Source organism: Porites lutea, chromosome 2, assembly GCF_958299795.1.
Source record: "Porites lutea chromosome 2, jaPorLute2.1, whole genome shotgun sequence".
In the NCBI taxonomy this organism is placed as follows: domain Eukaryota; kingdom Metazoa; phylum Cnidaria; class Anthozoa; order Scleractinia; family Poritidae; genus Porites; species Porites lutea.
Genome location: NC_133202.1, coordinates 50,052,725 through 50,123,986, shown reverse-complemented (window position 1 = coordinate 50,123,986; position 71,262 = coordinate 50,052,725). Strand labels below are relative to the sequence as shown.

The following is a 71,262-nucleotide window of genomic DNA, read 5'->3' as shown; positions in this document are numbered from 1 at the left end:
TCTCTCCTCCCCTATTTATTTTGCTTTTTTGGACTCATTTTTTTTCTGTTGCCAGGCATTTCCCCCTTCCCCCCAACCTAGATACTCACCAAAAAAATTATCGCACCACTTGTAAGCTACCCCAGATTCAGCTACATATCACGCCATTTCAGCAGTTGATGAGACTTTTCTATTCCTAAAGATATTCGTCCCTTAATTTAAATCTTATGAATGCAATGAAATGAAAAGAAAACTTTATTTAAGTCAATGTTTTTAGAGCACGAGAAAGCGAGTAAAACAAATGCTCACCAAACGCTGAGACTAGAGAAGACGGTTTTGTTATTGCGCAATCAAGTTTGAAATAAAGAGTTTAAGCTCCATTTTGTGTCTGAGTTTTGTTTATATTCGATTTTTTAGTCAGTATAGCGAACTAGAGCAAGTAGTTTTCATAGCAAAGCGATTGCATGAAAGATATCGCGTTCGAAATTTGTGCGCTTTTATTTTGAACACACGGAGATTCTACAATTATGACAAAATAAGAACATGATCATTGCAACTAAAAATTAACTATGGCATCATCATACCTGAATAAATTATAACATCATCACGACCAAGTAGAGACATAATATATTTCTGCCGTAAAAATTCATTTCATAGTCCTTACCATTCCTTGGTGAAAGTAAAATGAATTTGGACCATAAGGTAAATTTTGACCCGATGCATAACAAATTTTATATTTCATTTTTTTTTTTCTCTTGTTGATGCAATGCCCAAGCGGGTTATTTGGCCTTAATAATTAAAAGTGGTGAATTAACCTCCATCTCCTCTTTTCGAGAGATCTGTATTTCAGTGAATATAAAGTATATATATAATGGACCTTTCTTCAGAAGTAGGCTGATCATGACTTGAAATTCCCTTTTCTTTCAATGCTTAACTAATCAGGCCATTCAATATCTTTTAGCACCAGTTGCAAGGCTTTACATCTGCCTTTTTGTTGGCTTTTTTAGTTTGTTTGTTTTCTTTTCACTTGGGCTTGTTCTTTGCTAGTCTAAGTCCCAAATTTAAACTATCTAGAGATGATTGCTTTTTTTATGGAATCTAAGCTGCCACATGGCCCCGGTATGCAATTTCCCAGTCAGAAGCACATTTCATCGTATTGCCTCAGTATATGTTACTTCCCTCGTCAAGACTGGGAAGCATTTTCACGTAATGTGTATAGTTAATATGCTGGCGCCTTATGAAAGCGGTCTCTCTCAGTAACTCACTTCAACATTTACCAACATTTTTTCTCTTCACAATGAAGAATAGAACTCTGTGTGAAATTATGCCAATTAAGAAATGAAGCTGGATTATTTCGTGATAGGTGGAAGAAGCCGATGCGAATGCTTTGTTTTGTAAACAGCAAGTAGGTAAAAAGTAAAATAATAATAATCGACGCAGTACAAACCATAAGTTTTCAGACTTAAAAAGGAAATGGAAAAAGGACAGGGGCACCCAAAGTCAATTTTCGGAAAATATCTGTTCGGAAGACGATTTGAGATCAAGAATTTTCGGAACATTTGTTGTAAAATTTCTTGCTTGCCTGCCTCTCCTAGGATTTTCGAACATCTAAAAAATGGTATAATTGCCCACGGATTTTTACTCTTAAAAGGTCACCTAGAATTTTCGGCGCCTTTTTTCTGGCTGAAATTTTCGAAAAGGTAAGTTTTGATCCCTATAATTTTTGGATCACTAGACTTTCAGCTAGGAAATCCGAACAGCTGAAAAATTTTTAGGGTATAAAAATATGCCTATATCTACCATTTAAATACTAAAATACGTTCAACAAGGCTATGTTTAAATGGTTTTGAATTATATTCTCGTTGGGTGCCCCTGAAAGGATGGAGCACAAAATTACCTTCATCGTATTATAATAGTCGTCTTCCTTCGTTAGCTTAGCGTGATAGTGCACAGCACCCCGACAACAACGAATAACGTAAAAAAAAAAAATTAATTCATCGGGCCATCATCACTCTTTCAATTCTTTATTATCTTGGTCAAGCCAAAAAAATATCAAAAGCACATTACACAACTTAGTTAAGTAAAAAATACTGAGTGAAAACATACCTCAAGAAAAGTGATTTTGTAAACGTAAGTGTACAATCCTGACAGCAAGTGGAACGGTTTGTATAAAAACCGATCAAGACGCGACCGCTTAATCGGCCCAACTTTACACATCTGTTGTTTTTGATGACTTCAAAAGAGGCAAGCTGGCACGGAAAACTCATTAACAGCGCGCAACAGATATTAATTCGTTCCCTGGGTAACCTTCCATCTTGTTTAAGAGTTCCTTACCAGACCATTTGATTCTGTAAACCATGGCCAGCCGAAATATTTTTTAAAAAATCAATAAACGTTCTTATCAGCTTTTGCTGTAGTCTTTGGACTTCTCGTTTTTTTTTCTTTTTTTGCTCTCAATATTTAAGCTGATTAGATTTCTTTTATTGTGATTCAACGTTGACAACAAGCAGGATCTTCGTCCACGGTTTTTAAATTTAATTTTGTTTCTGCAGTTTATCCTGTCGCTAGAATTGTAGGGATCAACTACATTTCGGGTTTTATCCCCCTTAATACAGTGTATGAAACTGAAGAATATATTGCTTACATCCCTACTAAGCGGAATGCACCTGCCGGCACCCTAGCTATTCTTCAATTTAACTCTCACTGGCGTGCTGGGTTAAATCTACAGCCGCCTTAATTCATTCGAAAAATAGAAGAAAATATTTAAATTCTTCCTTTACTTATATTTTAGTCCTTGTTTTTAAAGGCGTTAATAACTACTTACTAGATTCACTTGAACAGTCCACAATACCTCCCTAACAGACCTTCGAACAGACTTTCGAACTTCCGCAAAACGCATCAATATGAAATATTTAATAAGAGCGACTGTCTGTAAATATCGACCAAAATCGACTTTTTGTGGCACAAGTTCAAATTCGAATTTCGCTTATTTTTGGCTCATCGATAACCCTTGATGAGTAATGAAACATGCTGTAGTTAGTTTTCCCAAATAACGTGTTTTTTTGTTAAAATTCGAGAAAACTCATTTTGCCCGTTCGGAGCTCAACATCCACTTCCGGTAAAGCAAAATTTTACACAAATTTCATTGACTCTTATGTCAAACCAAAACGATTTGGTAGCCTTTGAAGAACACGAATAGTTTTTATGTTTTTATGACCCTTTCTTTCTTATAATACGATACATTTGTGAAAGCTGTAATAAGTTTGTGGCCAAAAAGGTATTGTTAAAAATAGGCCCTATATCACCGGTTTAAAATTATAGGGTTAAAATAATGTAAATTTTTACAATGCGCTATAACTTAGAATTTCGCAAATTGACTTTCTACGGCTTAGCTAGGCCCCAATGTTTCAGAGAATTGAAACAAATCTCTGGGCAAACGGTTTTAAGTAGCCCGCAAGACGCCCAGTTCAACCCTAATATTGCGAAAAATCGCGACATTCCAGTGGTTAAAAATAGCGTGAGACGGCCCGTCACGCCAGCGGTGTTAACGACAGGTACACTTTCAACATTCTATTCAACACTGATCACATGCCAAATTCCAGCATAAAATCTATATTACATCTTTCAATACACTTATCTTATTTAGAAGAGTCATTTTGTTTGGATACAATATATAGTGTAGAATTGCCCAAAAGTCGGCTATTTTGAGCGACGTCGGCAAGACGTCGACGACCGAACTCAACGCGAAAACAAACTTTAAACAAGTAGAGTGGTGTGTTTCATTAATTTAAGCATCCGTCAAAAGGCACAAATACGTTAAATTTAAAGGCGCTGTGCCACCAAATTCATCCAAATTAGGAAATTACAAAATGCTCGTTAAATTAGGAGAAACATAAAAATAACTGCTTAATAAAGAAAGGTTAAAATAACATAACAGAAACAACAGATGCCACGGATGGGCAAAACTGAAGAAGATTGAAACGCATTGAAATTAGGGGTTTTGAAAACTGTTCAGCCTAACAGTTTTTCAAAGTTGATCCCGGCTGCTTGCAACTTTAAAAATAATGCTCAGGAGACATATTTGTTTGTCTCGGATCTCTGGTTTTGTCATTTACGTGTAATTTCTTTGCATGCTTTAAGTTCCATAGCGACTGAGGGCGAGTAATTGGCACACAGCCCCTTTAAGACAGGGATAACCAAAATTAACTAATTAGAACACTTTTTTTTTCTTGCGAGTTTTCTCTTTAAGTAATTATGCATACATGTACGCTTCGATGTATTACCATCACGCTTATAAAGGTACATTGGAACGAACGTTTCACAAAACATTTTAACTCGTTTCGATGGAAGATGAAACACATCAAAAACAAATCACCAAAAACTTTCCTCTACAGCAAAACGGAAAATAGAAAAAAAAGTGGCGTTTTACTAATGCTAAAGCAGGAATAGTTGCAGCGTGATTATGAGCTTTTAAAAATGGAAAATGCTCCTTAATGGACATCTATAGATCCCTTGCATCGCCATTGGAAAAAACTCTCTGACCCACTATGAACTAGCCTATTCCAGGCGTAGTGGACAGTGGATAATGGATAGTGGACAGTGACGCGAAATGGGGGACGGAGGAAAACAAACGTGGAAGAAAGTAAGAGGGAGAGAGTAGGAGGACCTTTCGCCCTCTCTCCCTAACCCCGCCCCTTCGCCATTTTTTCTAGCCCACTTGTCTTTGCGTTTTCCCAACTATCTGAAGGCCTGTTACAGGTTAAGGAGCAAAACACCGAAAACCGCTTTTCGACACGACACGTGTGAGTCGAGTTATGGGACTTAAAAAGAATTTTAGTGCGCCCCCGGATCCCTAGGTTTTCTTAAAAAACGATTGCTCTGATATTTTTTTTTTTACACTTTTACACAAAATAAGCTGATTTTGTGGTACCACAAGCCCTTCATTCTGGACTAAATAGTATGTTTTCGGATTTTCATTTTTTGACTTAATAATGCTAATTTAAGCAGTACAAAAAAATGACTACGTGGCATTTTCTGATATCGCAAATTTGGTTGCCAGGATTCTGCAGAGTTTCAAATTTCCTTTTTTAAATGTTTTTTTTTTTTCAAAGTTTGTGGTACAGAGTTTTGAACTTTGCTGAGGTTACCCTGGAGGAAATAAAGAAGTTTTCAAGGAAACCACTATCTAAATCTTGTGAACTTGATCCTCTACCTGCGGTAGTTTTGAAAGGCTGTCTTACCGTATTACTTCCTACTATTACGAGGATCATCAATCTGTCCTTATGGACTGGTGTTGTGCCCGATGCTCTCAAGGTTGCTACACTATTGCCCACATTGAAAAAATCTGATGCTGACTTTGAACAATTCCAAAACTTTCGTCCTATCTCGAACTTAAAAGTAGTATCGAAGCTTGTTGAAAAAGTTACCATACAACTCACAGATCACGTCATGGCGCTCCACTTAGATGAGACGTTTCAGTCTGCATATAAGAACTTTCACTCCACCGAGCCAGCTTTAGTAAGGGTCCAGAATGACATCCTGTGTGCTATTGACAACAATGAGTCTGTTATACTTCTATTATTGGATTTGTCAGCTACCTTCGACACGGTTGATCACTCGATACTGTTATCAAGATTGCATGACCGCTTCGGAGTAAACGGTACTGCAGCTGCATGGTTTGAGTCATACCTGACGTCACGCACGCAGTTTGTTCGGGTCAATGACTGTAGGTCAACACAGCGCTCTCTAGAACGCGGTGTACCCCGAGGATCTGTTCTGGGCCCTCGTCTTAATCTCCTCTATACATCACCCATTGCTGATATCGTAAAGTTCCACAAGTTACAGTACAATTTATACGCTGATGATACCCAGCTGTATATATCGTTTAGAACTGACTGTAGCTATAAACTCTCTTTGGCTAAGCGTCGTGTCGAATGCTGTGTAAATGACATTGATTGTTGGATGGTGAACAATAATGTTAAACTCAACCAGGATAAAACTGAACTTGTTCTCATCAGCTCAAAAAATCGTTGCAGGCGTTCTCTAGAGTTTATCCAAGTGGTTGATGAGAAGATCCAACCCAAACCCTCCGCCCGAAATCTGGGAGTGATTATAGATCAGTGTCTTGATTTAACGGACCATGTTAACAAAATCTGCGTTTCCTGTCAGTATCATTTAAGTATCATTTGTAGGCGAGAGGAATAATTGTTTTAGTAAAATCCAAATAGTTGGTCAAACATATCGAAAATAAAAAAATTTAGCTAGTTAAAGTTAGACTTTAATCCTTTTTTGCCGCCAAAAAGCCCGCGCTTTTCGCTACTAGTGGGCTCTAAAATAATTATAGTAGTACCTCAACCAATCAGAATGCAGCATTGATAATAGACCACTAGTTGGATTTTACTAAAAGCAGTTATTACCCAGGGAAAAAGAGTAAGTGTAGAGGCAGCACTAACTATGAATAAAGTTACTGAAAGTTTTCTTTCTGCTGTGATAACAGACCCTAACTGATGTACATGAGGTTTTCTTATCACTTTTGAAATAATGGTAACATAAGATATTGTGAGCACTACAGGGGTAAGAAGAGTATAAATTATCCACGTGCCCCGACCTGCGACTGCGTCATTTAGTCTGACGCTAAGTATAGAGGTCAGAACAGTTTCTTATAGCAAATGCGTTCCCAACTTAACAGTGCTCAATTGGGTATGGGTATAGAGATTCGTGCAATCACTCTAAAGAAATTAGAGCGAGATCAACCAGCGAAACTACATGAAAAATGTCAGCGATCATTGAAACTTTGTAACCATGTCTTTGCCCATGTTCTTTTCCTGTTCCTGTTCTGAAAAACCAAAGATCCACAGGCCCCGCAGCGGTTTCTTCCCCCAAATCAGCTACAGTCAGGTTCATTATCAGGTAAGTACTGCGCTTGCGTAGACCTGGGCTTCTTGCAAATGTTTTACCGGCGAAAAATGTCTGATTGGTCGACGCGCGACCAAGTGACATTGCCAAATTCAATATGGCAGTAATACTTCCATCGTTTGTTTATTCCAGTGGAAAGAAGATTAATTGCGGGTTAATATGATTGCAAACGCATATACGGATATTTTTAGAATAGCCTAGACTTTTTATTATCCTTTTCACCTATTCCTATGGGGTTCTTTCCCTGCGATGCTCGCGTTTAGGCCGGGCATAAAGCAAAATTATGTTTTCTCCAGCAAGACTTTCTAATTTATAAAAAAAAGTTTGAACATGAGCTAAATGAACTGTAGTGTCTGCATTCATGTTTTTTTCATTGTGAACGGGTGCGATTTTAATATCAAAACTTTAAAGCCGTCTATGACCGAGAAGGTTTCTTTTTTTCTTTTTTATTTTCAATAGTTAATGGGCTTGCGATCTGAATAGGATAACGAAATTTTTAAAATTAGGGGAATGCTATATATGAAAGAAGAGAACTTTGGTTGCAAATATGTTAGTTGGAAAAAATACTGATTATATCTTTTTAGTATTTGGGTTAGAAAAGTGATGCGTAGTCAAAAGTGCTACAAAGGAGTAAAAACCCAGATCTTTCCATTAATGAATTTTATTGACATTATCAGGGACATATGCTTTGCTTGAGTAGGCTGCACTTTGTTTGATTCAGGATCAATCAATCCTTTCTGAATAGACATGAACAATAAAGTATGTTTACATGTCAGATACTTCAACATTATCTTAGCCAACAACTAAGAAGAAACTCAACTTCATATCAAAAAGACAAAGTGAAAACTACTTCACTGTGAAACAACAAGCCATTCAAATACATATCACATTTTAATGTGATATATAAAATAGTGGCAAATGTGACGAGAGCGAAGACGTTGATTATAAACATCATTTCAAACTCCGGAAGAAACACTGCAAACCAGATGTTCTTTGTCAAATCAGTCATCCTTAGAGCAAGTCCAGTTTTAATTCTTTCTTGCTTTTTAATAGTAAGTGAACTGAAAAAAAAAGAATATTTATCACCTTTGTTGTTGAAATCATATGGAGGGTCACAAATAAAAAGCGTTAGAGCAAATCCCAGAGTTTCTAACCTCTTCAGCGTGAAATGATTGTTTAATGTTGTTGTAACGTTTTATTCCCGTGTGATGTGGTTTTCAGAGAATTTTCCACTGACGCAGGTTCACATTACCTTAGTACACTGAAAAACAAGCAAAAAGAAGTAGATACTTGTACGAATCATTTCGTAGCAAGACTAATACCGTTGGGACCACCCCAAAGAGGTTTGCGTCTGAAAAAGGAAAGCCTTAGAGAGAAGAAGGTTCTATCGATGTTCATTTCTAGGAGGGGGCCCTGAAAAATAATGGGCTTCTCGTTGGAAATTTTCCAAAAAGGAAAACACCATAAACACAAACCATAAAAGCAAATTAAACAACAAACACAAAAGCGATGTGTTACTGAAGAATGCTTACTATATTTTCTTCTCACAGTCTTTCGATCCTTGTTTCACTCCATTTCTGATTTTCAAGTTTGCACTTGTAATAACTCTTGGATCCGATTCATTTATCGACACGCGTAGGATATGCACATAATTTATTACTTCTTCTTTCACTTGGTTAATTTTTTGTGCTTATTTAAAAAAAAAACGTCCTGAAGGAAATATTACGACTAAGTTTCAAAGAGCGCCAATATAACTACGCCGAGAATGCATATAGTATCGAGAGTGCCCTTATTTTATTCTCCAGTTTCAGAAAGCTGTTTTATTTGAGATAGAAAAAGAGAAAGCCGGAGTAAAAACTAAACTTATTTATTTACTTATACAGTTTCTTTTCTCTTTATAAAGATGCGAATAATTACTAGAAACCCGTGCAGATGCGAAGCAAAAATTGATAACCGAATTGTATCAAATACAATTATAAACCTAATTATAAACTTTAAACCTTTGTATTTTCTGGTTTATGTAGTGGGCTCTAGGCCTCTGCCCGCGTCGGGTAGAAGCTGTTTAACGTATTATCACTACACATCAAACAGTTTGAGCTTACTGGCAGGGTGGGGAGAAAATTTTTGTTCTGTATTCGATTCATTTTCCAGCGCCAAACTGGCAAAACATATTTTCTTCAACAAAACCTTTCGTGCAATTCCACTATAACGTTGTTTATTTAGTTCACTTCAAAAAATACAACCTCCAGTATGTTGGTTCAATTAGATTTACGAACCAAAAACTTATCACTTGCTCACAGTTTCAGGTAACACAGGACAAAGGATATACACCATGGGATCGGCCCACAGATGATGCATGGCTTTATTTCGGTCTAATTTCAAAGAAACATAAGACCACTTGATAGAAATAGAAAGAGCCTGCGGTTTTTAAAGGAACTCTGTCATTTGAATAACAACAGTTCACGCCGACTAGCTTTGAGTCATGAGGTAAATGCAGACTGCCTTGTTTTCATGTAGTTTGTAGGCCTCATTAAATAGAGACATCCTCAAGTTCAGTTCCATTTAGGGTAGAATTTTTTTATGTTGATACGTCGTTTTGGGCGATGTTAAAAAACACATGGAAGATTGGAGTGCAACAGTAAGTGCTAACCAATAACCTGATTATTGGCCCAACATTTAAGGACTGTGTCCATGGAGTTGACCTATAGCCGTAAATCAGCCAAACCTTTTAGAATATAATGAGGAAGGACAAACACAGTTGGTTAGTGCAGGGCCTCTCTGTGAGGGAGGTCCCGAGTTCGACTCCCTGGTGTGACCACAACTACCCGTAATCCAGAGCACTGATGGAGAGAGGGGGCGTAAAATGAGCGCACCTTCGGCCTCAGGTTTGTTAGACAAGTCAGATGACTATTTCGAGCCTCCGAGACGTTTTGTAAAACAACTGCCCAAGAATGCAAAAAGTCCACCTTCTGTTGACGTGCGTTGTAAGACTCCATCATGGCGCTGCTTATAAACTTCTTTGTTTGTTAGTACTTTACGTGTCTTGTCTCGTGGCTAATGGACCGTATTTCAAGCCCTTTCCAGCCCAGAAAACAATTTTTTTTTCCTTGTGAAATGTCTGTAACCGTAACGGAGATAAATTAAACGTTAACTGTAGAAAAGCCAAAATGTTAACGTTACATGGTCATCGAGTGTGCGAACGCTTGTGCAGAGCTCTGCAACTCTCTCAATTTCGCACGTTGCTTCAATCAAGTTACAATCTCTATTATTGTTCTTTCGTCATCGAAGTTGTACGTGTATTTAGATCTGTAGATACAGGCAATACATTGAAATTTTTTCTTTCGTAATTTTCCGGCTTTGGAATTTTCCTTTATTTTTCTTCTTTCTCTCTTGCAATTCGCTTCGTAAGCCCCCCGCCCCGCTCAAAGCAATCATTGCTGAAACAGGAAGTTCTTGTCAAATTTGTGGATTGGATAAAGTGGGCTGCGCTTGATGGGCAAACTAGTATCGCCCATGTACGGTGGAACCTCGATATAACGAAGTCCTCGGTATAACGAGCGATTTTCTTTGCCCCAGTAATAGTAAAATATCCTCACTGCACACCTATTACCCCGTCACTGGGAACTAAGTTCTGAAAAGATGCCGCGACTGTTAGGGCAATAGGAGTGCCGAACATCGTGCAAAAGCGGTGCCAACCGCCACCAGGGGAGGTGGGAGGGGCGAAACATAAACGCCACTTTCACCGAACTCCGTAGAACTGGCCAGGGAGCGGCTAAAACCTCGCTATTTGAAGCCAGGGCCGCGAGGCATCATGCCCAGCAGCACGCAGGCCCACCAGTACAGAACTTAACTGAGTTAAACCTTCCCGTGTTATGGGTAATTATGTATGCAGTGGGAATAGTAAAATATATGAAAAAGAACCGCGAAATAACGAAACCTCGATCGTTATAGCGAAAACATTTTGCCAGTCACTTGGCACTTCGTTGTATCGAGGTTCCACTGTATCTAATAACGAGTTAAATGGTACTATTGTTAATCCATTTTTTGGGAACTTTGTCTTCAAATTCTGATAATATAAGTAAGTATCGCGGAATACTCCCTAGAGGATTTTGGAAAGCCCAGTGATTCCTAATTTAACCGTGTACATTTGCTTTCGATCACTTTAAAGTAACTGGAACCGAACATATGGCGTTATTTAATTCTCTAAATAGCTTATCATTATCCCCCTCCTGTGTCCAGATTGATTCCTACGACAGAATTAAGTCGATATTTTACTGGGCCTCCCCTCCCTTCAGTATTTTTATAAAAAAGACCCTTTTCCCGCATTAAGACAGTCATGCAAATAGAGGCTGTCTTTGCTTAGTTTCCAACTTAAACGAGGCAAAAACAGAGCTAGAAATAGAGAAATGTTAATGTTTTATTTCAAGAGGCAATGTAAAAAACTCAAACTAAAAGTTTTGCAGTTTTTCAGTCAATGTCAAAAACTCATAGCAAGTTTATAATCAACTCCGTCCCTATCTTGACGGACACCTAGAGTTGGTCTCTGTCGATTCTTCAGCCAAGTCTTTTCTTTCATCCTCTTAAAGGGGACATCCCTCTAAGACGGTTGCTTTGAACCACTTTTAAAGGTGTCTTTCTAGAGCTACGTTCACATGGCACCGGACAAACTTTCAACCAGTTGAAAATTCGTGCGTCTAGGTGTTCCGTTCAGACTGGAACACCTTACAGTTAAGCCATGGCCGGGTCAAGTGTATCCCTGAAAATTTTATTGGTGAAATTATTGTTTGAACGTTAAATCCGTAAGTCAGGCGCGAGGAAGTGTACATTTAGTGCCCATTTCTTAAATTGACATAAATGTCTTTATACAGGAGCCTATTATTCATAACATTTTTATCCATACAAAAAATATTTTTTAATCTGACCGAATATTGACTGTAACCGTACTGAAAATTTAGACGTCTAGCCTTTGAAAATTCGTGTGAACGGAACTAAAATATTGAACGGTTCAGTGTGAACGAAGTGGCCGCACAATTTTCAGCAGGACGAAAACTCAAGTGGCGTGTGAGCGTGGCCATAGACAAAGTTCTAGCACGTCAAACATCCGTTTAAGCAAATGAATTAATTCCGGACTGAACAAGCTTTTGCCATGTTTGAAAGTTTAATAACGAAAAAAGGTCCTTATTTTTTATTCACTGACAAAAATATTTGCGACAGCTTGCACATAACACTAGATTGCAGCCGTATACAAAACATGGACCCCCGGGTTTTGTTTACTTCTGAACACTTGGTTGCAATTGCTGTTATGCATTTATATCCAGAATTTGAAAAGACGTGCTTTGGACAACCAAGTTTTGAGTCTCTAACACCAGAAAGTATGCCATTTATTGACGCTCTTTCTTGAACTCGTGATCACTTCTAACCAATGACAACCAAATGATGTTTCACTTGTCCTGTCATCTGTATCAACTTGTCCTATCACGTGATCTGTATTGATGACGTGTTTGCAACAATGCATGGCAGTCAGTCGAAGAGTTAGTTCATTGAGATCCAATGATGAGAGATCGAATGAGTAATTTTCGTAGAATAAAATATCCGAACTCCCTTTCTTTTTTGACGTTCGGTATGATTGTAACATTCTCTGTCCTCTCATTAGGTACACGGTTATATACAAATCTACAATGAAGAAAATAAAAACCTCCAGTTGTGAGAGGCACATACATTTAGCTAATGACAGAAATCTTACGTAGAAAGTTAAAACCAAAATCATGCACCGATTAGATAGCCTGAATTTCATCCGATTACTTCGAGTAGTTATTACTCCCTCAGGAACTCAGTTACTGAGAGAGTAATAACGACTCGAAGTAATCGGATGAAATTCAGGCTACCGATTAGAAACTTTAAGGTCCTTGCCCAATGCATAAGCTTCACAATTTTTCTTGATTTTTAGTTTCTTAGTTAACGGCTGATAATTGAGCCTGCCGGAGTTCTGTCTAGTTTTGTTTGTAGTCTACAGTGAGAGTACACTGGACCAGTATTGCTATTTCATGATGAAATCACGATGGAATTAAAAGGTAGAGAATGTTGGCATTTTTGTTGGATTTTGCAGCCTAATATTGACAAATCAATGGAGTAAAATATATTTTGAGCCTGGATAGATCCGCCGATGACAGGCACAAAAATAATGCTACCAGCCCATAGAAAAAGGATAAGCAACTGTTTCCTGGCCCTAACCTCTAGCATGCTCTAGCTCTTGAAAGAGAGGTGGAGATGTGTGTGGTTTCGGGATATGCTTGAGGAAACAAGCCATAAATATCGCCAAAGAACATGTATTACCAAAGTGACATTCAAAAACGGTTTCTAAAACATTAAGTCTCCATCAATGGCTTAGCAATAACAGTAAAAGCCGGAGTAGGTACTCCGATATCACCTGAACAGCTCACGCCACATTTGTCCTGCTTTTTTCCTTCACGAGCTTTGCAACAGAGATTTCTGGCTTTTACGATGCTTACCCGCAAACGACTTGTACCTTGGTCAAAAGACAAAGATACATTGACTTCTCCGGCAGGAAAATCTGGAAATATCTGCAAAAAAAAAAAAGAAAGAAATAGATAATCTTGTCATTTTAACGCGGACCCTTGTTCACTGTACGTAAAAGTTAAGGATGTTTTTAAAAGCTCCTTTATACTCGAAACGCCTTGACCCCGATGATGCCGTATTGAGCAAGTTTAAAGATTTGACTCTTAATAAGGGTTTATGATTTTTCGGATGAATTACGAGTACATATGTTTTCCCAAGCACATTCTTGTCAAACACTGATTTAGGTTGTTCCAGTTGTATAATTCGTCTCCACTAACGAATCTCGCCTGTCAGGGAGTCATTTGTTCAGATCTGAAAAAGTGTATTCTTGCAGTTACTTTACTTTATTTCATTTCATTTAATTTAGTGTACTCAAAAATAGCTACTGGTTTTGCTTGGTTTTTGTGCTCTCGCATTGAGTTCACTGACCCTTAATATAAAAGAAAATTGCGCCATATCATTTTTTGGAACCTTCATATTTAACTGATTCGTTTACCAAATAATCATCGACGGAGAGAGAGTAATTATAGATTCGATTATATTCGATAGATTAAAACTAATAATGATAAAAGAAAAAAATCACATTTGTGGCTTTGGCATTAACGCACGTACGGCAACCATCTACCGACCATACAGAGTTTCCTCTTGCCTTACTTAATAAGACATATGCAAGGCAGCAACATGGCTCTAAAGCATAATTTTCATCTGCGTTTAATGCAGCTGCCTTTTATTCTCTCTACTTGAAACCTTAAGTAAGGTCTTAGTTTCGATGCAAGCGAAAATTTAAACTGAGTCAACGATACTTTAACTACAATTTTTCCTCAGTGACTGAACCTCCCTTCTATGTTTCATCGTATACTTTTTCTTCCGGAGCAGGAAATTTATTTGAAAGATATTGTTCCATTTAAAGAAAATTTCTAACAGGACAGTCCATTAACGTTTCATGTACTAATAAATTTTCACCGAAATAGATTTGAATAGTTCTAAGTGAAGTTTGTTCGGACTGGAAAGATCGGTCGATCCTCCGCAGGTGAACAAAGTCTTATTTTTTTTTTTGCCCTGGATCAACACGTTCCATCCGTGTTTAGTTCAAAATTTCTGGGAATTTTAGAATAATCCCTTAGTAACATGACTGTTACATGAATGATTCTAAAATCATGGGCAGTCAGTTGAAGGTGGTGGTCACTTTCATGTTCTCATTTTGTGCCATTGCATGCAAGACTGATACACCTAAAAGAATCAGTGTGCGACTCTTGGTTCGGAATGAGTCTGTTCGTTTTAGTTTTCAAAGGCAACATCGTTAACAGATAAATCCTCGAAATGTTAACTAATAAGTCCAGATGGTCAGTAAAAAAAACTAATCACATGTTCGTTATATATAATAGTTTGGAGCAAAAAAGTCATCAATTGCAGCTGCACTCGTCGATGACATAGAAACATGGTAACCAATATAATTATATTATTCATTTTTATCTCCAGTTGTCTTTAATTATGTCTACTTGTCAAATGGCAACTAAAATACTTGAAATTACACGTTAGTCTGGAATATAAGAAGCATTTTTGAATTAATTTTTAAAAAATAATTTTCTCTTAGCCACATATCATTATCTTAGGGTCAGATCTGCCGACGTTTCGTGAACCTAGAAAATAAACTAAAGCAGTTTCGATCGTGTTAATTGCTTTCGAGCCCTTTTCAGCCTTTTGTTTCTGATCAGGTAAAGTAAAGAGCGTATATATATGCAAATCTCTAATCAGCTCTTATTGTTTCAAGGGCCCTACAAAACAGGAAAAGGTCGTAAATGAATTTATTTCGAGACTGCATGCATGAACGACTTCCTAAAACGCAATCTTTTTGACACGGAAAGAACAGCGCTTTGTACATGTACATCATTTGCGTTTAAAACTGTTTGTGTTAAAAAAGGGCTAAACAACACTAGATATTTTACCCAAGACTTGTTTATGGCAAGAACGTTTGCTTAAGATGTCATCTCTGGCTATTTTAGTTTCAGGACTAAACGACAATATAAACATGGTAGATACATGCACTGTGCAGGCAAATGGCCTCTAATAAAAGCTGTGTAATTTAGAAAATTCTCAATAAAAAAGTACGAGGATACTGAGGACGTACCTTTTTCTAGATTCTTAGGGAGAGATGCAAATAATAAATGGTTTATATATTATTGAAATGGCTGCCCATTTGAAATCCCCGTCCATCCTCGATTATATATTAAGTTATTTTATTTAATTCAATAATTATATCTCTTTGAAGTAGTGTAAAAATTTCCAAATATCTTAAAAATGTCTGAAAAAATATTGAGTCGTCAATGAGATCTTATTTTTTATCATTGGGTACAAAATAGGTACAACTAAGATCAGTGCGCGTCAAAACAAGTAAATGCTTGCTCATTATTTGTCTCTATTATGTTCGATAGAAGAAAATTTTTTTTTTTTTTTTAAGAAAGCAAAACTTACCGGTGAATAAATTGCTTCATCTTCGACCATAACTGCTTCCTCATTTTTTCTTAGAGAGTTATTGTTCTCAATACGAAGAGCAGATTCTTCAGAAATTCTGTCATTTTCAGAGCCTGCTTTGTGAAGTCCCCTTAAGACATTACCATCGCTGAAAAAGTACAAAGCTGGTTTTGATCTCACGCTCTTCGATCTTTCAAGCAAATCCGCTTGAAAAGCCAACGGTTGAACGGGCAACGGATGTGTTCTCGGTGTTACAGACGTTTGATTTCGCTCGTTCGTTGACTCCATCCATTCAAACCAAGTTTCCTCTTCCTCTTCGTTCTCAAACACTGACGAATGACTTTGCTTACACTTACTGTTTCCCATCAAATGTACGAATATTCTTTGAAATGATTTGGTTTCTTTGATATTTTCTCACTATCCAGCACGAGTGAAACTTAAATCGAAAATCTCTTTTTCCCTCATGTTAATTTTCTTCTCCTCATAATTACATTTCAAGGAGACGAACTGCCCCCGCACGCATGTAAACAGCGATTGTCGCTATGAATAACACATTAGACAGGTCGGCTGAACCGAATTTTAAATATTCATAATCTACCTAAAGTGTACTAAGTGTTTTGTTCTAGACACGGACACAAAATTTGACATTTCAGGAGCGAATATTCAACGTTCATTGGCTAAGTGATGGCGTTTCACCGCCGAACAAAGCTTTTGATTTATGACAAGAGTCATGCTTAGTATTGGTGGTGAAAATGTAATTACATTAACTGCTTTAATCCTCGCCGGATGAAGCAGAGTTTAAAATTCATCTGGAAAATATGTGAAGTTAATATTTATTTGGTCAGTACAGCGTACTCTTTAAAATTTGGCTGGATCCAAATTTCTGTTTATGACAAACTTAATTTTTTTAAGAGTGCGATGTCATCAGATTCAAGAAGTGTTAAGTTCTCAATTTAGCAAGGCAGTCGAGTCAGCGTTACAAAGTAAAAGAAAGTGTGTAAGAGCTTACTATTAAAAATCGCCTATTTAATTTCGAAAACGTTTTGATTGTTCTTATTATTTCTATAAATGCCATTTTTTTTCGTTTTTTTTTCCGGGACATCTGCTTGACAGTGACAAAATCCAAGCTGTTTGTCTTTATTGACAGGTTAATTTTCGTCAGGTGGGGGAATTTAAAATGGCTAGCTGCCTCCGGGCCATTGTTGCCCACAGATAAAGGCCTTGTCGGCTGTTACTTTTTCAAGGGCCCTGGAGAGACGGTTGATATCTGCGCATGAGTAATTCTACTAAATTAAAAGATACATCCATTAAGTGGATTTACGCAGAGGCATCAATATCTTTCAGGTTGTCGCCTCTGGAGCAATCATTTGAATTCTAACGGAATTAATAATTTTGAATACCAAAGCCAAACGATATAATTCTGATCAGTACAGAGTAGTATGGCAGAGTAGTGTTTGATTCGATCGATTTGAAGCGTGGCAATAGATTTAATATCAACTTGTACATCTGCTTTCTCTGGCCTTACAAATGATTAGCAATATCAAATAATCAGTGGTCATCTAAGAGGTTTTTAAATATATTTACGAACCAGTGACACAAAAGCTAGTTAAATCAAAAGATTACTGCAATATTTTACCTGTTTTAAGCATTACTTGCTTTCTTGAGGTTCTAACTTGGAAAGGGGGTTTCTAGCGATAATCGGTGAGCATCATTAGCTACATAAAGGCGATTTTATCAACTGATTTCCGGTGAAAAATTAACTCTAAAAATTTCCTCTCTACCTAAATTACTGTTAAGATTAAATCAAGGAAAGGAAATAGTCGAAATATCTCAAGTACAGCAGGCCGAATTACACAATTACGAGTTCTGTTATCAACCTCTGGTCACAACTGACCGAAAACATTGATGATTTGTTTCCCTGCTCCAAATCAGTGGTTAAATATAACTTTGAACAATTTTTTGTCTCTATATTTAGTTCGAAATTTTGTCTTCAAAAGAACTGGCCTTCAACTTCGTCCTTTGGCTAGTTTGCGAACCCAAATTACAAGCAAGAAGAAGAAAAGAAAGTAAGAAATAGGATTCTGCTCAACAGGATATTCGCGACAGGTCACCCATCCAGTTCCTAACAGTTCCTAGCCCCCATCCCCGCCCCCCCCCCCCCCACCCGACACCGCTTAACTTAAGGGGCGCTATTAAAATGGAGTTTCATGGGGTTCCATTGGCGAATAAACTTGGATGGGTTCGTTTCAGAAATACGAACATGAATTTGTCTACGGGCTGCTTTGGGTGCCTCTCAAAAATAGTATCACCCTCAACGGAGACTACAAATTACCTATTCTGTGATACTTTTTTACAGCAATACTTGGTTGGCATATATCTTCAATGACGGCCTCTGACGTGCAGTGACTATGAGTTTAAGAAACCTATCAATAGAAACACGCAATAAAATAAAAATTGCGTAAATGCAGGATAAAGAAAAAGTCAAGTCCACTATATTTGAAAAATTTCTAGAATGCACTGCGTCTAAACAGCATCTATTCGTGCTTTTCTCTCTATGTGAACTGTCCATCACTGTCGTTGCCGTGGCGATTGTGAGACCAGTTGCGACTTGTAAGCAGATAAAGCGGAGATTACAAACTGTGCGTGGTTTCATTGAAGTCATCTGTGGGAATAAAACTCTTTCGGCGTATATGACATACACCAGTCCAACAACAAAGCTGGCTTGAAGACTTGAATGCAGGAAAACAATAGTTGAACAGGTGACAGCATGGGTCTTGTGATGACTAAAAAGACGAATTGCAAATACTACCGTGGAATTTTCTAAAGTGAAACCAAACCACTCCAACGAGGAAGGCAACACGATAAACACAACGAGGTTGTCATGAAGAGTTGAGATTCGCCTCAGACGTCTTGATTCTTTGGCAAAAATCATTGAGAGTAAAGCCATCGTGTAATAAACCAGCGCAGCAATAAAAATGAATCGATACCATACTATTGAGTGAATACATTCGGAACCAAAGTGATTCAGGCCTTTAATAGTCCCAACCGCGTTTGAAAAAGTGTTGTTCATCTCAGAGATAACTTGTTATATTGTTCACTAATTTTGAGTCTTCACGGTTGCAGTGGAAACCATTGGACCATCGATGAATTCAATTAAGCTACCCGCTGTTTCCTTGTCCTGCTGTTAATTTCAAAGTAATTCATTTCATTGTCCCATAACTTTACTTTTTTGCCCTGGTTAAAGACGATTAACCGGAAGATGAATAAGCACTTGCCTGCTATCTACAGTCCAATCCGAGGGTACTTATTCATGAAACAGTTTCTGTTGTCTTTTATAATTAATTAGTTGGTGAATTTCAGGCATCAAAAGATATATAGTGAACCAAGGCGATAAACTACCAGCCAATTGTCAAGCTGTGACAAGGATTTTTTTTTTTTTTTTTTTTGGCTGTTCAGTACTTTAATTGTCTTTCGCCACCATATTTATTAACATGAAGACGTCATTTGACGACTACTACAAGTACCAAAATTCATTTCATTTTGGTTAATTTTCTATTTAAAATTGTCAATCGTATTTCGATTTAGCAAAAAGTAGTCCTTATTTCCACAGGACAGTAACACAATATGGGATTCTGGTCCACTTTTGTCGTACTCAATAAGTCTGTTATTGAAATTGGAAGTAAGAAACACTGCCACAATCAGTAATCACGCTTCATGCCATATGTCGTCAAAGACGTACTTTCTAATTCATAAAACTGGCATAATTTGATTCACCGCATGGGCGCCTTTGAGAATCTTACAACGCTTTGTATGCTGAGTAAAATAACGTACTAGATTTTGATTTTAACAAATGATGAAAAACAATTTTAACAACAACCCAGAGATAACAGCTAATGTCAATCAACGCAACATGACACTTGATTCTCTAACTCAGTGGCCTGGGGTATGCCTGAGTATGACACACAGATAAAATCTGTGTTGACTTAATTTTGCCATGTATTGAGTGTAAAGCCTTTCTCTGTGATGGAGAATAGCTTGACCGGCTGCTGATAGCAAGTAAAATTTCCGTTAAAGATTCCGACTTTTCGATTCACTTGCGTTTTTCACCAAATCTGCAAACAGTCCACCTTTTCTAATTAGGACGTCAGGCTTCTCAAACTCCATAACGCGTCCACCATCAAGAACCAAAACCTTATCGTAATCCATAATTGTGTCGAGTCGATGGGCAATGGTTAGCACTGTGGAATCATTAAACTTGTGACGAATGACTTCCTGGATGAGATGATCAGTCTTGAAGTCCACATTAGCTGTGGCCTCATCCATTAAAATGATCTTGCTTCTTTGCACCAATGCACGGGCAAGACACACCAACTGCCTCTCTCCGACACTGAAGTTCGATCCTGATTCTTTTAACTGGAAGTTCAGCTGCCCAGGAAGTTCCTCTACCATTCCTTTTAGCTGCACGTCTTCGAGGGCGTTCCAAAGCTCTGTGTCCGTGAATCTAGAGAATGGGTCAATGTTTCTTCTCAGGATGCCTCCAAACAGGACTGGATCTTGGGCGATAACAGCCATACATCGACGAGCTGATTGAAGATCGATGCCCCCAATATCGACACCATCGACGAACACCTAATCAAGATAAAACCATTTTGATCATAACTTTTGAGGGCGCATAGTAGTATAGTAGGGGTGTTTTAAGCCTTTTTAATTGGGGGGAGGGGTAGGTATCTCATTATAGGAGCATGAATGCACTAACGCACATGAAGTCATGAAGAGGTATCTCATTGCGATTATGTATCTTTCTATTGCTGCGTTGTGCCTAGTAGAACCGATTTGACAAGTTTTTTTATTTTTAGATCGATGCTGTTAAAAAGGCGACGCAAGCGAAGACTCAACTAAAAATCTGAGGAATTTAACGTCTTAACGCAAAAAACTAATTTGAAACGTAAAGCTACTCGAATTTACATTGATGAATCTTTTCCTTAAACACAAGACATCAATAAAGCTAATTGCTTGTTGCTGACAGTGGGGGTTATGTAATTGGTTTTAATAGTAATTGTCACAATTGCTGTGCTTAGACAAAGTAAAATTAATGGTTAGTCAATTAAATGCGATAATGTAACAGATGTCATTGTTTATTTTTACTTTTGTTGGTCATGCGTGCCCTTCTTTAGGTATGTATGGGTCATTGCTTTATTTAGCCATAATGATCCCATGATTAATTCAAGTTGCAGCGGGATCATTCTTGTGAAGGCAATACGCGCCAACGTCTCTGTCATTCAGTGAGACGCCTTGTTTATCGCGTTATCAGCGTTAATATTATCTTGTCCACTTTAATGAGATTCCCGCTGGAAAAAAGAGCCTTTTTTCATTCCTACTTGGCTACTTATTTTAGCTTTAGCGCTCATTAATAACTAAGAAAGAAAAAAGGAAATCTATTTCATATTACCTTTTTAACCAAGAAAAAACAGCAAATTTTGATTTGGACTGTTCTGGATTTATCGATCCCTTTATGATTTATTATAATTTAAAAGGAAAAATCAAAGTCCATTTTAGAAAGACGTGGCTGGTTAAACTTTTCCCGTTGTCTGGAAACCCTTTGAAACACTCACCCTCGTGTTTACAATAGTTCATGACAGAAGTCTTAACACACTTAACTCAGAGCCGCAAGGCTTTTTGTCGCGCCAACTAAATCAAAGTGTCTTTGCAATTTTGAGACTGAAAATGTCTCTTTGCCTTGTTTTCCAAGCTTCTAATAATCACCTATTTAAAACCTATTAATAATCAAGTCAGTGTTGACATGAAGATATTGCACTACCTTTCCTTCTGGATCAGGCATGCGCAGTAATGATGCGACGAGTGATGATTTCCCAGCTCCTGTTCGACCAACGACTCCTATTTTTTCTTTATCAGAAATAAACAAATTTATGTCCTTCAGAACTCGTGGCCCACTTTCGGTGTACCTGAAAGACAAGTCCTTGATGTCGATCGTCCCCTTTGTGGGCCATGAATCCGGTGGCTGGATCTCTGTATTATAACCGGCCTCTTCGTCCAAGTTACTGTACGTTATTACTCTTTCTACCGAAGTCATGAGATTTTCCACTTCAGAACTTATTCTGATGCTAAATGAGACTTCATCCACGGCTTCCAACAGAAACGTAAGAGACAACCCTGCAAGGGCTGAAGGGAAATAATATATATGGCTCTGATCAAATAAACTACGCCAACGAAGAAACTACTCTGGCTAAGTTCGTCTGCAGAACAGCGCCAGAGTCCTTGTTCTGAGCTCCAACATGTGTATAAGGTTTTGAGTACCCGCCAAGATTGGCCTGTTAAAAAAGCCGTTGTCGATTTGCTAATCAAGTTGAAAGGAAATTCTAAACGCTTCTCCGGTATTTCGTTGAGTCTGTTGGGGCCTAAGAACAAGGATCTCGGCGCTACTTCGCATACGTTATAAGTCTGTGACGCAGACTATGGTCGGACAGACGACTCTGGGAAGTTTTGCCATGATAATAGGGTTACTAGCCGGCGAATACAGCCGTCTCTACACTCCCTGGCGCTAAGAACGTTTCGCAAGAGAGTCGAAATCAGGCTCCGCCGCGAAAAGCCCAAGCCACACGGAGAATTGAAAGGCAGCTAAGAAAAGAGAGAAAGATATGGCTATCAGCACTGCAATGCATGCTACAAAACAACTTTTTTCCTAGCCTAGAGTCTGTTTTTCAACGGAGACAATGTTGGCCTTTAAAAGGAAAAAGGGTCATTTTGGTCTCGGCATGGGCAGATTTAAGGGTTGGCCGAGGGGGCCGCCACCCTTTTTTTCCTTTGTATTCTATCTAGTTGAATAGAGCTATTAAGTGTCCCGGTTACCCCATTTCTGAATTTTCTGGATTCACCCATGGTGGGTGTTCCCAAGAAAACAAACCTGGGCTTTGGGCAACAAGGACAGCTCCAAAACCTGCAGCAGCAACCATCAAGCTACATAGAAGGGTCATACGAACAGCAAGCCACTGGGAACTGGTTATCACCATCATTAAGGCTGACGTGTTCTCATCCTGGTAACTAACAATAAAAATGAAAAAAGAAGGTCATAAATGATGTTTACAAACACCGACTTCTTTACAGCACCTTTCAAACCTGCAACAATAAAACTCGATAACTTTCAGGTAGGAATTGGGAAACGAAAACTGTTGCTTTGAACGGAAACAAGTTCTGGTATTGATCAGAAAGTAACGATCCTAAATGCGACTCAAGATGATCCATTGGAAGCTCGGATAAATTCTAGAGAATCACCAAGTGTGATGATCAGTTTTCAGGGGCACCCAACGTCAATTTTCGGAAAATATCTGTTCGCGGAAGACGATTTGAGACCTAGGATTTTCGGAACATTTGTTGCAAAATTTCCTGCTTGCCTCCCTCTCCTAGGATTTTCGAACATCTTAAAAATGGTATAATTGGCTATTTTTAACGTATTTTTACCCTAAAAAGGTCACCTATAATTTTCGGATCACTAAACTCTCCGCTAGGAAATCCGAACAGATGAAGAAGTTTTAGGAGATGAAAATCTGCCTATATCTACGTTTAAACACTAAAATACGTTTAACAATGCTTTAATTAAATGGTTTTGAACTATATTCTCGTTGTGTGCCCCTAAGTTTTGGTAAGTACTGCAGGATTATGGGGATTGGTATGCGGTATGCAAAAGTCTCGTAAAAGGCTTACTCAATTTCCTAATAATTAACAACTTTTTAATGAGGCTGAGTATCATCTGAAGAATTGTGTAGATCGAGGAGGGTGTTATCCAACGAGGCCTAGTTTAAAAACAAGGTTAAACATGGTTACCTCCATCGATGTTAAGTTCATCTTCGATAGCGCATGTTAATCGGCAAGTTTAGGAGATATAGGATTGTTCAGCTCCACAAATATTCTCCAAACAGCAGATGTACATGTCGTCCGTCGAGTTGTCTTCTTGCTGTTCTTGCTAGCAAATAGTTCGCCTATTTATTCCTCTTGTGAAACGAGTGAAATTTTTCGCCATTTTTTTTACTCACTACCAAAACAACTCCACCTCGTCCATCTTCTCAGTTAACGGTTCCATAATCTGGCAATTTGCTGCACGATTGACCTCATTTTTCACATATCGCAAAATTCTTCGAAATTTGGTCGACGATAGCTGGTTGTGATCAATTCTCTGTTGCGTGGGATTTTAGCCAATCAGAAACGAAGAAATTTATTAAATGAATAATAATGGCGGATATGAAGTAGCTATGCTTCTGTTATGTTTGGGCATATTATCTACTCGTTGGGGTGTATGGACATACAACTTGCATGCCCTTAGCCGCCCCCAACCATTCAAACAAAGCTCTTTACAAAGTAAGCGTCTAGAGTTCCTTCATAATGACCAACCAGGTTATCCAAGCCACGTAGGACTGACTGAAAAGTGTATTAAAGCGATAGAGCGCAAGCAGGACCGTACGTCAAGAAGCATAAAGTCAGTTGCTTAACTTGACGAATGGGTGTAAAAGCGGGCTGCGTAAGTCCTAGATTTGTTGGTATTATTTCAGAAGGAGTTGTTTGCCAAATTGGGTGCTTTTGTGACTATAAAGGTCTCTCTAACTGGAACTAATCTCTTTAAAATGATCTTTGCGCGTGTGGTAGGATGACTTATAAAACAAGAATTTAGCTGAACGGCCTGTACATGAGTAATTATTATACTACGTACTTGAATAGTCTCCTCAGGAAATCCTGCTCCATTTGTGCCGAACGAATTATCTCTAATCCTGCAACTGTCTCAGAAATGTGCGAGTACACAGGACTGCACGTGATGGCCTCCAATCGCTTGATTTCCCTGGATGACTTCAAATAGTAACGTCCATAATAAAAGGCAACTAAAACAAAAGGAACTAAAATGAAAATAAGCCAAATATTTGCTACTACTGGCAGCAGTATAGTGCTCGTTGCAAATAAAACAGTTTCCACAGCCGTCAGGAATTGAGGAGTAAGGACATCATCCATACTGCCAATGTCTTTGGAAAATCGATTTAAGGTGCGTCCTACAGGTGTTTTGTCAAAGTAAATCAGAGGTGCCTTTACGACTGAGACCACCATCTTGTTGTGTAGTTTCTCCGAAGCTTTAAGGAGTGTCCAATAAAGAAGATACGAGCAAATAAAGTTGGCCACAAGGGATGAGCTGATCAAGGCTCCATAAATTTTCAGTGTCCTTGATGATCTCTGTTGCTCTTGGGTCATTTCTGCGACCTGTGATGCCCACCAGTGACACATCATCAATAACACTTTAAAAAAAGAACAAAAAACCGATTAAAAAAAATGAACCAGAGTTGTCGTCCCTATCAAATTAGGCCAATCTAGCAGGCTATCTACCTGAACCTGGTTTTATATTTCAAGTTAAGCTTCTACAAGAACGTAAACGATGGAACAAAGAGCACTAGGACATTGTCCCTCCGAAGTAACAAAACTTAGCGTGCCAAATATATTAAAAGATTTTACTTTAGTATATGATCCCACTGTTTTAACTCGTGACCATGATTTATATTCAACTTTTTCTTCTCACCATGTCGCCGCGCCGCGCTCTTCCCAAGTACGAAAATTCCGACGTTCCTTGGCAGTAGGTGAACCATGTCAATAACACCATATTTTAAAGAGAAAAAAAGCCAAGATATTGATCTTGGAAAAATCCTGTAAATATTGTTTATACTTACCTTTCACTCCAAGAATAAACAGGAAAAGGCAGAGTATTACAGGAGCAGAATACGCTGTCCTGAAGTATTTCCAGTAGAGCTTCCAAGTTATGGAACCAGTGTTTCTGTCTTCCTCATCTTCCTTCAAATCTTGATTTCCCTCAGTAGTGAGTAAGTTCTCTAATGACTGTTTCGAATTATCTCCCTTTAAATTTCCAGGTATATTGGCACCGCACCGTCTAGAATTGCAGGTATTGGAGCCTTCCTTTAAAAAGCTAGTTTTTCCTTTCACCATGACACCTTTACTTAGTACAATGACGTTATTTAGTTCTGTTAAATAGTGCAATTGGTGAGTAACGAAAACACGGGTTTTACCAGACAAAAATCCACAAATACACCTTTCAAACAGACTTTTTCCGACTTTGGTGTCCACTGCGCTAAGAGGATCGTCCAATAGAAAAAGATCAGCGTCTGAATACAGTGCACGTGCTAAACTGACACGGACCCGTTGACCACCACTTAGGCTTACACCACGGCTCCCTATTTCTGTTAAGTCACCAAACGAGAAGTGTTTCAAATCGGTGTGCATACAACAAATGTCAAGTATTTCATGATATCTAGCTTCATCAAAACGTCTTCCGAACAAAACATTATCTCTTATAGTTCCTGAGAAAACCCAAGGGATTTGTGGTACATAGGCAACTGTTCCATCAAACAATATTGTTCCATTAATGGCAGGAAGCTCGCCAAGTATGGCCATTAAAAGAGAGGATTTTCCACTTCCAACCGACCCAGTCACAGCCACCATTTGCCCATTCTTCAAAGAAAAGGAAACATCCTTTAAAGCCATCCTCTCCTCATGTCTGTCCCAAGATGCCGAGACGTTTAGAAGAATAAGATCATTGGTCTCAGTACCTAGAATCCCCCCTTTGTTTGATAAGGAAATCAACTTTGCTTTTTCAACCTTCATGTTCTCTTGCCTCACAGTTGATGCTATATCCTTCAGACTCAGACTAAGGAAGCCACATGGACCACGCCTAGAAGCAAACGTGATACGTCTCTCACTGTTTGTCGGTGTTAACAAGAATTTCTCAATCCGAGTGATTGCAGTATTTGCTTCAGCCATCAAAGGCAAAAAGTATCCCATAGCAAGAGAGACGGAGAAATTGATAACGTTTAAGGTTGAAATAATGGTAAACATGTTAAAAGCAGTGATTTGTTCCCCTGCTTCTATCAGTGTGACAACAGAGATGAACCCAGCGAGAGGTGCAATTGTGTAAGCCATCGACAACAGGCTGGATATAACAAGTCCTCTTATTCTAATGTACCACATTTCCTTCCTGTTTGGAAGACAAATGAAAGCATTATGGTCAGTTATTAAAAGAAAAACATTTAGAACGCCTTTGTACTTTTATTTTCCAAGCTTTTATTTATAGTAACAGCATGTTTCAAAAGTATGACGATTATTTTATTTACTGACGTAAGTTTAATTTGTGATACGTTATTGAAAGAGAAGATAGAGACAGGTTATATGGAAGGAGAGGAGAATACTTGGTGAGGAATTCGACTAATTGGGGAGGCGAGTGAAAATAGGAACGGTTTCTGGAGGAAAATTACTGCATTAGTGACAGAGTTGTGGTGATTCACATCGCCCAGATAATATTTAATCCAGTTCAATTTACCTTCTTAGTTGTTTAATTATTTCTGTAAAACTCCATTCCCAAGCGTACATTTTGACAGCTCGAATACCGGATATGATCTCGTTCATCACCTCCAATCTTTTATCCGTAGCTACAGCAGTTTTGTGGCGTAACTTGCCGTTCTTGTGTGACATTGTGAAAATATAAATGAGTAAAAGTATGTAAGCACACATGCCTACTAAAGCTCTCCACCCAATTAGGACCAAAAGAACAACAACTGAACCCAAAATATAGAATGGAGCAGGAAGGGTATAGTGTAGCCCAAATACGAGTTTCTCCAGTTTCTGAGCGTCGTTTGTTACGAGGTTGATTGTCTTGCCAGTGATTATCTTCTGAACATCACTTCGTTTAAGTTCTTTCAGGATCTGCGTTTATAAAAAGAACAGGCGCATTAATCGGCCAAATTTTTGTTAGTGAAAGTTAAGGGCCATCTCACTTTATTTATTTTCAAAAAGCTAAAACCTTTTTTCGCATCAATTCAATTTGTAAAATAATGGCCCGTATTTGTTTTTTAAGACTATATGTAGGCATTAAAACTGTTTTCTGTCATCTGTTGCAATAGGTGGCAAGGATGGGGATGGATTACAACATGAAAAAGTTTTGCCACCTTTTTCAAGTTTTAATGCTATGCCTCCAAAACTCACCAAAAAATTAATGTGATTAGTGCTTGCCGATGAAATTTCTATGATTTGTTCTTCATAACTCTACACTGAAGAGTATTTTGTGAATGGGTAAAGGCACCAAGAAATGAATTCAGCACAAAAAAATTGTCCTAAAACAGCTGAATATCCTCGTGATATAGCCCCTTTAATTTATTAAATATGCAAGTGCTACGAACGTCCTCAAATGAACTCCCACCACTAGCAGTGGCAGTGTTACACTATTTACTGGGTACTAATTGAATACACTGGGTAGTAATTGGTTTGATCCAAATTCTCTGACTCAAGATCAGAAAGACACATGTATTACCCTCACAATTTAAACACTGTCAACTGAAATACATGAAAGAAAAACTCTATCTTGTAATCTTTGGGTGTATTCCATTGGAATGATCCAAATCAGGACTTATGAAGCAAGATCGCCCCGATCATGGTGAATCAAAGGAATTGCAAGGAATCGTCGGTAACTTGGATGAACCAGGATAGGGGTAATAATGCGGATTGTAAATCGTGCTCCGGATCAGTCTGAATGGCACGCCAGGCGTTTGTAGAGGAGAGGACCTGGGAAAATGAAGTGCGCAGAGAGAACCGGACGCCTGTCTCATTCTCGCTTGTCTCAAATCCCCCTTTACTTTGCCAATCAAACGCCAAAAAGTTCGTTCCTTTGGGATGACACGGATCTGCCTGCGTGGCAAAGAAAAGAAAAGGGGGAATAAGGAAAGCGAGAACGGGATGGGTGCACTTCCTCGCGATCTTGTTCACTTTATTTTCGCTTTCCTCTCCTCTAAAATGCCTGCCGTCTAGAAACGTCTGCCGTGTAGTCTGATTCGGCTCGGCAAGATTTATGATCCAGAATCACTCGGATCATGTTAGATCAAAGGTACTGGCGAGTCCCTGACCAGAAGAACTTTAACTGTTATTTTGATACAACATGACCAGAGAGATATCTTCACCCCAAATTAAGGAAGGCACCCTTTTTTGAAACGATATAAAGGGAGAACTATCACCTTTTCGTAGATAAGGCCAATGCAGGACACTTTAAGTCGATTGCTCCAAATCTCTGCCATCGAAGCTGAGTGATTCTTGGAGAATCCTTTAAAAAGAGCTAAAATAATTATTCCAGTAACGAACACATATGAAGACATTGAAGCGTCACCTTGTGATTCCCTCACAAACTCCGACAGAAAAAACCACATTAGCGTCGGCAGTAAAATTGTACACAAGAAACGACACAGAACTAAAACAAACATCAAGGTGTATGCCTTCCACGAAAACATTCGAGTAAATGCTCTCCACAAACGAGGTTTACGATCACTTGGTAGGCAACTGTTAATTTCATGTTGCCACTCGCTCTTCAGTTTGCCAGCAAGATACTCCATACTATCTTCTGTACGAACAGGGAAAATGTCTTCTTTTACCAGAGGTCTTTTGCTGCCAAGCCGCAGTATGGAGTTCATCCAACCCAGAGTTGCACGGGTGAGCCAGTTTGCTGTTTCGTAAGGATGAGAAGAGGCTACTTTCTTGTTGCATGATGGATCTTTCTTCTGCCTGTTGTGTTCCATTTTGTCTCTAAAAAGAAACTGCGAAGAGAAAAACAGGTGTCGAGGGAATTTCATTATTCTAGATTTGTACTAATTTGTTTGCAATAGTCATGACAAAAATGAAAACAGTAAAATGATGAAGATTCCAGGAAAACCAGAGAGAGACATCACACATTGAAGAACACAGTCAACCATAAGGCTGAAAAATCGTCTGTTTTAATTTTGAGTGAAAAAATTATATATTGCATCTACACAACAGCGAGTATATAAAACTGGTCGAGTGCATCGATATCTTTACGGATGTTCGTATAAATGAATCTCTAAAGATGTGCTCGGACACCAGGCCCGGGTTGCTCGAAGCATGGTTAGTGCTAACCAGCGTTAAATACCATGGAAACCTATACATTTTGATACCTCTTAACCAACGGTTAGCGCTAACCAGGCTTCGAGCAACCGGCCCCAGGGTGATACCACGATTTTGGCTGAGGATTCCGAAAAAAAGCTGTCTATCATGGTTTGGAGGCAGCGTGGCAGAGTGGTGAACGCATCGGACTGGTCATACGGCTGTTCGGGTTCAAGATCTGCTTTGACTACAAGCGGGATTTGTTCTTGGTCATCCTGAGTTCAATTTCTCGTTCATGCTCTTGTAAATGACCAACTGGTTGCATCCTGCCAGTTGGGACTATCGACCCTGTTAGGTCACATTTGAATTATTCGTTATGAATCATTTGCATGAGTGGAGTGCCGTGTAAGGGAATGGATTCCGGATTCCGGATTCCATACCCCAAGATTCATGATTCCTTTTTTGTGGGGCGAAACGGAATCCTTTTTCTTCTTTTACCAGCGGGGAGGGGGGAGGTGGGGGGTTAGCAATTTCTGGTGTTATTTGCAAGCAGTTCTGGTTTGATTAATGCATAAGCACGTTCATGAGTTGGGCACTGAGAAAAGTTTCCACGTCGTTTTTCCACGTGAGACTGTGGATTAATAGGATTTGATATCATCTTAATTTCAGTTGAAATTATTACTGAAACCAGAGGCTGTAGTTTTATCAGAGGTACCGACTACAACGCCTAAATGAGTAGAGATTTTATGTATTAGCATATGTCTTTTTAGTGGTCAAGCGTTTAAAATTTACATTGATACAGATGGCTGCATAATGTATATGAATAAATAAATTTCGTAAAAAAAAAGACGCCACTGAAAGTGTACATGAAATTATAGAATGCGAGCAGTCTCTTATTTTTCTTTGCAAAGTTACTGCACGCGAAACCCAAGCACGCGAGCCGCAATAAACGAGAGCGTAACGTAAGGTCATAGTTTGCAATCGCGCTGGCTGAGATAGGAACTAAAGGGATTTTAAGAGAAAAGGCAGACTGCAAGCAGTCTAGGACTGCAAGGCAAATGTACAGACCCTTAATGTCGGCGAAATACAACCTCAACCCGTAAAGAATAAAAGATTGGGTATTCCCTGAGAAAGTAACTGTAGTTTAGTTTAGTTTGTCTTAAGCAATCATGCCTGCGCAAATTGCATTAACGTTTTTCCTCTTTCCAACAGCGTGCGATTAAACTGACTGAGTTCATTTAGCCTAAGGCATCCGCTAAGATCGACATGACGACAAATAATACCACTGAATCGCGAAGCCAACATCAATTGCCGGACAGCGGATAAGCTCTCGTTTTCACCTAAATGTTACTCTGTTACCAGACTTATTAAAAAAAATTCCTCTAAATTAAGCCCAAACGACTGATTCATATGGAAACAACATTGGAAAAGAGTTCCTTTAAAGTGAGCTTGTAGCCATCCTTTTCCTTACCGAATCTTTGACTAACATTGAAACACATAATTTTTTAAGTCACTGGTGTCTGGTTATTTTTGCTCTTGTATGAATAGTATAGATCTATCATTGGGACAAGCTCAGCACGTATACATACCTTTTCTCAGAGGGCACCTCTAATTTTCAATAAAACACGAGGAAAATAAATCTTACCAGCCATAAGTGTTCATACCGTTAAGTAAGGAGAAAGGAGTATTTAAATCAGTCATGCTTGGGCTGACAGACGTCGTCGACTGGACCTAACAAGTTTATGAATGCCATTTGCTTTTCCCTATGCCACTTCCTGTTGTATGTATTTTTAGGTCAGTTACTGACCTCCCGAAGAGATCTGGCGATTTTATGGGCGGGGGGCACTCGCAAAATTCAGGCTAGTTAACGGACCATTAGAAAACTTATGGGGGGCGGGCGAAGTACAAAAAAATATTCGCGCAAGTAAAAATTAAATGAAAAAAAATTAATGCACGCCAATTAGCCCTAAAAAATATTCATACTATGGCCTAAAAAAAATTCATACAAGGAATTTGATAATAAAAAAATTCCTGCGGATCGAAAATCCCCCCCCCCCCCTCCCCCCTCCCCCGCCATAACTTTTCTAATGGTCTGTACCTAAGTATGAAAAGAACGAAAAATATTGACAGTTCCGTGTGAACCAAATCAATATCGAGTGAAGTTCTCTATCGTGTGAACCAGTTTGAAAGCACCCTTCCGAGAGCGGTAGGTAGACACGTCATGTCAATCCAACATATAGTGTCCTAGTATCCTTTGTATCCTATTCAAGGTCACTCAAGGTGACCCCATACCGATCACGTTGATGAGGTTGTTTGGACCTTCATTATCGAGAATGGAGTGGAATTTTCTGTCTGGTGTCGGCGCTGTTTTCCTTGGATACTATTCTCTAACGTTTGTTCTGCAAGTCCTTCATGGAATCAGAGCATTTGTTCTTCCAACTCTTGGCATAAAAAAGAATTTGAAGAAGTTAGGACAGTGGGCAGGTAAGGCCGGTTACATGCGCCTCGCATGTGCAAAGATCGAGTTGTTTCTAAAGTCTGTATCGTCTTTCTTTCCTTCCCAATTTCAAGTAGTTTTGGTAATTTTTAAACGTTCATTTAAGTTCCCAGATGCAAGAAGCTCTTAAATTATGTGTATTTTTTTTTGTGTGTACACTTTCTGCAAGCATGCCGAGGAGCTGACCTCATTGCTCAACAAACAGTGTATCAGAATTTTGTACAACTGCGTGCCGCGTGACCAACTTCAGCTCATTAGACGTCGGTTACATTGTTCACTCCATTATTAAATACTAAATTGAATGTACGTTGCTGTCTTTGTTTTGTGATTGTCGTAGTAGACATAGTGGCAAGCTCCCCTTCCCTTTCCTGCCCTGCTGCCAGAGCGCCCTGCAGAGCTTGCTCGCAGGCTAAAAAGATCCTTTGATCACCCCAGTCACTTGACATCTGGAGTACAACCCCCCCCCCCCGGGATTTACCCCAGCTGTAGCTGAAGGGTCACCCAAATCAAATTATCTCACAAAAATTTGTGAGATTTAAGATTCAAAATCTTAATCGAACATTTTTTTAATGAACGTATCTGACTGGACAAATTATTTAGCTATCTGCAAGCATGTCCAAGACTTTGATATTTAGACAACTATTAAAACAAATCCAAACAACACAAAGTTCATTTTTCAAACTCTTAGTACTTCCTCAGTAGACTTTTGAAAAAGTGTAGTTAAGCCCATCAGCAATACATGTAGATAGTTGTGGGGAAGGTACCTGGTGAAACCAAAGGGAGCTGCAATGGAGCCTAAAATGTAACCATGAAAACCCTGTGAGATGCACCCACCAGGCGCTGTCCCACTGAGAATCTCAGAGGAGAATTGCACATATACTTACCAAAAAATGTCCAGAAAGAAGGGAGGGTTGGGAGCAAAAACAGCTACAGCTACTGCACGCAAAGGCAGTGTGAGCAAAATGATTGGCTTGTGAAAGTGCTGTAAAATAACTACAGCCCTGCTAAAACCCAAGACCAAGACTGCCCCACATATGATTATTGGTGGAGACCGCTGGCCAAGATTGTCTCTAACATTGTCTCTAACACAGGACTGGGACCCAGGTCCCAACCTGCTGACCCCTCATCCACACTGTCTGCCTAAAATGTGCGTCCTTCAACAGGGATGGCTGTAGCCCCCCCACCCCCTTCCGACTATTTTTCAAAAATGGAGACTTATATAGAGAGTATCCTCAGCCTCCCCACTTCCAAACAGTAGTCAGCCTCATCCCCCTCCTACCATTATTTTTGAAAAGTGTTGCATTGTACCTGTTCAGCATTATTGATTCATGAGTGACATTAGAAAAAAAAAGACAAAAATACTCTTGCAGAGAGCTGAGATAATCTTACTGTGAAAATCAGAAAGCCGTGGTCACAAGAAATATTTCTGGAATGTTATTTTGTTGTACTAAAGGACAAAGCCAATTAGGCTTGGGAGACCAACCCTCCAAGTTGCGACCTCTCTTTTGAGCAAGGGTGGCATAGGGGAGCAAGGGTTGGGCAGTGGTGAGAGCACTTGCCTCCTACCAATGTGGCCTGGATTCAAATCCTGGTGTCAACACCATATATGGGTTGAGTTTGGTGTTGGTTCTCACCTTTGCTCCAAAAGGTTTTTCTCTAGGTACTCCAGTTTTCCCCTCTCCTCAACACCCAACATTCCTGAATTCCAGTTCAACCAGTAATCAGGGAGATAAAGAACCGCTACAAGGATGTGCTGCCTCTAAATCATTATTTATTTTATTTATTGTTTATTTATTTTCTTGTTCCCCTTGTCAACATTGGTACATTAAACTAATACTGTTGGGAATAATATCACATGCTGTGATTTTCTAATAATTTTGGACATTATTTGTATTTTGCTTTAGTTATTACAGGGTGTACAGATGGAATAGGAAAAGCTTATACTCAAGAGGTGATTTTAGAATTGAATAATATTGTAAATAATAAAGATGGTTATTTATGGTAAAAGCAACATTTTCTTATCTCTGTTACATGACTTAATAACTTGGAAGACTTGATTATTGTAACTCAGTGCAATGGGACATGCTTACGAAGTTAATGGTTCTCAAAATGGTCAGTTACATGTATCTTAACATAACTGCTTAATATGAACCTTACAATTTATTGTACATTTCTCCTGCATACAATAAACTGCCGCTTATAACCCCAAGGCTCTACTCACAGTATAGGCCCTTCCAGTTATCGGCCCATCAGCGACCCGTAAACCCAAAAATACTCCTTTAGATAACCCCCATCCCCCCACCCCCAGCTTGTATTGAAATAAATTTGATTGGTTATGACATTTTGAAGCTTGATTAAAAATCAGCTTGTTTCAAAGCGCTTTCTTTTATTCTGGTTATACTGTAAGCCCCTCTGTTCATAAGCCCTTCTAAAAATATTTGCAAAGATGTAAAAGCGCAGGGCTTATATACAGTTGAGTAGTTTATGGTTGGAGCTAAGTGGAAGCCTTGTTCTGGTGATTACTTTCTTTGCCTAATAATTGATGTTAATTATGAGATAGAATAATGTTGCAGACATACTTTTCTTAGTTTTTTATACACTTTCTTCAATCCTTCTTGAAATCTTCTAATAAGCTGTGCCAACCAAGTACTCTACATCTTTATAATAGTGCATTGGAAGTTTTGTCATAATTTCTGTTTTGCTCTCCAGCTTGCAAGGCAAGGTTTCAAGGTGGTTCTTATCAGTCGCACTAAGGAAAAGTTGGAAAGTCTTGCTGTAGAGCTGAGTAAGATTGATCACTCATCAATAATAAGCAAATAATCAGTTGTTCAAAATCCCAACTGACAGGTGGTAGATCATGGCTGTTTACACATGTAGGCGTGGCCAAGGACTACTGCCAGGGCCCTCCCTAGTCTGAATTTCAAATACAGTCGTATCACGTTTTACGGAGTACAATAGGCCATGTCCCATCTTTGTATTGTCTGTTGCCATTTCATTGTTACTAGTCTCATGTCCCTGTTTCAAGGCTATGTTTCTTGTCAGAAGTTTACCCCAATGGGGCCTTGATGACTACTGAGTCACAATTATTATCCAGCTACTAGGTAGTGGTCAGAGCAGGACTCATGAAAGCCAGATCAACCTCCGGATTGCAATAAGACAGTTTCAAATTGTAAAAATTCATACTTGGTCTCAAGGCTGAAGGGAATAATTTATAACAAAAATAAATTATTATATTGCGACACTGCCAGGTAAACTACAAATTTAAAGACCAAGCATTTTGACAGGTTCTTAACCAGTTACTTTTACACTGACAGATTTCTGTTGTCTTAGCCCATGATACTGATTCATTAATTATAATTTGATTAATTGAATTTAATAATATTACTGCAAACTTGTATTCTGCTGCTTTAAAAAGGGAAAATTTACTTGTAGCGTTCATAACTGCTCCACTCACAAAAGGTGGGGTTAATCTAGGTAGGTAAAGCAAATGAATCCTTGCATGCTGTTACTACAGAATTTGATCAGTGTATTGTATGTGATAGGTAAAAATGTGTTTATGTGGCAGGTAAAATCCATTTTCGTGTTAAAACTAGTATTTCAACCTGTTAGGGTGAGCTTTTTGTCATGATTCTTAATCTTGTTACCTACTCACATGTAGATCAAAAGATACATGTAAGTAAAAACATAAACATTATGACTAAAGTAAAGAAGTACCTATCTAATGAAACCCTAATTAATATGTACATATGTACTACTCTTTCATATATCCTTATTTAATGTATGTTTCTATACTATACTGTGGGGTAAATATTAATAATATTATTATAGTCCTATTTATGATGTATTTAAACTTCAGAATAAGGTCATTAGAGAGGTTAATGATGTTCCTATTATGTGTCTCTTTTTCTTTGATATCTTGAATGATTTCGGACCCTCCAATTTTATAATACCAGTTTTATCAGTCAACAGAACATTAGCATACATATCATGTACACTGTAGGTATGTACCACTCGAAATGTCTCTTTAGAACAGTACAGTAGAACTTCAATAACTCAAAAAACTTTGATACCTCGAATTCCTTGTTAACTCAAACTAAATTTCCTTTCCCTTGATCAAAATGTAGCCGAAATTTACCTCACTAACTCTTATTCCCCGCTAACTTGAACTGTTCTTCAGACTACTACATACTAAAGTTATTGTTTTGTTTCCCAGAGGAAATATATGGTACTGAAACAAAGATTATTACAATGGACTTCACTGGGGGGGCTGAAATCTATGATGGCTTACCAGAGAAATTAGCTGGTCTTGACATTGGCATATTGGGTAAGTCTTCTTACCGACATTGTTTTTGTACATTTATAACACATTTATCTACATGTATTTTGTATAGTTTCTCCTGTATAGATCACTCAAAGGGCATTAATGCTTCAGGAGAAAAAAACATTTAAAGGCCTTGAAAGCCCTCTTTAAAAATATAGCATTTCTTCTTCTAAACCAATGCATTTGCTTTTACCACTTCAAAAGTAGTTTCAAGTGTCTTCAGCTTTTTAGTAACTCATACAAGTAAATTCAGTCTATTCTCTGAAGTAGTGTGAAATGTTGTAACCAAGAAAAAAAAAATTGCCCCTTAAAGTAACATTGATAATGTGTACAGTACATTTAAGCAATAGAAAACGTTTTCCGTGTTTGCATAGCCTGATATAAACACGAGAGGGGTTGGGAGAATTCGAGACAGTTATGCAAACCCGAGACGAAGTCGAGAGTTTGCATAACCGTCGAGAATTCTCCCAACGCCTCGAGTGTTTATATCAGGCTATGCAAACAGAGGAAAAAAGTTTTCTATTGCTTTTATAAAATAACTTTCCCGAGAAAAAAAACGCAAAACTCTTTGTATGGCACTGATTAAAAGAGAAATTCTTACCAGTCGCAAAATCTTGTCCACGAAGTCTTGTACGCGTAATCAGTTCTTGTTTTGCAAAAAGATGCTTAGCAAAATACGGATTTTTCTCGCTTAAAATGTCAGCTTAAGCGAAGAAAAATTGACTCACCTTCTTTGTAGCGATTTTCCATGTTTCAGCCGACAAAGGAATTGGTAAATAAAGTAAACTTGTCGAGTTTTGAACTCGAAAACTTTTTCAAATTCGTGCTTACGTGATTAGCGCGAGAAAAGCCAAGTAACTTGACGCCACAACCATGTTTACAAACTCTCATGCAAACACTCCTCTCGGCCAATCAGAGCGCGCGTACTATCTTAGTTATTTTATAAAGCATAATAGTATCTTGTAAACAGCTAGTAAAATGTAATCATACCAGTAATTTTTATATTTATCTAACATTTTTTTAAAGCTTTTGGGATAAACACAAATGTAGTCATTTTGTTGTAGATGAATCGAATTCCAAGTTAATTTACTTAAATCTTATTTTTTTCAGTAAATAATGTGGGTGTTTCCCATTATCCAGAGTTTTTTGCCCAAATGAAACGAGAGGTAAGAAGCAAGCGATTAAAATACCATTTTGATTTAGGCTTTATACTTTTTCATAATCAAACATAAATGAAGTGTACATGTAATAATTATACTTTTTGTTTAATTGGTTAAAGGTAACAGGCATCAACAGGCAACATAATTATGTTTGTTTGTTTATTTGTTTGTTTTTACCTTGAATTAAATGTACGGTACTTTTTTACTTTAAGGATGCATGGAAAATGATGAATGTAAATGTTCTTTCTGTGACCATGGTAAGAGATGCAGTGTAACATACAAACAGTAAACATGTGTTAAGTACTTTGTTTGGTTGGAACAATAGAAGGTTATACTTCCAACTGCCAGGATCAGGCAAACCTGTTGGCTTTTTACATTGTTGTCAAGGAGTCAAAACTCTGGGATTACCAAGAAAATAAAACCAACTAGTGGTTGGTCAAGTTTGGACTCAAACCGGGGGAAGGGGTCCAGATTGCTACTCTGACCACACCTTGGTTGAGGTGACATGTAACAACAAACTAGTCGCATGATCTCCCACCTCAATCAGTATATAACATGCTACACCACTTACAGCATGGCTTTCGTCAGGGTCATTCCTGTTTACTGGAACTACGCCACTAACCTCCTTTCTAACTTGGCCTCTGGCAGTCAGACTGACCTAATTATTTTTTTTTTTTTTTTACCACCCTGGCTAATAATCCTCTTTCTGAGGGGTTGCTGTATTGGTAAATAATAAATAAATATATAATAATAACAGTTAGACAATGTCCATCTTTGGTATAACTATTCAAAGGTGGATGAATAAACCATTATTTCAGTGTACATGCTGCTTATAGAATCAAGAAAAGATTGCCCTCAATTCTCGCTCGTGCTTCTCATATGTTAGTTGATATACAGTACATAAAGTGTTTGTTAGTACTTCAAACTATGTATTTCTTCGCTTTGTATTTAATTTATAACTTGTTAATATTTTGTGCAGATGACTCATATAATCCTCCCTGAGATGGCTGCAAGGTGAGCTATATTTGTGTACAATCTGTTAAATTTACATCAGATGCTAGTTTTGTAGTGATAGGCTGGATAATAATATTGCAAGCATTACATGTAGGTAGGGTAAAGCATAGAAATCCCTCATCCACTTTGCTGGACAAGCTTAGTGTGCATGTATGCAGTGGCAGATCCAGACCTTCTGTTTAAGGGGGGGGAGGGGAGGGGGGCAGTGTAAGAAAAACTGTTTCTCAGCCCTTTTGGCCTCAGTTTGGTCTAAAAATGCTGTGGGGGTGGGGGGGGGGCAGGCCCCTGCCCTGGATCCCCCACTGACATGTATGCAGTGGGAGTATGCTTTTAGACCTGCCTCAACAGGACTGTATGCATTATGGCACTATCATTATGTTGAAGGTTAATTTTATCCTTGGTTTAAACTTTATTTTCCTTTGCATTGGATTAGGGTATGGTAATTGGCGATATTATCAGTTTGAAACAAAGAAAATAAAATGTAAACTAAGGATAAAATTCAACCACAACAAGGGCTGTTCTAGTTATAGGTGGCATAAATAAAATCAGATAGCTTGAACTACTCTCTCATTGTGTACTTTAAGTGATAAATTACAGTGTATGCAATCATACAATAATTATTTTTATTACATGTACATGTGTGTTTGATTCTCTGCAGAGGAAGAGGTCTTATTGTAAATGTTGCTTCAGCTGCTGGCCTGCATCCCACACCACTGCTTTCAATGTACTCCGGAACTAAGGTTTGTGAACTGAGAATCTGATAGTAACTTTGACCTCACCAAGTGAAAGGTGAAAATCTGCAGAGTTAGAACCAGCTCTGATCTTTAAAGACTGGTGTTCGAATGCCTGGGATCTTCAAAGGGACAATGTTCTCAGGCCTGGGTACTGTAGTAATCTTATGTTTGCTGTAAATCAGAACCAGGGCCGACTTTTTTAACCCTTTAACCCTTTAAACCCTAAGATCAAACTTTGAATTCTCATTTGTTGCCCCTATTCATTTCCTACAGAAGAAGTGGGGAGAAGGTGATAAAATATCAAGCACATCCATCTTTTGTGATCTTGTCCTTAATTCTCATGACCACTCTGTTTTGCAAAGCATTGATATTACAAGGAGAAATTTGATGCTGATCACTCTTAGGGCTTAAAGGGTTAAGCCCCAAGATCCACATACAAATTCTCCAGACTGATCTCAATACATTTCCTTTAAGAAAAGTTATGAGAATTTGGTTCAAGATCAAAGCGTTATCCCTTTGGTAATCAATTTAGTAATTCTCACAACCTTTACTCTTGATGATCTGCTGATGTTGTTAGGAGAAAATTGATGTTGGTCACTCTTGTGACCTAAAGGGATAAAGGTTGGTTAGCTGTAATCCTGGGTTAACTACAAACAGAAGACTCCATTTCCCTGTGTACATGTATCCTATCTCGTTGTCTACTTAGAAATGTGAGAGAATTTTTTCGCGTTGTGAAATCACTTCCATTCTGTGACTGTTGCCTCTTTGTCTCATTGTTAAATTTTCTGTTTTCTTTTTTCCTTTTTTAGGTGTTTGTAGACTTTTTTAGTAGGTGTCTCAATGCTGAATATTCTTCCAAGGGAGTCACTGTCCAGGTACACTACCAGATAAGCCAAAATAATCACAGTGATTTTACCAGCACATCATAATTTGCCACTTCATAACCTACAGGGGAGAATGGAAAATTTGCAAATTTGTCACTCGAGTCCAAAAAATATTATGAGGAAAACGGTTCACGCTTTCAGTGGAACAATTCAAGGTATAGAAAACAAAAGAAACATTATTTTTATGAATAATTAACCAATGATTCCTTATTATTGTCCCACAGATGAACCCAGAATTTATCTTGGTGCCAGAAGCTTATTGTTCTTCCTGTAGTTTGTGGAGTGGCAAATACCAAGCCCATATGCATAGCTAGGATTTCAATGGGGCCGGGAGGGGGAGGGGGAGGGGGGTCACATTGTATCACACCTAAGATGGTTACTTAATGGATAGTCATGTTGTCTTTCTTGTTCTTTTTTTTTAAGTGACATTTTTTCGGATATGCGGTAGCGGGTAGACCCAGTGGAAGGGACAAAAGGGCTGCATAGATGAGTCGTGTGGCGAGAAGGACCAATTTTATCTATGAGCTTGCTGACCATTCGCGGACACATAACACCTCCAAACAAAGAGTTAGCTCATTTATACTACTACATGAGAAATTTCTGCAATTTGATTGGCTTAGAGCAGTGGTATTTCAGCTTAATTTGAAATACCTACATGTGAAAATTTCAAACCTTTTGCGGGTAGTAGTATAAACAAATAATAGTATGATTTGTACGTGATATTTGGCATAAATACCACTCGTGATATTTCAAAATTGTCTCAAATTTCACTCGCCTAACGGCTCGTGAAATTACGTATAACAATTTCGAAACATCACTCGTGGTATTTATGCCAAATATCACTACAAACCATGCTATTACCTATACACATACTAATGAGTCTTAATGTCCACTGAAGTATTTCAGAGCAGAAGCGTATACTCGTCAGCTCAGACGCATAGACGCGTCCGGCCTGAGGCAATTGATTCGTATTTCCCGACGCGTATTACGCGTATATTTTAGTTCGCTTAGTTCTGGCCTGCGCTGTATAAACCGGTTTCTGGTCCCATACAAGAACTGCTGGCAAAAACACTTACCAATAAATTTTGAATGTAGCGCATTTTCAAAAACGAAAGCTTCTGCCAAAAAATTTTGGATATAACACAGCTGAGTCAGTGAGATATTGTCATTGAAAGAAAGAGATGCCTTTATCAAAGAGTGGGCCCAGGTACCCCAGTCGCCATCAAGAGTTCATCAGGAGAATTTTGTTTAGAAAATCTCAAAAACATTGCCCACTTAAAGGTTGAACAGAATAAGTTGTTGATAAGGCCATACGACCAAACAGTTTCTTTTGTTGCACTCAACGTTCACAAATTGTTTCTTAGACCCGGGTTAAACGTTAAACTTCACATGTTCCGAAACTAATGCTAATGAGCAGCAACACTAGATTTTTCTCACTTTAGGCACGTGAGATCTTCGACTAAGGGCCAGGTCTTACACATGTATTTCACTCAATTTGTAACTAGTTCATAATGACTGAATGAAGGCGTGTGTGGCCGAGCGGTTGACACCTCGAACTCCGGGTCTCAAGCCTCGCCCGTCGCGTTGTTTCCTTAGACAAGGAACTTTACTCCACTTTGGCTCACTTCTCCCAGGTATATAAATCGGTACATGCGACATGCTGATTGGGGGGGGGGGGGGGGGGGTGTAACCCTGAGATGGACTAGCATCCCGTCCAGGGGGGAGTAACAATACTCCCAGGCATGCTTCATGCTAAGGTAACCGGTATAAGCTCCGGCCGTTTGAGGGGGCCTTTGGCTCGTGTGCGCCTTTACCAACCTCATCATGACTGACATTGGTGTTAGCTATGACACAACTCTTTGACTGTTTGAGCTTTACTCGTTAGTCTGAGTCATCAAACTTGTTGTACATGTCTGATAACCTATTAAGCAGAAACACGGTATTAAGTCAGTGTAGTTTCTTAATATATTGCACAATGTCCGCTTGTAGCTGTCATGGCCTTGTTTTGTTGTTTGCTTTTTTCAGAGTGTTTTGCCTTATTATGTGGCAACTAAACTGAGCAGGATCAGAAAACCAAATGTGTTTGCCCCAGGCCCCACGAGTTACGTCCGTCAGGCTCTGGGAACTGTTGGTGTGGAATCCAGGACCGTGGGCTGCTGGAGCCATGCACTTCAGGTACGTGTCAAATTCTATTAATATAGTTCTATTTGGATTTAAGAAAACAGTTGTCTCCTTCGCAGCCGTTCTTTCCGGGGACGAGTGCTCCCTTGTGTGTGCTATTTATAGTTACATGCCGCCCCAAAGGGTTTTTGCGTCGTTTCGGTCTGAAAACGGTTACAGTCTTCGCTCATTTCGGTATATCCCGGCATATCCCGACCAAAATTCCCAGGGGTACCCCCGGTGCGTTTTTATGTCGTCACGCAACGCTGAAGTGTTGTGTGACGACACCAAAAACGGCTTTGTAAGAGACTATGGAATCAGGGGTGAAGCTAGAAGTTTTCCAGAAGTTCCAAATCACCTCTATACAAAAATGCGCTAAAACAGCCAATGTAAAATGTAAGAATACAAACCTTTCATTTTTTTTATCTTCTCTTTCTTCCCTTCTTTTCACCCTATTTCTCTTCTTCTTTTCCTTTGCTGGTGTGATTGTTGGGCTTGCCAGACAGCAAAAAAACCCCGCAAATTGCCTTCAATTTGATCAAATGGCTGCAAATTTTTAGCCTGAGAAAACAGCCGACATTTCGCGACGCCACCACTGGTTTCCTTGCGAAATAGCGTCCGAGGAATGACTGTTTCTGATTGGTCGTGTGTGGAAGAAATTTGCTTAAACCAATCAGAAGCACTACCCAGATGTGGGTAGTGAAACGTCATCGGTATGGAATTTCTGCGCTCGTTCTGCAGCTGGCATTTTGCGGGAAACCAGTGGTGACGTCACGACATGTCGGCCGTGTTTTTATTCTCGCAAATTTGCAGCAGCTAAGTTTTGGCAAATCCAGTTAGATTTTATACCGTCTCACTTTTGGCTCCCTCTGCTGTATTCTTTTCCATAGAACTGGTTTATATCGCGCATTCCTGGTTGGTTGAGGGAAACCGTGGCCTGGAACATGAATACGGCAGTACGGAGAGCTGCCCTTAAACGACTCAAAGAGAAAGGACAAAAGGACTAACCTAAGTGTTTGTGCGTCTGTGATCTGCAGGCGAGCAATCTCCTCTCACCATTGATTTATTTCACTAGCTTTGAAGAGGGAAATTCATTTCTTTTTTTCACTATCTCCCCCTTCCCGTGTCATGGAAGACACTGAATGTTTAGTAAGGTCTTATTGGAACTTGTAGGCGGTCACCATTTATGGGGATCGAAGTTGCTTTTATACTGCCTAAAAAGGGACTAACGGGCTGTCGGAATCGCCACTTTCGAGTTAAAATATTCTTTTTTTCCTTATGTGGGAGGTGTCCGAGTCTCTATTCTTTTTCTTGTATAGGCCCCAGTTGTTCCAAAGTTGGATAGCGCTATCCACCGTTTAAATCACTAACCTACGGATACGTGTTAGGGAAACCAATTGCGCTATCCAGTGGGCAGTGATTTATCCGGTGGATAGCTTTATCCACCTTTTGAACAACTGAGGCCAGACTGATAACCTAGATGGATCAAAAACTTATGATTTTATTGAATTTCAGTTGTCGAAAACATGAAAACAATAATCTTTTAATATATACCTGAAACTGAAGATTTACAGAATGCTATTTAGTGAGTTATGTCCTGCTCTTTTAGTATTGCCTGTGGAAAAATACATTGTCAACTAAATCACAAGAATCGTTGGAATTAAACGTTCATACAAATAGCTTCACATGGTGTCCTGTTGTTGTGCTTTTCCTGATCTGTTCCTCTTATCTAACAACTTTCGTCTCTTTATACGTGAAAAGGGCCTTTTGCAGCTGGCAGTGACCTGCTAAATGCAGCAATTATTGGATACAAAAAAGAGTACCTTCCGAAGCAGTCTTCGGGGTCAGGTACTGGATTAGATTCCGAATTCCTTACCGGTGGAACTTGGACTCTGCCGGGGGGATTCCAATCGTAGTGGTATTCTATAGCTAGATTCCTTGAGCTGGATTCCGGGTTTTAAAGTCCGGAATTCCGGATTCCACGAAGACACTTTCCGCTTTGAGGAAGTATCTGTCGATTTCATCCGTGATCAACTAAAGAAGCTCAAAACCAAAAAAGCTGTTGGACTTGATCAGTTACCTGCACGTCTGTTAAAGGACTCAGCTGAAATAATTGCCAAACCGTTGACTACCCTTATTAATGCTTCTTTGATTTATGGTTACGTCCCCTCTGAATGGAAATGGGCACGTGTAAATCCTTTGTTCAAGAATGGCAAATCAAATGACATGGATAATTATCGACCGATATCTGTACTACCGACCATATCCAAGGTTTCTGGAAAGAGTAGTTCACACGCAGTTATATGATCTTCTGGCTAGAGAAAAGTTATTGAGTCCCTACCAATGTGGCTTCCGCAAGGGCTACTCTACTGATTTGGCTGTCTTATCATTCACTGACAGCATAAGGCATGTATGGATCAGGGTCTACTAACTGGTGCAGTTTTCATCGATTTGCGGAAAGCGTTCGACACAGTTGACCATGACCTGCTACTGGAGAAACTCACGATGGAATATGGAGTCACTGGAAAAGAGCTTGGATGGTTTAGGGATTACCTAACCGATGGACGATAAGTGGTGATAGTCCAAAGTACTCTGTCAGACCCTTGTGATGTTGCTTTTGGTGTGCCGCAAGGTTCAATCCTTGGACCATTGTTGTTTGTGCTGTTCATCAATGATTTACCTACTGCTATCAGCAAATGTAATATATTATTATACGCTGATGATGCTGTTGTTTTTGCAGCCCACAAGGACATTAAAATCTTGGAGGAAACTTTGAATGCCGAACTAGATGAAGTGAATAAATGGACTCTCAGTAATTTTCTTTTTATCAACAAAAGAAAAACAGAATTTGTAATTTTTGGAACTGATGCTAGGCTTTCTTAAGCTACTGACAAAGTAGTTATCAAAATAGGTGATTATGAAATTAATAGAGTTTATGATTTTAAGTATTTAGGCATCGTTCTTGACGATAGTCTTACGTGAAAGACCATGTTCGTTATGTTATTTCTCAGGTTGGTAAAAGAGTTGGTGTCTTAGGGCGCCTTAGAAGGAATATCACTATACATGCAGCTCTCGAGATGTATAATTCATTAATTTTGCCCATTTTTGATTATTGCGATGTTGTTTGGTCCAGCTGCAATAAAGCAGATATGGAAAGTCTTGAATCTTTGCAAAGGCGGGCCTCGAAAATTACAGTTAAATCTAAATGTGGTACAACATCCACCGACTATCTTAAATTTCAGAGTTTAGAAGATCGCCGTAACGCTCATATTTTAGGTTTAGTGAAGAGGTGTTTAAATAATAATGTACCACAGTTTTTAAAGAATTATTTTTAGTAGAATAAGCAAGTTATTTCAAGAGAAACAAGAAGAAGCAATTTTATATACTTACCTGCAGTAAGAACTGAGACCGCCAAGAAAAGTTTTTATTATAATGGCTCAGTTGTGTATAATAATTATTTAGTATATAAGAATTAGTTTTAATTGTTATACTGTACTATTATTAACTTATAGTTACTTAGTCTCTTATTATTTATTTTGAACTTTTTTATTAGTCTTAATTTAGGGCTCCTATTGATAACAGATATACTTTTAAGTATTCTGAAGGGATTACCCTAGTTAAATAAAGGTTTACTACTAATTCCGGTATCCTGGTTACCTTACACCGGGCAAATACTTGAGATGGAAAGGAAATAAGAAACTGGCAGAAAAGATACAGAAAGACTAATGTGTAATAGGCCAATAACAATGCATGCAGTTAACGTTTTTATCGCCCTCACCTTTTTTTGAGTCTCCTGATTGGTCCATCATGTGGCAATTCACCCCCCCCCCCCTCCGGGGGTACTCCCTTATTTGGCCTATACGGGGATGTGCCACTGGACAGGGCATGGTTTTTTACCTCTCTGTTCTAAACAGGGTATATACTTTTGTGCGATGGCGAATTTGTCCTAATTATAAACAGGATATTGCCTGCACGATTGATTGTTTGTACTGCAAGTATACAAAGGCAATGGCTATAAAGAGAATTTGCCAATTGCAATTGCCAATAAATGGCTTAAAACCAAGACGGCGTGCATTTTGTCGTTTGTCCTTAACAGGGTAATAAAATTGAGGGTGTTGTGCTAAACGGGGTATGTATTTTAGAATTTTTTGTCCTAACCAGGGTCAGGTTTCGAACCCTCAGGGGCTCATCTTTACCCAAATATTGGTCGAGTTTCTCGTTCTAGTCAAAGCATTATAAAAGTATAGACGACTGAAACTTTTATAAGAGGTTCTTAGCGGATCGGGAGTTCACTGTTAGAATTTTATAGTTTGAGGCCACTCGTCCTGTGTATGCAAATTGGCTAATGCGACGCCGTGAAACCCCGAAAAGACCAATTCATTTTGTTCTTTCATTTTGTCGTTATATACTTGATATTTGTACTACATAACTCAGAGGCACCCTTGTTCGACCAGGGATCCGCTCATCGAAGTTCCCCCCCCCCCCCCCCCCCGCCACCCCCTCGCTCCTTATCCCCGTGGCACCAATCTGACACTTTTTTCAATCTGTCTGAATATGTCTGGAAGAGGAAAGGACCTCGTCTTTGGTTATTATCGGCCCCGATTTTAACTTTAAGCCCTAGTTGATATTTTTGTCGGCTTGGGATATTTTTTACATACGTAAGTGTTTAGGGATCTTTAGGAATTGTGCGGATCGATCAAGCGTGCTGATATATTATATTGGTAAGGGAGAGAGATAAGTTTCCGAGAGTCTCGTGTTTATTATTCCTTTTTGGTAGAACACATTTCCATAATCTGAATTGTGTTATAAAAATGGCAGCGACCGTTTACGAAAGGGAAATAAGGACAGGCGGCTACCTCCCTTAATGGGTTTAACTTGCCCTGTTTTTCTAAGTTGAGAAACTGAGTCGTAAACTGAAGGTGGCTTTCAAACTGAACATGAGGTATCGTGTTCATGTGTTTTAGAAGACCTAAAATGTGACCATTCGACGTTGCGTTGAGGAAGAACAACAAACAGGTAAAAACCCGCTTGCGCGGAAGTAGCATTTTCGACAAAGTCTTGTATTGTGTCTTTTGTGCCTCTGATAAGGATTACAAAGCTTCCAGTTGTAAAATGAAAGAATTTGCCACGCTCATTGTCTTACCGTGCATTCAGGATCGAGATTTATTTAAAAGTGATCGAGGTGCTTATCGGAAAACTAAAATAAAGCCGGCCGTAGGGAAACCAATGTGGCTGTGGCATTAGCTTGAACTGACCCCTATAAAAGGACTTCATACTAAACAAACGTCTAAGTAAGAGCTAGAGTGTTTTGTGACGTGTGAGGGATGTCGTGTTCTTTATTAAACTTTAAAATTCTGTATGGTCAGTGTCACCGCATTCTTTGTTAATTTTTTTATGCACAACCCTAAGCGATGGAAAAATATAACGACTCTCCGTCCCAAAGTCTCAAACACCTAAAGTGAGACCAAACTCTGCAATTCACACCCCTAAGCGAAGCGACAAGGATCCCTGTCACTTTTATAGTTATATGGGACTCCCAGCCGGAGCTTTAAAAAGTTTTTAAATTTTACTTTACCAGACATGATCTTCGCGAAATAGCTGTTTCAAAGTTTTTCTCTTGCGTTTCAAAGTTTGAAAAGAATTATTCTATGAGGGTGACACAGAGAAATCTTGGGATGGGTCTTGTACAGTAAAAACGAAAACATATAACCAGGTGCCTGATCTCAGACTCACGCGATATACACCTGATTACAATAGCGTTCTCATAGGAAAATGAAAAAAAGGAAAGTGAAAGTGAGAGGAGTAGGGATCTGGTCTGCTGTGAAAGAATGAAGCAGAAAGCACCTTCTTTTTACACCGTGGCCGAAGATCCCGAGGAGTGTGAGGGTTCTTTGTGGTTGAGCCTGCGCTCTCCTCGCTAGCTAGCTCCGCAACGGTTGGACACGACAAGTATGCATACTTGACCGCCTTTCCTAGCAACGAGAATGGGCAAATTACCGCGGAAATACGGCGGAAGAGAACATTCGACTGCAATAGTATAGTTTCCTAGAGGAGAGAAGCTTCAGTGGTATGGTTGCGGATCAAACGAGAAAACAAGGAATTTTAGAAACCGTATTTTCTTCTTTGGAGCCTTTAACGGGAAGATCTGAGTAACGGAAATAATACACTTTGACAATGGAATGAATGGAATCAAATGGAACCAATTACTACACGCATAAAAGAAGGAAAATGAACAATTGCTTCATTGTAAAAGTTTTCATATTTTGTATGTTTCTTGAAGCAATTGTTGATGGGTCTTCGAGTAGTGGAAGAAAAGGTAAGGCTCTATATTATCTTCCGCATACACTTGTAAGATTTCTCAGGGCAGGCCACATGCGTTGCACTGCTATTGAACTAAATGAATGGATTATTTAAGAAGTTAAATGCAGGCTGAAGACAGTTAATCATTTCCGTACAGCATCAAAATGCGTTTAAGAAGGAAGGTTTTTCCCTTCACAATTTGTTCATCTTTTATCATAAGGTTTATTGGGCGAACCAGATTTTTACGAAAATACGTGCATGTTAATAGATTTTGAATTGGTGTTAAATATGGAAAGCATTCATTAAGATACAATGGCCCTTTCCTTTAGTCGAAACTTACAAAGGAATTACGTGCCGAGGATAGTCTGCACAGATTTTAGACAAAAATTAGGAGAACAACAAGACCTGACTGCCTTAATTAAGGATGGCTGTAGAAAATAATTAACTTTGCGACCTAACATGTATGTTACTAAGCAAAATTTATCTTGTTATCATATACGTAGACACTTTGTTACGTGTTAATAGGTCTTAGATTTTCAACTTTCCTAGCTTTTACCGTTTACATTACTACATGACATGTTTTACCACCAAACATTCAAAGTTTAGAGTAGGCAGCTGTTGTCGACTTGATTTGTTTTTGCTCAGCAAAACATCCTTTGCAAAATTTTTAGACATTAAGAATAATTTCTGGAGTCAAGTGTGCTGTTTCTGATCGAGAAATATACATGAACCTTATAGTTGAGAAAAATGAAATATGAGCAAAATGCATGGCACGACGGTTTGCTTTAACAGCTGTGAAACTTCAAATGTTTGGTGGCAAAACATGTCATGCCAGGCACCCTATTAGAACATGTTTTTTTGTCCCGTGTCCATGCTTAGACGCAAGCGATGGTATTTTAACGTAATTATTTTCACACTATTTTAATGTTTGATTTTTGTCTTTTATTTGTGTCACCAATTAGTGCTTGACACATTGATCAAATTCACTACTACTACTACTACTACTACTACTACTACTACTACTACTACTACTACATTACTACCTACTATTTAGCAATCTGTTAGATGTGGTGATAACATTATCAGATAAGGGAGGTCTTAAAAATAGGTAGGGTTTTGTAGCCTGTTCCAGACGCTCAGGAAGTGGAGAGTGGCACAATTAAAACAGCAGAAGAAAAAGCTAAACAGAAGAGAGTGGGAGGGGAGGGAATGCCTGTGAAATTTGTCTTCAAAGACTCATTCTGCCATCGCCTTATAATCCGACCTTAGGTTTTGTTCGCTTTTTGTCTTAAAAGTTGTCAATCAAGCAACAGGTGACAGACCACACTATTAATTTTACTGGAATATTCAAAATATGTATTTTAGCAAAAAAAAAAACAGTTCTTCTCATTTGGATTCTATAATCGATTTTTGTATCTTTTATACAATTAACCTTTTATAAAAGAACTGGCAAAAAAGTTGTTTTACTATCACAGGGCAAATTAATAACAGACCATATCATGCCACTGGTTTATTTAACATACCTTTTCATTCATAACACTGGCTGTTGAAATATTCAGGTAAAAATTTGTTGACGATAAACAATCTTGTACTTTCTGCTCTTCTGAATTCACAATCAATTCATCCATGCTTTCTCTACTGCTGTAGAAACTCCAACTCTTGTGAACAATTGTGGTTGAGTAACCATATTCATACACCTTCAACAATCTTTTTTGATACTGGGCTCACTGTGGTGTTTTCCTTTCACTATGAGCTTACTTTTTAACCTGAAGAGAACTGAAAGGGCGATACAGGTTGATGACAATTGCAAAGCCATACTAACTGTCCTTTGACAAGATTCTGCCTCAAAGTGATTTTTCCTGTTCCCTGCAAATTCACCATCTTGTTTTCACCATGTGTTGAAGACAAACTGATGTGTGATTTTATCACTGTCACATCACATTTATTTTAACCAATCAAGGTGATGGACATCTGAGTGTTGACAAGAGCCGTCAAAATAAACCAATCAGGGTATACCACTCAAGAATCTAGTACTGATACCAGCATAAATATACCAGAACAAGTTTTACAGGTGTCTTTTCACTCTCTCTCTCTCTTCCTTCTCTCAACCCTTCACAGTTTTTTCCTGTTAGGTTCCTTTTCACGGTTCCTGTTCACATTTCTTTACCTGAGTGCTGGGAACATGCTGAGGGTTGCAATGCATTTGAGACATTACACTGTATGGCTGGGAGAATAATCTCATCATCTTTATCATCGTCATCATCATCATCATCATCATCATCATTGTAACTATCCTTTGTTAGTTACCAGGGTTCTCAATAAGAGCCGACAGCTGGTGAAATTCACCGGCCAGCTATTTCACATGAACTCACCACCTACTTTTCTGTTGAAATTACCCCCCAAAAAGCCAAAATTTAGTGATGTCTGCTTTCTGTTCAAACACTCAAATTTTTGCTCCAGAGTACTGGAAATGCACTCTAAGAGGCCCAGATTTCAAAGCTTTTCTAAGGGGCAAGCCATTAGACCCCCCTAGTACACTGTAACTCTTTCTTTCCACGCTCGCCAGTCGCGCCTGTGGTGAGAGTTTTTTCCTTCTCTGCCGACTCAAAAGCTTTTGCCAGCTACTTAAAACCTTGAAGATCCTGTTTTAACACATAAATATTAAAAGCACAATGCTTGTGGGATCTGTGAGTTACCCTGAGAGAAGTACTGAATTTATCTGGCCTTCATGTTTAGAATATAATTTAGCTTTGCTAAGCAAATGCATATAAAAAATTTATAATAATCTAACCCCCATCATTGTGTTTATTATTATTCAGAATAATTATAATTATAGTAACATATGTAAGAGATACCATCTCAGGAAACATTTGAAGCTTAACGTCCCATGCCTTTTAATTGTGACGAACATTGCTAAAACTAGGGGCAATTAAGTTTGGAATGTCACTTTTGTACCTGAACTTATTCACTTGGTCCACAGTATTAAGAAATACTTAATTATCGCAAAAAATTCAAAGGCACTTGTGTTGAGGTTGCTGCATTGTAGGGGTTTCAGCAACATATGTGTTGTACTGATTGCTATGACAACAGGTCTTTCCTGGTCAATAGTATTTTCATATTTGTGGCTGTTAGTACAAAGCTGCAGATCATACATTGTAGACAGCCATCAACTGGAATGTCCAACTAAAATTTGTCCATTTTGGGATTAAATTCTCCATTTGATTAAACATGATAACCAGAAACTCAAACCAAATACTGAAGACTATCATTTTGAAGCTGAAAAAATACATGGTTCAGAAATAAAAGAAATTAGTAGCCAACAAAGTAATATATTATTTGTATGCCTTATAACTTTTGTGGTTTGTCCAACTAAAATAGCGACCTGGTCAGACGCATCCTTTTTGAACAAAAATAGGCCATATCCAGAGGCTATTCCAGAGTTCCAAAGTCTTCCACTTTCAAAAAATGAGTTTTATTTGCATGAGAATGAAGAAGGTTTTTTATATCACTTAAACTTAGGGCACTTTCCATTTATCAGAACTGACCGGCCAGACCATTCCCATCACAGTAAATAATTTCTCTTCTGATCAAAACTATCCAGCCAGATCAGTCAAATACGAATTAGCATGTACAAAGGAGATGTTTTTTTTAGAAAAAACTCTTTGAAAAAGCCTGTTTCAGTTTCAAACTGACTGGTCCGACAATGGTCTGGCCGGCCAGTTCTGACAAATGGAAAGCACCCTTAGTGTAACTTTGAAACAGAGGTTTTGTGCACGTGGTAAATGTTTTCAACCCTTTGGGACTGGCACTAAGTGTCCATCTAACAGTGATGTCCATCTTTTAGAGAGTCAAGTAAAGAGGGTAAAGAAAGGCAGGGACTAACTCGGTTTCTGTGTTACTGAGGTGTCCATTGAGAGAGAGTCCACTTTATTATATAGACGCGAGTGTTTTACTGGAAAATATACCACTCGTAAAATTCATAAAAACTACATCCGGGAGCCGAGTGGTTTATTTTCCATAATCTCACACGTGAGTTTATCGATGACGTAATTTCGGTCATTTCCCTCTATTATTTTATCGATGTCTTTTTGTCTATATAATAAAAAGAACATTACACGGCGGCTTGAAGATATGAATTTTATTTTCTCGTGGCAAAAACAATATTTTACGAACGAGCTGCGCTCGTTCGTAAAATATTGTTTTGCCACTCGAAAACAAAATTCATATCTTCGCGCCACCATGTAATATTCTCTATGTATACAGTGCAGTTCAGGGTGAAAAATGAAATCTAATGTGGGAAGTGTCATCAATACCATGAAGAATCTGACTCAGTCATCGTAATAATCTAAATCACCATGACAACCTGATCAGTGAACTTTTAAAATGCAATTGCAACTTGAAAATTTAAGTTTTCAGTGGTGTGGTTTTGTTCTTCCTAGGTCCAAGCCCACCACGGAATTTAAGAAGAAGTGTTGTTGGCGCTCTGGATAAAAGGACGCATCATGTTTATTGGACAGCGTCACAAGAGACTTATGGTTTAGCTGTCAACTACTCTGTGGAACTTTGTATAAATGACTCTGTAGATGTAGACAATAATTCCTGCCAATGGAGTCGTAACTCTCTATGCCAACCCAGAAACATTTTAAGTGCCATTAAAGAATTTTCCTGCGTTTTGGAAAGAAAAGACTTCTTCTCACACACTGGTGAATATTGTAACTATACTATTTGTGTGGTAGCCTCAAATGAAGTTGGGACTGCTAAAAGCTGCATTTTTGCACCATGGGTTGACAGTGGATTAGGTAAGGCAATAATTAAAATACAGTGAAACCTCAGACGACAATGGAATAGTATCCCGTGATGCACCTCGATTCATGTTATATTATCACTGCGTACGTGACACATCATTATCAGTAATCTTCAGCACGCGTGAAGTGAACATTGATCGCAGTGCTCGATGTGGATGGTTTCCAAACCTGTTTCGGTTCAGCAGCTTCTGCTTTTGAGATTATCGAGTTGGCTTATATTCACTGTGCTTTAAAGGAGAATTTCAGCTTTACTTTGACTAAGAAGGGTTTTACATGTATTTCACTGATCTGTCGAGAACTCCTTTGTGCGCTCGGTCGCACTGTAAACACAAAGTATAAGACTCCACAATTGATAAGCTTAGCTAGGTTCACTAGCAGAACCCAGGTCACAGGAGAACCAAAACTATGACTGATCTATAAAGTGGTTCCAACAAAACAGCCGCTAAGCTGTGAAGCTAATTACCAAAGGAGAATTTATTACAGCACTGCGCTCAAAGGAGCTGAAGTTTACAACGGCAGTTACAAATAAAATGTAACCTATCGATGCGACAAACAATTCTCTAAAGCACAATCTACCCGGTACTGACTCAAGCAATCATCAAGGAAATTTCCTGGCAAGAATACTGATCTGTTCTTTTGAATAAATAAAGTTTCTGATATTTCTTTTTCAAATTCTGAGCAGGCCTGTTTACGCTGTGCAGGCTTGCATGCTGCGTGGTACCTTTCTTAAGGTTGTTTTCACACTGAAACACACCATTATGCACCGCTCCTTCTTCGAATTAAAATAATTATAGACAAATTCCTTTTAAAAATAACCTCTTTGAAAATTCAAAGTGATTGCTTGGCATAAATATTAAAGCGCTCTCGAAAGCGCCCAACAGATTGTAGCCTTCAGCCGGCTTTTACACATATATTATGACACATGGCGTTAAAATGTGATAAAAGATTCGAAATTTAAGCCATCTTTGGTCGACAAAAAAGTCTTCAAAATGTGGGTACTTCTGGGTACTTCTTAGCCTGTACAATATTCAGGACTTCATTTTGCTGGCGTGACGTCGACATTTCCAAGATTTCAACATATATTCCAAAAAATCTTGAACATTCATGACCTTGTTGTGGGTCACTGAACACTTTGTGATGGGAAGACTACTTGAAACCGTGAAAATAAATGTTTCTGTGCGGAAACTTCGCTTAAGCCATTGCAAATCGGAGAAATCATGTCAAATAACGAAATAATGTAATTTTCTTACTTTTACTGGAAATCGAGTGAGAAAAAAGGCGACGAGAAAACGACCTTATTTCACGATGGAATCTGCCATGACTGCGATATTGCGTGATGCTTCTTGAAAAATGCATCATGGGATACTATTTGCTCGTCGTCTGGTGAAACCTGTATTAAGCAGGCCCCATATTAAGCAGACACCCTGTATGATGAGTGGACCAATAGCTGTATGTGTCAAACGTTTCTTTTCAAATTTTAAGTAAGCAAACCTGTATTAAATGGACATCACTTTTAAGCAAACACCAGCAAAGGTACCCTCTTACATGAATGAGGTTTTAATAAACTGATGTGAGTAGGGGAAGACAGGGGGCTGTCAGTTTGGGAGAATCTAAGTTCAGGAGGGGTGTGGGAGGCAGGAGATCAGAGGAAAGGGTGAGATGTGGAAGTTCTGGTTACTTGTGGGAAGCAGGAGAAATGGGGTGGGCTAGCACAATGCTTAGTATTTTGCAGTTGAAAGAGGGTTTAAGGGAGGAATCATGGGAAGGGGCAGGATCCGGGAATACAAGGTATGTACAGACGGAAGGTGGTTTGGATCTCCCTGATCCCCTTCCCCTCTAAAGGGTTTATTATACTTTTCATTTTCCAAGGCTTTTAAGATGGAACAGAAATATTGTGTAGCATATTTGTTTAAATTTAGTATCAGTGCAAGACCCACAGATTCTGCAAGCTACATGTAGATTGTGTGATCCTAGTGTTCCAAGTGACTTGTGCTTTAAACGAATTTTAGAGCTGTGGCTCATACACAACCTAAGTTGATGGACTGAAGAATCCTGATTTTTTGGGCCAGCTCACAGCTCTTACAAGGCCTCACATGATTGGCTACGGCAACAGTAAACAAACAACCTAAAGAACCAGTAACAGTAGACCCTTGCCTGAAAACAATAGTTCTGCATGCTTGCAAATATCAAGTTAAATTATGATATGGAGCTACATGTAATCTGAAGAGCTGAATACCATCCATGTTTTTTATCTATGCTTGAGACAATTGCTTGCTTCTCAACATTATTTCGTTTTGGAAGAGGAGGCTGTGCGCTGCAGTCCAATCCCTTACCTTTTTGTACACAATTCTGAACAGATAGGGTAACCCTCTCATAAAACCTCCATGGAAAAATGCTGCCCTTTTATGTACAATGCACATGTTCATGCTAACCATAATGTTCTTCAACTTGTGAACTCTCTTCCTTTTTATATATCTGCAACCTGAAGAAGGTACTGCCATGTTTTGAGCGGACCCTTGCCCATGTACATGTGTAATAAGGCCTTCACAGGCAGCATTACAAATGTATATTCCCCTCTGGGCAATGTGTTTTTCTGGACCTACCGTTTGGTGAATATTTTAATACCTGAGTCCTGGGGATTTTTGCTTCCAGGAGTTATATTCAATAATTGTTGATTCCTGTCATGTTACTTCCTTTCAGCTACTCCTCTACCACCGACACAATTCTCTGTTCTGCCTAAAAATACTGGAGGTGTGAGGGTACAATGGGACCTTGGTTTCTATTCTGCTAATGGTGCAGTTGTCATAGTAAAATACCATGCAGAACATAAACCGAACAAGGTTTGTATAACATTCTATGTTATTTTCTTCTATTTCCTGTGTTTATTGTTTTAATGATATAATAGGCCATTTCTGAGTTTGCCCAAAGCCTTATGTTTCAAACATTAATTTAAAATGATTTTTTTTTATTCTCACCCAAATAAAACTCATTTTCACAAGAAAGGTTTTGCACTTAGCCTCAAATGAAAGGCCCGGAGATGATTGAAAAGAAGTGGGGTTAAATCCAAGGAAAATGGGACTTAGTTCGAGTACTGTACTGATATTTCATTTTACCGTTCATGGCAAACTTTATTTTAGCTACTAGTATGTGTTTAAACCACCTGTAAGTAAGTAACTTTATTTAGCCAGGGTAACCCATTCAACAACAAGGCCGGCATACATAGGGGCCCTGAGAAAATTATGTACTAGGGGTATAAAATTTAAAAGTTCCTTGGATGCCCGTATGCACAATTATGTGATGATAAATCAACAATAATACAATAGAAATGTAAGTAATTCAATATAAAAGGCGGGTGGTAAGAGATAAGAAATTAAAGTTATAAGGTAAAATACTTTATCACGATATTTATAAAATCATTTATGAAAGTGGCACTTTTAACACAATTGAGTAAACAATTGAAATTAACAGTCCCTGCATACTTAGAAGTTCTTCTTTTGCGCATGTTACGTTTAGGCTTTGGTGGGTGCAGGTGGTCCCTTCTCCTAGTTGCGTGATGGTGCAAATCTGTATTCCTTTTAAAATATTGAGTAAGATACTTGGGTACCAGATTATTTAAGCAAACTAGAATACATTATTTGTGCATTTTCCTTCTGGGAGCTAGATTTAACCAGTTAAGCACATGGAAAGTACCATTTGAGGCATCATTCCTTAATATAATTTGAGATGAACGGTTCCCTCATGCAACATCAGGGTAGTCAAATTAATAATGGCTGCAAGAGTAATTAGTATATACCTGTTTAGAGGCTTCCATGTATGATCGTATGCAAGACAAAACTGAAAAGCCCTAGCCTCCTACTGACCTTGCTGCTTACATACTTGATGTGATCTTTCCAAGAAAGGTTTTCATCTAAAACAACACTTTCTAAAGTGTATAACTGTATACAAAAATTTGGTGATTTGGCAAGATTCTGCCAACTTCCAAAGAGCATTGATTTTGTTTTACTCTGATTTAGGATAAGCCTGCTACTTTCCATCCATTTTACAACTCAACTTAAATCATCCTGTACTATCTTAGCTATCACAGAGGTGCAAAAAGTGTAAAATTTGTTACAGTATCATTGACATACATGTTAATAGACCAGTTTTCTAGACTCTGGGGCCGGTCATAAATGTATAAAACAAAAAGCAGAGGCCTCAAATTTGAACCCTGAAACTTGTTTATATCATCAGTGATCATTGTTTGGTTGAATAGTTCTTGTATAATTATGTCATTGTTGTTAGGTACCCTGAATTTACCCTGATAATTATGGTATTATGTTTGTGCCCACATCCCTTAATTAGGTACGGGTGGTAGTATTGTAGCACTTTGTAGAATTCATTTGAATAATTGTATTATTTAGCTACTGTCAGTAATAGGCTGCTGAACGAAATTCAGAACTAGCCAGCCAGATGCCTTTTTTTTCCAAAAGTGTTGGCTAAAAACCTGTCACCACTGTGCTCACTATTAGGATGGGATCTGTTTTTCCACTGGGTCTTGTCCTCCTCTATGCCACACAGTTCCAGAAGGGATTTTTACAAGGAGGGCTGTTATTTGAGAGGCATTAATTTTTGCCCAGGGGTTGTGGAATTAGTGTCTGGCTTCCCTGAAATTGTCAAATTCCATTGGGATTGCCCTTCCCTACCCGACCCCCCCTGCCCAGGGGCCTTACATCAATAGGAGCTAAGCTAAGCCAGAACTTAAAACTGCCGTTTATGAACCCTGGGGTTATACATCTTCCTAAGGGGTTTTAGGATGGGTTATAAACAGAGGGGGTTATATCCTGCGGGGAGGGGGGGGGCTTATAATGGGAATAAATTGCAAAAGTGCTTCAAACAAAGTAGTGCTGATCAAAACACGTTTTGCCTTTACTGCCTTTCATTAAGCTTTAAGACGGAATCCACTAGGAAATTAAGTAATTTTAATTTTCAGTGGACAAAAATCTTCTACCAGAATAATTTAAAGCATATTGCATCATTTTTTACATTAATTTTTCAAGGGCTAAAGATGTAATTATTCAACTGTAATAACACCAAAGAAAGTCTCTTATTGGAGCCCGAGAAAATGAATGTCAAATTTCACAAAATTACATCTTACACATAAAATTTTCAGAATTTTACCTGTGTTTTCACAATTCGTGTGAAATTTGACATTCCTTTTCTCGGGTTCCCATGAGAAATAGTCTTATTACAGATGACTAAGTACCTCTCTAGAAAAATGTAAAAAAGGATGAAATATTCTTTAAATTATTTTGTAGCCTGCGTAGCAAGCGTTTCCGTTTGGTTTCGGAGCAAAAACAGACCGTGGAAAGGGATTTTCGGTTTTGACCGCGCGAGAAATGAAACGAGAACCAAAAAATGAAAGAGAGAGGATGGGGAGGGGAAAGAAGGAAACGCTTGCAGACAAACCCCTCGATTTTGAAAACCTGCGTTCGCCAGCGAACGCAGCACCATCCTCGGAGACCCAGGGGCAGTCAGTCGGGTCGGGAGAAAAGGCGGAACGAAAGTTTTCGAGTACGGGCAAAAGAGCCCAAAATCGAGGGGTTTGTCTGCAAGCGTTTTCTACCTTTCTTCCCCACCCCTCCCCGCTCTTTTACTTGCGCCATTTTTCGCGCGGTCTTTGACTCTTGTTCCTCATTCTTTGCTCCTAAACCGCACAGAAACGCTTGCTACGCAGGCTAATTATTTTGGTACAAGGTTTTTGTCCACTGAGAATTAAAATTACTCAATTTTCTGGTGGATTCCGTCTTAAAACGTCATAATAATGCGTATTTAGAGAGGGGGCTGTAATTAGAGATAGAGGGTGCCTATATCCAGTGGGACTTATAATCTTATATTTAATTCTGTTCACAAGTTGATGCGCCTATTACTGGAGGAGGTTATGTGCCTTGATGAAAGCAATTTATGATTTTTGCTACATTCTGTATTAATATTATTTGTTATTGTTGCTTGCAGACCAAGGAAGTAAGAGAGAGCAACAAATTAACACTGACAAAGCTGGAGGCATATACTAAGTATTGCTTCTATGTCATGCTGCAAACATTGAGTAGTCATGGAAAGCTCAGTGCTCCAAGTGATGCATTTGGACCAAAATGTGTCCGGACATTAGCAGGAGGTTAAACTTTAATAAGTAACTATTCAATTAACAATATAATGCACATGCATATGCTACTGTATATCTGCTGTAGTTACTTTCCCGTTTTACCTTATTCTCTCGCTAGTCTTCGCTAGTACTGATCTTCACTACTTCGCGATTTCAAAAACGTCGCAAAGTTTAACACGAGGTGGCCTGTTCCAGGTTCCAAGACTAGAGAGCTTTAGATTTGAACAAAGTAGTATGATTTGTATTGGCCGCCATGTTGGAGGGCATACTCTTGCCCTCCAACATGGCGGTCAAAACGGAGCTTGTAATTTGCAGGTTGCAGGTCAGAATTTGAAGTACGCGCGAACGGTCAACGCTAAAGTGATTTTGAGAATTAGAAAAAAACTGTCTTTACAGCGTCACGCAAACCGGAAATATCTCGTCCCAGGAAATTGTTTTTTGGGAGTTAGAATTTGCTTCGGAATCCCTGTGGATCAAAATTTCTCAGCTTCACACTTTTAAAAATAATAGCGAATGGTAAAAAACCGGATGTGAAAATTTCCGGTGGTCAATGATCCACCTTCCACGTGCCGCTATCCACGGCTATCCACGGCGTGGATCCAACTTGGATTTAATAGGAAGATACGTTAACTGGTCTCTTTTTGCTATTAAACTGATATGAATTTTATTTTGTGTATTATTGGTTTTCACATGACGTCACTAAAAATGAAACTACAAAACTATCGACCCTACTGAGATTTTACTTTCATGGTGTATTAGAGCAGCTGAAAACTAATTTTTAAACAAGTTTTCACTTCAAAAGGGTTCTTGGTTTTGTAATAGTGTGCGCTTGAATTTCTAAGCTTTTGTGTGACGCAGCATTTACATGACGGCCGAGAGAGCTGTCATTTAGGTTAAAAAAGTGACTTTTTTCGAGGAAGTTTGCTATCTAAACAGTTCAAGTATTAGGAAAAGTATTACTTTAATGTTTATGAGTTCCTCTAGGAGTAAATTCACGCTTTTGTAGCAAAACTCGGAAACAGATGTTTCCGTTGGTTTCCGTCCGCCATGTTGGAGCTCATCCGGATGAGCTCTAGCCTCCCACGCAGGCGTTTTTAGGGGAGCTCGTTGTTCATCCCTCCCCACAAACGGGAGAGGGATAAAAAACGAGCTCCCCTAAAAACGCCTGCGTGGGAGGCTAGATGAGCTCCAGCATAGCGTCTCCATACAAAGCTCTATAAATTTGGGTAAAACATTTCCCCGGATATCTCGTATACGAATTATTCCTTCGACCCAAATCTTGGCGAGGGTCTTCGTATATTTACCTCCTTTCATCTCCCAGATTCTGGACTTTATCTGTCGCATGGTTTTGATTTATATTTTGATCTATTTTGAATGGCGTGACACTGAAAACCAGCAATAATCGAGTTGCACGTGGAGAGTGTAGCGGAGTATTTCATCAGCCGTTAAGTGTATAGGGCTCCGGCTGCAAAATCTGACTCCCCCCAAAAAAATTCGGGGACTTTCACAAAATCAGTTTAGCGTTGACCGTTCGCGCGTACTTCAAATTCTGACCTGCAACCTGCAACTTACGACCTGCGACCTGCAACCTGTAACCTGCACATTCCACCCTAAAAACTACTTTTTGCTTGTATCTTGTTAAATGTTTGATAGTTACGCTCAGATGTGCTGAAAACGTTACCACATCATCTTTTCAACAATTTCCTTGAAATTTAAGTGCAAAATGTCTGTTCAAAAAGAGGTTAATTCATAGTTTTAAAAAATCCCATTTTGGTCACGTGCCCTGCTACGAACTTACTCATTTTAAGAAAATGGTGCGGGTTTGAAAAGCCAAATCACTATTATTTTGTGTAAGATATGACCCACTAATGGTTTTTTGAAGGCAAAATCATGTAACTTTCATTTTCATTAAAATGATGTCACATGACCTCTTAGTGCAAATTAATGGCCTGTTTCACAACTTGTTTCCGCCACTACGACATTCTCGCCAAAACTCAGAGTGGAATGACGTCCGCTATCAGGTTTTCCCGCCAAAATGACGTTTTCTCATGCGCAAGCACTACTTATTATTGAGAAAGTAGTTGTCCTCGTCTCAGAATCTAAAGCTCTGTAATAGTCTAGTATCGAAAGCAGATCGAGAAACGTTGCACGAACACAGCGTGTGAGCTGGAGAGAGAAGAAGTAGTGGAGCCTGTAAGCATTGATTCCAATGCCTCATTCCGGTATACCCCTTCTGGTATGTTCTATGATAGGTCAATTGTGACAGTTTACTTCAACACTTCCTTTAAAAAAGGCGAGCAAGTGAAATACTCCTACACCGCACCTTTGGACGTTTCGACATTTGACATTTAGACACGAGAAACGGTTTTTAGGAAGTGGGCGGATTAAGGTATTTAAAAAGATGCTTACAAGCTGTCACTGTCCGCCGTTTTCGCTCGTGCACTATTTCACTGCTCGCTCGCTATTTTAGCTTTTCTGCACTCTGATCGAGTGCGTGGCACAGGCTAAACATGCACGTGGGAAAATTAAAATCGTGAAATTTTATAAATACTGTATAATTGTAAAATAGTTGCTTTCTTGAAAAAATGAGTTTTATTTGCATGAGAATGAAACTTTATCTTCGTAACAAATACTTTGCACTCACACACGTTTTGGAAAATAGACTTGGGTTATACCGTGTGGCACGAAATTTTTGCGGATTGGCGTTTTTTGGTGTTTTGTGGGAACTAATTGTTGCGATTAGGACAGATTGGTTTTTTTGCTGGGAATTAATTTTTGCGATTTTCGGAAAGTACCCAGTACACAGCATTGCTACCTCTAATACATTGATAATTCGTTTTTATTGAGTACGTGCAATAGAAATAGTTTCAAACAATAAACGGTTATTTCGTTGAATACCGTTTTGTTTCTTAATGAAAGAGAGAAGTTGTGATTAAACAGACGCGATTTCTTAGTTTTGTATTTTTGTGTAGCGAATTTAAGCTACAGAATATTTACTCTGAAGTAAATTTTTGCGGGAAAAATGTTTGCGGTAATTTTTATTTGCGGGAACTTATTTTTGCGGATCGCCGGAGAAATCGCAAGAATTAGAACCCGCAAAAATTTCGTTCCAGACGATATTAGTGCCTCTTGCAATATGATTATTGATTCTTCAATGTGGTCTGAATTCTTTTTTTCCGTAATTTCTAGATCCGACCGATCCACCGGTGGTTCAACGTGCTCATTCTGTGCCTTTCCCAGACAATAAATCCCTGCGAAATGTGACGGTGGAATGGACGGTAGGTTGTTTAGTATTTCGTAGCGTAGTGTCGCAGATAAAATAACGGGTCTTCAGCTTAGTAGCTAGATACAGAAGGATCTGTAAACGACAGGTGATATCAAATTTACAACAATTAAAACAGCAAATGGAAACGTTTCTTGACCAAAAACAGAACATCGTGGCGTGCAATTTAGCGTTCTTGCAAACAGACAAAACAGCAAACGGTTTTTGTTTCGTTTCTTTAACGTATCTTCGTACGTCGGTTCGTTCAAAGTTAGTCTTCTATTTTTAACGCGAAAGAAGTCGACCTCGTCGTTTTTAGCCTCAAAATTAGGGGCTGAATCCTTCTTGTTAAAGGTTTTGGGTTTTATTAAAAGGATAAAAATTGTCGAAAACGTTTACGATTTATGTCAGCCTTCAATGTTTTCGACGAAACCGGGCTCAAATTTTCCCCCATGGGCAAAGCCGTGTAACCGTGTAATGATGCCTTCCGGAAAACTTTGCCTGCAGGCGGCCAGAAAGAAATCTAGAAAATTAACCGACCACGCCGGGAAAACAACTTCTACCGCGCGCGCTGATTCAAATGTATTGATAGTGTTTTCAGTGACACGAAGAGAATTATGCGAATTGATAGGTAGGGGAGAAGGGGGGAAGATGTAAACAGCATTAAAACACATTTTTGTCTACCGTGTGGCACGAAATTTTTGCGGGTTCTAATTTTTGCGATTTTTCCATCGAAAAATTTTTCCCGCGAAAATTTACTCTACAGAAAATATTCTCTAACTTCATCGCACAAAAATGCAGTACCAAGAAATCCTGTCTGTTCACGTAGTACTTGTCTCTTTCGTTCAGAAACAAAGCGGCCTCACTGAATATCACTCTTTATGAAGTGAGCTCCCTGTAAAAAGATTATTATTATTATTTTATTTATTTTTTTAAATTAAGAGGAAAGAATCTTTATTACAAAACCTCAATTAAAATCCTATTTACAATCAACCTGCTGTTACAAAAAGTCTAATTAATTCATCAAAAACACTATCTACAATTCCATCCGTTACAAAAGAAACCCCTCGTCCTTCATTAGAGAACAAAAACAATCCTATATATTATAAGTGAAGATAGAAAAAACTATTCATTTACAAATTCTAAAAAATAAAAGTAACTTAACCTTACGTAAAAGAAGAGGAAATAGATATAATTAATAATAAAAGTTCAAAATTCTATAAAATTAAGAATTCCATTATGCAGAGATATTAAGATCCTGCAATCGAATTATACTAATGACGGCTAAACCAGTGTCCATAAAAAGCCCTAAGTATAAAAGCATATAGACACGTATTTCAGATATCCGCACCAGCGACATTCATTTTACAGTCTAATGATTGTTCTAGCTTGCTACGAAACGGCGTTCGCGAACCTCTGACGCATGCATGTACCGATCTTAAGAGTTCAAACGAGATCTGTGTCCTGAGCCAAGTGATTACAACATGATAAGACTCGGTGTCTTTCTGAGCTATCTTGTCTGCGAGATGCTTTAAGAACCGCTGACACTCGTTTCCCATTCCGCCATTGGTTCCAAACACTAAAGGCGTAAACGAACCCATTTCTACATCTAACACCCGCTGCTGGTACTTGCGCTTCTTCTCTTCTTCTTGCTCTTTGAACACTTTCGATGTTGGCTTGCTCTGGTAACACTTGGAGTTGACGTGCGTAACTCTAACATCAAAAAATGCCGTAACTCCTCTTGCCCAGAAACCTCCCGCTTTGATGTCCAACCTTGCCTCAGAACTTGTAACAGCGCTCCTCAAATGAAATCGCTCGTTGTCCAGGGGTTGAAGGCGTTGTTTGATTTCGACATTATTGCAGATCTTGTCGATGAATGTCGTTAACAAGTTCCGTACACCATCATGTCTCTGCGCTACAAACCCCCCCTTTTTACAAGAGAGGGCGTGACTAACGGTGAATTTATCCCCACATATGCAATGACTTGGTAAATCGACTAAGGGTAAGTCATAACGCAAGCGTAGCGAGTCTCTGAACTCTTGCTTGTTGAGGGCTAAACCTTTGTCTGCGAGAGGCATCGCATTCAGCCAAGAACTTGCGCCCTTGTCCCTCGATTGATTAACCAGACGCAGCAGGCCTGGGGAGAGGCTTGAATCAATGCTATCCATTTTCTCTTTGGCACTTGCTCTCTTAAGTGATTGTTGATGCCTCTTTAGCTCCTCCGTAGATCTTTCTCCTGGCACCATGATGGAACTCTGTGATGTAATAGAATCTACGTGGGCGGTGGTTATTAGTCTCGAGGCAGCAAACTGCTGCGGTGCCTCGGATTTCAGATCAGGAATGCCTAGACCCCCTTGACCCGTTGCTAAGGTAGCAAGTCTGCGCACCTTGTTAGGGAGAGGCTCTGATTGACCGAACAAAGTAGGGAGTAGTAAATCTTCAATCACTTCCTGGATTGGATCGACATAATCTTCAAACGATTCAATCGTGCGCATGAAGTAGGTGAACTTCGACTTGTAGCCTTTTGTGAAAGCAATATACGCCGCATGGGGCTGGCTCTTCGCTATTTCAGAGAGACGTTCGATTTCCTCTTTCCATGCACGAACCTTCTCCTCACAATACTGATCTTTGTATTCTTGCGACGCAATAACTGCTCCCAGATGGCGCTGGCCTTCACTCGTTGTGTTGACTTCCTCTCCAAACACCCTCTTTGCTTCCTCCGCTAGTTCCCTAGACTTCACAATAAGCCAGCTCTTTGTCCCATTCACAAGGTAACCAAACTTTTGTCCTTCCTTACTCAATTGCCTGTACCAGTTGTATAAGTCCACTATACTCCCTCCTCCAGCTGAGTCGTCTGCAAGCCACACCTGTTCAACCAATGGGCAATGATCCCTCAAATTCTGTATCATTATGGATGCATTAAGTGCATACCATGGCATCGCTAGCGGATCTCCTTGTGTGGTGCCTTCTCGAGAAAGTATTTCACCTCCCCCACAAATAAACAGTCTAGATGGGCTTCTATATGTGTTAATCACATAGAGCGCCATTTCTTTGCACATGATCTGGATATTGTGTAAGGCCGCTGACCTATTCATTTGGTTAAAAGCGTTACTAGCATTAATTAGCAATATTCCATCTGTTCCTTCTTCAACAAACACTTGACTCATTGCATGGATTGCAGCCTCCGCTCCTGCGTTATGACCAGCGCAAACTTGTAGGGGACCCGCCGCTTCTTTTATTTCCTCCTTTAAGAAACCGCTGACCGTTTTCCCCACTATTCTCCTCAGTACCTCTCCAACACCAATTGGTCTGATTCCCGGGTTCTTATCCAGCGGGATAAGCCTGCAGGACGTGAAAACTTCAAGTAAGGATGGGTGGTACGATTTCCTTAGCAGATTTCTTGTGAACACGGCTAGCTCTTCTCTCAATATTTTGCCCTCGGTCTTGAAATTCTTAGAGCACAGGATTCTCTTACACAGCTCTGCGTCCATTCCAGATGGTCCGGCTGAGCCCTTGGTTTTACTTACCGAGTTGTAGATCGATTCTTCGTCTATGAGGTCATAAACATTTGGCGGAATATAATCAATTGGACCATGTAACAAACTCTCTCTCTCTCTCTATTATTATTATTATTATTATTATTATTATTATTATTATTATTATTATTATTATTATTGTTATTATTATTATTATTATTATTATTATTATTATTATTATTATTATTATTTATACAGTGAAATACTGACGCACACCGTAGTATTGTTTGAAAATATGTATTTCTATTGCACGTACTCAATTAGCCTGCGAACAGCAGACGCATTTCGACGACCGGAAATGTGTCTGCTGATCGCAGGCTAGTACTCAATAAAAACGAAAATATTATCAATGCCGGGTACTGGGTACTTTATGAAAATCGGAAAAATTAATTCCCAGCAAGAATAATCGAAAAAATTAGTTCCTGCAAAACACAAAAAATTGCCAATCCTCAAATACAAACTCCCGCAAAAATTTCGTGCCACACGGGTCTATTGCCGCATGTTAAGGCGCTTTTGTACTGAAAACATCGTAAAAAAAAATGGTCAAGTACTGAACAAGCCAATAATGAGATTGTTGCTAAAAAATCCTGGAGGTACCTTATTGCAAATCTAGCCAGATATTATATATACTCTCCTTGAGTTCTAAGGGTCAGTCCTTTCTTTCTTATCACGATTAAGTTACCCTAGCTTATTTCAAGTGGCAGTCCTTTTACTTGTCTTCGTTCATGGCGAAAGACAACCGTAAACATGGTACATGTATCATTTCAGTCAAATAACTTACCGTCACAATCACAACTTTGCTTTTGTCTGTAACTCGAGACACCCCCCCCCCTCCCCCCCCCCCCCTTAGTTAAGTTTTTAAAAAGTAAAGTCTTAGTAATTTTCCTCTCTGTTAACCTCTCTTGCAGCCGGCAAAACAATCTTCTTGGAAAGGCACTCCAGGACAATATGTCCTCTACACTTTTCTTTCCAACAGGAAGCGTACATATAATATAAGCCATACATCAAACAGAACTGTACTGCAGAAACTCAATTCTGCAGACAGTTACAGTGTTTACATACGATCATGTAACGAAGAAGGCAAGTGCAGTGTTATAGGAAATCGCTACGTCATCAAGCCATTGCAAGGTAAGTTGGATTTAGACTGCAGGCCTCATTTTTTTTCCTTGTCATTTGTTTCTGTTTTCTCAAACCGCATCAAAGTAAAATAAAATGTAATGTGAGCATTTCAGTATCAGTCGTCCAATCTCGCCTAAAATAGTGCATGTCAATGGCATTTGTATTTCCATAACAGATGTAATATATTCCCTGGATTAAGTTACAACAAGACGCTGTGGGAGCGTATATTTGGGCGTCGATGTACTAGGCGTGTGTGAATTTTTTTTATGTGTATTAGGGATGTGTGAGTAGTGCAGTAGTGTTGTATACTTTAGGGTTTGGTTGAGATGCGTGAAGTGCAAGGCGTCGAGTCATACTGGACGTGAATTGGTAAGATAATGGCTGTAGTTTGTTAATCAGTGAAACTTGTTTCTCGTAGAATTTAATATGAAGTAACCAAAAATAGTTATTTTGGGAGGTAAAAGTGATTTTAGGTGTTGCAGTGAGGAAGCCGTGGAAGTGCTAATTTGGTTATGAAGGGATAGTTACAGTGTGTCGAAATGAAGTGGTGGCATCTCAACCAACCCGTAAAATAAACAACGCTACTGCATTATTCACACATGAAAAAAAACTTCACATACGCTTAGTTTATCGACGCGCAAATATACGCTCTCACAGCGTCTTGCTCTTTTAGGAGATGTATTGATATATCAGTCTGGAGAATTTGTCGGTGGATATAGGGGCTTTAAGACCGGGTTGAGGAGCAGGGATGGTGCAGTGGTGAAAGCACTCGCCTCTCACTAAAGTGGCCCTGGTTCTTAGTTTCCAAACTTTTACTCGATCCAGAATGCCTAGTACGTGTCAAATCAAGTTCTTATGGGCTTCTGAATCATAATTTTTTTTCCCTTCCTTTTCTAGATAACTTATTCCAGGCAAGCAAACAGGAAGGATTCACTTCTGCACCAATAGCTCCGATTGTAGTTGCTGTGATTGTTTGTTTAGTAGGAGCCGGGATTGTTCTTTACATTGTCTTTAATTTCAGGTAAAAAATTACAAAGAATATCACTGTTTGATACATTTCCCTCACCCCCTCCCCTGCAGCATCTGCGGACCTTCATGTGGAGCGCGTGTGCTAACTCGAAATCTGGCCCTCTCTTCTTTAGAAGTTTGCTTTGCTTTTTTGCCTGCTTCCCTCGACACCCATGAAGCCTTAAATGTATTGGATGACCTTCCCCTCCCTCCCTCCCCCCAAAAAAAATACTAGCTGAATTGCCTAAAGCCTATGTTTCAAAGCGAGGCTAATTGCATAGCCATGGATAATGATTTTTAATTTTAGTGCAAATAAAAATCATTTTCTCAGGAAAGGTTTCACACTTAGCCTCGTTTTAAAAGTGAGAGGTATTTGAACTCCTAAATGGCCTAATTGTGGGTTAAGATGTGAAACAAAGCTTCAAACATTTGATACACAGAGATATGTGAAATTGATGCTGTCATACATGTACACTGAACTTTATTTAACTTTCTTTGCAGAAAAAATCGAAGGGAAAATGCCTCCCGACCACCCTTGAGTGATTTGGTTCAGCTAGATGACGTAAGTACAGACTTCGCATTACTGATTTTTATTGTGTTGCCCAGAATTCCATACATTCTTTTAAAATTTTGACGTACACGATCGTGGCTTTTCCTTTTGTTTTTAAGCCCTAAAACCATAAAAAAGGTTGCTTTTGTAGTAACCCACACTAAAAATCAAATTTAAAAACTTTAATGTTGTCTTATGACTAAAGAATTAGTTCTTTGAAATGTAGTGGGGGAGGGGTGGTCTGTGCACAGGCTGCATCCAATCAATATTTCCTAATTACAAAGAGCTAGGAGCATAACCGCCCTTTGTTCAACTTATAAGACTCGTGCCCATATTTTACTTTTGTAAGTGCCGATCTTGGTAAGCCAGAGACAGTAAAGTCAAGAGTAGGTTTGGGTTGTTTTTGGTGTTCGGAAATTATTGTTGGTTCGACATCATTAAAAAATGACATTTCAAATAGCTTGTGTACACACACACTTGGGGGATCTGTACACAGGCTATTTGGATGAGGCTGAGTATGATGTGAAGAATTGTGTCGGTCGAGCAGATAGTTATCTCCCAAGGACTAAATTATTCCTTCCGACACCTACATTATTCTTGAAACTACCGGGATGTACAATAGCCGGATGCAATAATTGTTTTATTACTCATTCGAAATCTCGCATAAAAGCTCGGAAAATGCTACCTCGATGCAAAGGTCCATTCTACAAAATATTTCCTATTTCTCGGCAGTTTCAGGATATGACGGGATCTTTATTTTGGCAGATATTCTTCGTTCTGCAGATGTCCGCCCTCAGTGATATTATTGTCTATTCTTGCAATGATTTTGAGTCAGTAGTTCGGCTAATTCGTTTTCACATAACATGCTAAATCTTTGGCCATTTTCTCTTGCTCTGCACAGCAAAGACAGCTGAGCGACCTCGCCGTATGCTTGTGCATCTCTTATTAATATGCTTGACGGCAGTCGTATTGATATCGGCAACATCTTCCAAATTAAGTCGATGCTAGGTGGTCATTAAGGTGATTTTAAGCCACTCATAAACGGAGAAATGGTTTGAATGAATATCATTATGTACTTTGCCGTAATGACAAAAGTATGATACTAACAACTAAAATGACACCTATTGATTTAATTACAGCTCGCTGACCCACATGAGTATAACGTGGCGGAGCAATCTGAACACACGTATTCGGCCTTGCACGCTGACGTCTCTAACGATGCTAAAGATGAAGACAGAGTCTGATAAGCTCAATTGAAAAGCTTGGCAATCAAAGAACAACCCCACTTGAGTTAAAACTCAAAATGACAGTAGACAGCTTAGTCGAGTACTTTAGGTTCCAATCATATAATCGAATATTCCGGGGGCAACAACCACAGTTGAACGAACTGTATCAGGGTTGTCTTTTCGGTATACGGTAGACTCCAATTCACTTGGTAAGTACACAGATAAATAGATAATGGTATGTGAGACCCGTGGGGCTGTGCCTTGGTAATGAGTTTCAACAAGGGGGAAGGTGGGGGGGGGGGGGGGGGGGGTCGGCTACAGGTGCAAAACGGAGTTCACCTCGTAATTATAAAGTGGGGTCTGTGTTCCTACGTAAAACTCTTTCTCCTGGGGCTGTTTCGTGCTGATGAATTCCAACAAGGACAAGAAAGCTTGTAATGGCTTCCACTGCTGGTGATTTGGCCGTAGGAATTCCTTAGATTCTTGCATATTGGGTATCAGGGTAGTTGTTCTTATCTCATTGTTGAACTTTTTTACTTCTCCTTCTCGGTCATGCTTGCAATTGGCCTCCCTTAGACCACTTTGGTTTCTTAAGCGTTTTTCAGTCAATTTGACCTATAAGCCAAGCTATTAAGTCAAATGAATTTTTATATTAATAGCACGAATA

The 71,262-nt window shown here is 38.9% G+C and overlaps 5 protein-coding genes across 5 annotated transcripts; 2 read left to right on the top strand and 3 right to left on the bottom strand.

The window, feature by feature from the left end:
- Positions 1–11,299: 11,299 nt before the first annotated feature.
- Positions 11,300–16,560, bottom strand: LOC140927157 (uncharacterized). The gene is made up of 3 exons (XM_073376808.1): positions 15,943–16,560; positions 13,322–13,475; positions 11,300–12,567 (listed from the first exon to the last, which is right to left on the bottom strand). The coding sequence occupies exons 1-3, from the start codon at positions 16,306–16,308 to the stop codon at positions 12,254–12,256; spliced, it is 834 nt and encodes a 277-aa protein (XP_073232909.1). The 5' UTR covers positions 16,309–16,560; the 3' UTR covers positions 11,300–12,253.
- Positions 16,561–19,374: 2,814 nt separating this feature from the next.
- On the bottom strand, positions 19,375–29,641 carry LOC140928940 (ATP-binding cassette sub-family C member 4-like). Its single transcript, XM_073378745.1, has 7 exons — positions 29,004–29,641; positions 27,320–27,702; positions 25,659–26,977; positions 24,662–25,232; positions 22,865–23,001; positions 21,761–22,122; positions 19,375–20,571 (listed from the first exon to the last, which is right to left on the bottom strand). Exons 1-7 carry the CDS (start codon positions 29,610–29,612, stop codon positions 20,011–20,013), a joined length of 3,942 nt encoding a protein of 1,313 aa, XP_073234846.1. The 5' UTR covers positions 29,613–29,641; the 3' UTR covers positions 19,375–20,010.
- A 2,524-nt stretch (positions 29,642–32,165) lies between these two features.
- LOC140927155 (very-long-chain 3-oxoacyl-CoA reductase-like) lies at positions 32,166–44,335 on the top strand. Its single transcript, XM_073376807.1, has 11 exons — positions 32,166–32,364; positions 34,282–34,328; positions 35,087–35,162; positions 36,591–36,701; positions 37,809–37,864; positions 38,071–38,115; positions 38,838–38,872; positions 39,531–39,612; positions 40,416–40,481; positions 42,516–42,665; positions 43,541–44,335. Exons 1-11 carry the CDS (start codon positions 32,184–32,186, stop codon positions 43,655–43,657), a joined length of 966 nt encoding a protein of 321 aa, XP_073232908.1. The 5' UTR covers positions 32,166–32,183; the 3' UTR covers positions 43,658–44,335.
- Positions 44,336–48,668: 4,333 nt separating this feature from the next.
- On the top strand, positions 48,669–70,880 carry LOC140926358 (uncharacterized). The gene is made up of 9 exons (XM_073376110.1): positions 48,669–48,966; positions 53,390–53,749; positions 56,456–56,595; positions 59,747–59,906; positions 63,084–63,172; positions 67,601–67,820; positions 68,709–68,832; positions 69,321–69,381; positions 70,509–70,880. Exons 1-9 carry the CDS (start codon positions 48,834–48,836, stop codon positions 70,611–70,613), a joined length of 1,392 nt encoding a protein of 463 aa, XP_073232211.1. The 5' UTR covers positions 48,669–48,833; the 3' UTR covers positions 70,614–70,880.
- LOC140928867 (uncharacterized) lies at positions 64,019–66,095 on the bottom strand. The gene is made up of 2 exons (XM_073378674.1): positions 64,590–66,095; positions 64,019–64,051 (listed from the first exon to the last, which is right to left on the bottom strand). Exons 1-2 carry the CDS (start codon positions 66,093–66,095, stop codon positions 64,019–64,021), a joined length of 1,539 nt encoding a protein of 512 aa, XP_073234775.1.
- Positions 70,881–71,262: the final 382 nt, after the last annotated feature.

Coding starts and splice junctions, on each gene's coding strand:
- LOC140927157 (XM_073376808.1), bottom strand. CDS start 16,308: ATGGGAAACAGTAAGTGTAAGCAAAGTCATTCGTCAGTGTTTGAGAAC. Junction 13,476..15,942: donor ATGAAGCAATTTATTCACCG/GTAAGTTTTGCT, acceptor TTTTTTTTGCAG/ATATTTCCAGATTTTCCTGC. Junction 12,568..13,321: donor ATGTGGCGTGAGCTGTTCAG/GTGATATCGGAG, acceptor TCTTCATTGTAG/ATTTGTATATAACCGTGTAC.
- LOC140928940 (XM_073378745.1), bottom strand. CDS start 29,612: ATGAAATTCCCTCGACACCTGTTTTTCTCTTCGCAGTTTCTTTTTAGA. Junction 26,978..27,319: donor ATAATTAAACAACTAAGAAG/GTAAATTGAACT, acceptor TCTTCCAAACAG/GAAGGAAATGTGGTACATTA. Junction 23,002..24,661: donor TTCCTGAGGAGACTATTCAA/GTACGTAGTATA, acceptor TTTTATTGTTAG/TTACCAGGATGAGAACACGT.
- LOC140927155 (XM_073376807.1), top strand. CDS start 32,184: ATGAGGTTGTTTGGACCTTCATTATCGAGAATGGAGTGGAATTTTCTG. Junction 32,365..34,281: donor GAAGTTAGGACAGTGGGCAG/GTAAGGCCGGTT, acceptor ATTTTGCTTTAG/TTATTACAGGGTGTACAGAT. Junction 42,666..43,540: donor GCTGGAGCCATGCACTTCAG/GTACGTGTCAAA, acceptor TCTTTTCCATAG/AACTGGTTTATATCGCGCAT.
- LOC140926358 (XM_073376110.1), top strand. CDS start 48,834: ATGGAATCAAATGGAACCAATTACTACACGCATAAAAGAAGGAAAATG. Junction 56,596..59,746: donor CAGAACATAAACCGAACAAG/GTTTGTATAACA, acceptor TGTTGCTTGCAG/ACCAAGGAAGTAAGAGAGAG. Junction 63,173..67,600: donor ATGTGACGGTGGAATGGACG/GTAGGTTGTTTA, acceptor CCTCTCTTGCAG/CCGGCAAAACAATCTTCTTG.
- LOC140928867 (XM_073378674.1), bottom strand. CDS start 66,095: ATGCCATGGTATGCACTTAATGCATCCATAATGATACAGAATTTGAGG. Junction 64,052..64,589: donor CGTTTGAACTCTTAAGATCG/GTACATGCATGC, acceptor ATCTTTTTACAG/GGAGCTCACTTCATAAAGAG.